We start from the raw sequence: 60,948 nt of genomic DNA, 5'->3' as shown, positions 1-60,948 counted from the left end.
AGAGTGGTGGCAATGACTGAAGATGAGCTCTGTGTTGATCAGAGAACAATGTAGACATTTAGAATTAAAATGCAATTTGCTGACTCCATGGAGAATTTTGTAAATTGAACATGAATAATAAGATAAAAGCCAAGCAAAAGTTTCCTATAGCTAAAGGGCTAAAGAAATGATTAGCCTAAATAAATGAATGAATGCATACAATGCTTATTAAAATTACAAAGACATTTAAAAACCAAAAAGTAACATATATGTGTAACATACATTTTCAAATACCCCCAAAATAAAAACATACAACAAAAATAAATAGCTCGTTCTTGTTTTAACACGGCCACCACCTGCGTCTTGAACACGCGTTAACTCAGAGCTGACGGTTTATTTTGAAGGTTTAGACCGGAAGTGTTAACGAGCCCGGTGTGACGTTACTGACTGCAGAACCCAAACAAGCTTTACAGCCATACCTCTGTCACTGAACTCACCTCTGGTGTTAAAACTTCACAACGCCTGGACTTGGCTGGCTGGGTGAGTTTAAAGCACTTATGAGGAATGTATGAAACGGCAGAGAAGAACATTTACAACATGGTTGACATGGTTTAGCTACGGAGTTAGCATAATATTCAGCTTCAGCTAGTTGTGAGAAGACCTAGCTAGGCTCTGGAGATACCGAGCAGCTTTATAAACCTGATCACATCGAAAATGCCAAAAATGTTAGGAAACTTTTTTGCATAACTTTGAAAAACTCTAGGTCAGCCGATGCCCTTCACTTAAGCTAACGAGTCCGGGTGTTTTACATAGGTGTCAAAGTACTAAAAGCTAAAGCTAGCGGTGCTACTAAGCTCGTATTAAAGCGATGCTTTTAAGCTAACAGTAGTACAAACATGTCAGTTCAGGGACCGCTGCAGGTTAACCTTGCTTGCTTTCCAGGCCTTGTCTTTGGTATAAAGTATAAATATTGTTAGGCTGCGTTACTAAACTAACTACAACCACTTAGGTATCATTCAGTTTCCAAAAATCGCAATTTTGAGACAGCTGTCGCTTTATAAAACTGACCTGCGCAGAAATCAGTGACATTTACAGTGTTGACACTTTAACTTATCTGAGACTGAACTGTAACTTTGTCATACTTGACCAGTATGTGAGGTTGCGCATTTGTGTATATGTGGTTGCAGAAAGCACGGCTATGTGTAGCTGTGTGCGGAGCTCCAGGGCTCTGTCCCCTGTCCTGCTCCCCAGGCTGTTGCTCCCCAAGACGGGGAACAGGTTGGCTGGAAGGGGTCTCTGGACGTCTCCCCAGTGCATGGCTGTCAGTGGAGACTCTCACCCGCTCCCATTGCCCAGCCAGGCCCGGGTTGTGATCTGTGGAGGAGGTATTGTGGGAACCTCAGTGGCCTATCACCTGGCGAAACTGGGCTGGACTGATATTGTACTCCTTGAGCAGGGCAGGTGAGAAAAGGTTTTTTTTTTTGTAATGTATGCAGTTATAGAGATAGCAGCACAGCACTTTAATTAAATAAACAGTTTTAGGCTCTTTAGGCTCTTTTATTGGCCAAGAAAGAGACCAAGTTTCCTTCATTACAGTGAATGGCAGTTTTAACATTAAGAGTTAATTGAGGGTCTGTAAACAGGACTGCTTGATTTAATATATTTTTTTTTCATTGTTATCCCAACCAGACTTGGCGCAGGGACAACCCGACTGTGTGCTGGTATTGTCAGTGTGGCCAAACCACTTTCCATTGAGTGTCAAATGGCCAACTACTCCAGCAGACTTTATGAGCAGCTGGAGGCAGAGACGGGGATTAAAACAGGTTAGACATATTCATGTAACTTGTTTTTACTTATACTCAATGCTATTAAAGAGAAAGATGTACTATAATCACTAATGATTATCCTTTCTGCCAATTCATGACGTAGTCTTTATTTTGTCATTAATTTATATTTCTCAGGTATGCCTTGTAAAATGAGTGCAGCAATTACACTGTGTCATGTTATGCATGGTTTGGTGTGTGTGGTATGTGTTGCAGGTTATGTGAAGACAGGATCTTTGTGTCTGGCACAAAATCAGGACCGCTTCATCTCTCTTAAGCGTCTGGCATCAAGGCTCAAGTAAGAGTCTCACTGTCTGAGTTTAGTCATAGAGGTGTTCCTGATTGCTGAATGAAGATGCTATGACCCATCCTCTTCTCAGGGTAATGGGGATTAGCTGTAACATCATTAAACCCAAAGAGGTGTCGAAACTCCACCCTCTTGTTAACATTCATGATCTGGTGGGTGCACTCCACCTTCCTGCGGATGCTGTCGTATCCCCACCTGAAGTTAACCACGCTCTGGCTGTGGCTGCAGCTGGACAGGGTAATTCAAACTCTCATCTTGGTGTTGATAAACCATTTATCATGTAACTAGACCTGTTCTCTCCTCCTTCTGTCCTTTCTTTTCTCTGTTTATTCTCTCTTCTTTTTGAAACTTTCCAGGTGTTCAGATCTTGGAGCGAACCAGTGTCCAGCAGGTTCTTGTGGAGAAGGGTCATGTGATGGCTGTAGAAACTGATCGTGGCTCCATTGAGTGTGAATATTTTGTCAACTGTGCTGGACAGGTAAATCCAATAAGATCCAGAATTAGGACTAGCCCTTGTGTGAGAAAACATTTGTAATATTTGGAATAATGTAAGAATTCTGATTTATCTTTGCATTTATGCAGTTCATAGTACATTAGTTTCTAGATTTGAGTCCTGTGCAGCAGATAACATTTTTCCTGTGTCTCTGTTTGCTGTAGTGGGCTTATGAGCTGGGTCAGGCTAGTGAGACAAAGGTGTCTGTTCCCCTCCATGGCTGTGAACACTTCTACCTCCTCACCAAACCTCTGCAAGAGCCACTTTCCCCCAGCACACCAGGTGTCAAACATCTAACACTCTGGAAAATAAACTTCTTTCACAGCATTGTATTTTATTGTAAACATTACTTACCCGTCCTGTGTTGTCATTTTAAACACTAACTGAAATAGAAAAGAACATTTACTTTTTTGATTACTGCTTGAAGTTACAAAGAGGTCTACAGTTGGTGGTTTCATTTGTTTGTTTTCTTGTTTTCAGTGTTGATTGATATGGATGGTAGGATATATGCACGGCCGTGGCAGGGAGGTCTTCTTTCTGGAGGCTTTGAGAAGAACCCCAAACCAATTTTCACTGAGGGACGTAACCAGCTCGAGATCCAGAACATGCAGGAAGACTGGGATCACTTTGGTAAAAGGACCATCATTTAAACTGAATGTTGGATGTTTCTCTCAGCTCCTCTGAAATAAGTCTACTCTGTCAAACCTATTTATGGCTATTAGACAGAGACAAATACGCTGTACAAAAGGCAGACAGATGATTCATTGGATGTCATTACTTAAATACAAGCAGTGTGGTGTTCATAATGTGCATTTGCACCACAAAGAGTCCAAAGAAAACTCTACTTAGACAGTGAATGTTTTTGGCGACTTCTTTCATTGAATAATTGCAGAAATGACTGTGGAGGTGTAATGTTAGATAGGCCCAAACGGACTGGCAGGGGTCTTTAGCACGTAATTGTTTTGTAGAAACACTGAGTGTTTCTATCTCCAGGAAGCCATTATTGTTGTTGGCTGACTACTCTGACCCTGCGCTCCCCTCTGTGCACCTATAAACATGCTCACACACCTGGCTTTTGGCCTTGGCCTCATTCTAGTAATTTGAGATTTCTCATACAGCTTGACAGGCTGCCATAAAGACGCTGTTTTACTGCCAGCCAACCCTGAACAGCAGCAGCACACATGGTGAAACTAATCTGTCATGGGTCATTCTGCACATATATTTTAAAAATAATGCTTGTTTATGTCATGTAAATTAGACTGTTCATGTCCTATTGTAAAAGTCATTTTAAGATGAATTACTTTATTAATCCCTGTGGGGAAATTAAGTTGTAGTAGCAACATATCAAAGTACAATAAATACAATATATACAAGAAAAAACTCTTATATACACGTACACGCACCTAGTAGCAGAGTTTTAATTTGAATTTTAATGTAAATTGAGAGGAATGCCCCAATTATGTCATCTGTATCAGTAATTAGATCAGGAAAAAAAGTTTGTCATGCATTTTAAAATATATTAGACAGTGATTATAAATATTACAGTCACTTACATCTTTCACATTTGATTGTTGTTGTCACAAGGTTAGCATTTGTTTTGGAATAACATGCTGTAGTGTTGATGGAACAAAAGGGCAAAGGGTAGATGGCTTGTGGTTTGAGGGATTGGTGAAAGGAATGAAAACCAAACTCAAGCATTTTTACTGAGGGGAAATAAACAACGAGGTTGATGGAGCTTCAGATGTTGAGAACTATACTTGCAAAGACATTACTGGTGTAGTTAAGTGATGTGGAGAGCATATTCTGTCATTTTTTACTTTCAGAGCCAATGTTAAGTGCCCTGCTGAGGAGAATGCCAAGTCTCGAGTTAGCTGAGATCCATCAGCTGGTTAACTGTCCAGAGTCCTTCACACCCGATATGCGCTGTCTGATGGGGGAGACACCAGGAGTCTCTGGCTACTATGTGCTGGCAGGGATGAACTCCTCAGGTCTGACCTTTGCTGGAGGGGCTGGCAAGTAAGTATTGATGAGAGGATAACTAAAAGTAAATAAGAGGACGAGTGTAGTATATAATTATTTAAATGTATTTTAAATTTAATAAAAGAATTATGGTTTACTTGTGTGTTTTACTAATTGCAGTGATGAGTACTGTGATGTAACCGCAGTTTGATTGCATTACAATGAAGCACCAAACGCCTGTTGTGTGCTTTGGTACCCAGGTACCTAGCAGAGTGGATGACCTATGGCTACCCAACTGCTAATGTTTGGCCACTGGACATCAAACGCTTTGGCAACCTGCAGAGCAGCAGAACCTTCCTGCGGCACAGAGTGATGGAAGTTATGCGTGAGTCTATGCCACTATGTTGAAGTTTTAGTGGGTCACACAAAAAGGGAAATGATCAGATGCACAACTACAAGTGCTACAGGTTATGTGTATTTATAATTAGCAGTGTTATTCAGCCTATGCATCTGTTGTTTGTGCGTCCCTGTTCAGCCTTGCTGTATGAACTGAAGGTTCCACGGTGGGACTTTCAGACTGGCCGTCAGCTGAGGACAAGTCCACTTTATGACCGCCTGGACACACAGGGGGCTCGCTGGATGGAAAAACACGGCTTTGAAAGGCCCAAATACTTTGTTCCCCCAGGGAAAGGTACAAATCATTAAGTAGCAACACACATTTTCTTTAAAGTGTAAAAGGTTTAGGAGGGATTTCAAAAACTGTTCGATTGTAGGATGGTCTAATGAATAAAACCACTTAGTTTAATTGTTTATTTCTATAGATCTGCTGTCTCTGGACCAGAGTAAAACCTTCTACAAGCCAGACTGGTTTGATATTGTTGGGGCAGAAGTGAAATGCTGCAAAGAGGCCGTCTGTGTCATCGACATGTCCTCCTTTACTAAGTTTGAATTGACTGTGAGTCTAGATGCAATATGGACATCTTATAATCAGCATTTATTTTATGTGGCTTCAAGTTTATAAGCATAGAAGACTCATCTGGTCACACCCTGGCAGAGTCACATGGCAAAATGTTCTTAAAATAAAGCAATACTATTTGTCAGTTATTGATATGCTAATGTAATTGAAACCAAACCTTCTGATCTGTCCTGATGTGTCAGTCAACGGGGGACCAGGCTTTGGAACTGCTGCAGCACCTGTGTGCCAACGACCTGGATGTTCCTGTCGGACACATCGTCCACACCGGCATGCTAAATGAGAGAGGAGGCTATGAAAATGACTGCAGCGTTGTTCGCCTTAGCAAGAACAGGTTTGAAACATCTGAACAATTATACTGTAGACATGTGTTTTATAATGACTACAACAGCTGTCTCCCTCACTTTCCAGCTTCTTCATCATCTCTCCGACTGATCAGCAGGTCCACTGTTGGTACTGGATAAAGAAATATATGCCTAATGACCCACACCTCCACCTAGAGGATGTCAGCTGGAAGTACACAGGTAAGTACACCATTATTGAGGGTGCAATGATGTGGCCTTGAAGTGGCTTCTCTAGATGACATCCATCTTCTTCTGAACAATCATCTAAGTACGATGGATTTGGTGTTTTCAACATGTTGATATGTACTGTAGTTAACTTCAAATGTGAGTAACACAAGACCTACTGTACATTTAGTTTTGAGATCTGGAGTGAAATCAAATGAGCTCTGACTATGAAGGCTCTTAAGTCTTATAACTCTTATCCTGTACTCATAGCTTTAAATCTGATTGGACCTCGTGCTATGGATGTTCTGGCTGAACTGTCCTACGTTTCCATGACGCCTGATCACTTCCCCTCCATGTTCTGTAAGGTAGGAAAAGGCTTGTGGGGTCAACGTGGATGGATTGTAGGCCATCTCTTCAAACTGCCACAAGCACTAACTGACCCTGTTTGTGTGTGTTTACAGGAGATGAGTGTGGGCTATGCCAACGGGATCAGAGTGATGAGTATGACTCACACTGGAGAACCGGGTTTCATGCTCTACATCCCCATAGAGGTGCAAACTGCATACACACACAGACATTGTTACACTGGGAGGGTTGGTCTCAAAATATTTTACATGGTTGTGTTGTCAACATGGCAACATGTATGATCAGGTGATTTTGTATTGTGCTTTTACACAACATAGAATTAAAAGAGGGGATGCATGCATGTAATAGTGTGGTATATTTTGCAAGCAATATTTGTGGGTACTATATGTGATGATTAGAAAATGATCCATGCATTATAGTGGTACAAAGCACAGCATAGTGTGTAACGCATACATTTAACATTGGTTTGTTCCTGTGCTCCCTACAGTATGCGCTGCATGTTTACAACGAGGTGATGTCAGTGGGTCAGAAGTATGGGATTCGTAATGCAGGGTACTACGCACTGCGCAGCCTGCGCATAGAGAAATTTTTTGCCTTCTGGGGCCAGGACCTTGACACCTTCACCACCCCACTGGAGTGTGGACGAGAGTTCAGGGTCAAGTTTGACAAGGTCTGAAACCATTACAGCTACACATAGCAACACATATTCTCTGATTGTAGCCAACTTTATAATAGTCTAGTTTTTAACTAGAATTCACTATAAGCTGCCTGGAAGATAGAAGCAGAGCAGAATGATAAACGGTATCATGACATCTGCTTTGCTGTAAGCCTCAACATCTGGGCTGTAGTCCTCACCAAGAGGGGGAAGGAAATTTGTCACCCTTTGTGTCTGCAGAAACAACAGGTGGCATTATAATCGAGCAGTTGTTAAGTTTCCCATCAGTCTCATTTTGAAAACAGTGAAGCATTAGATGTGCTATCCGAGCCATGTGAACGAGCTATTAATGAAAACACCCCAGCTTAACACTGGTTTCAGAGAACTGTTCTATCGAAGATATTGTTCTTTACTTGTCTTGAATTCGTGCACTCTAGCACCACCTTTTGACCCGTTTTCAATGCCTCCATTTTTTCTGCTTATTTGACATGTCTTTTAATTGCTCTCCACCAGGATACAAATTTCCTTGGCCGCGAGGCGTTGCTTCAACAGCGCCAGGATGGTGTGTCTCGTCGGTTTGTCATGCTGGTTCTGGAGGACCATGACACTGAGCTGGACCTGTGGCCATGGTGGGGAGAGCCCATCTATCGCAATGGTCAGCTTGCCGGAACCACCACTAGCAGCGCTTACAGCTACACTTTGGAGCGCCACGTCTGTCTGGGCTTTGTGTCTCCACCGCCAGGCCCAGAGGGGCTCCCCACACCCATCACCCCTGATTTCATCAACCGTGGGGATTACGAGGTGGACATTGCAGGCCAGCGCTATCCAGCCAAGGCCAAACTGTATCCCTTCAGCTCCCTCTTCACCCAACAGAAACGGCGCAAGGAGGACTTGGAGCTTAGTAACCTCCAGGGGAAGTGATGTGGAGCAATGGGAAAGCTCTGTGACGCTCCAGCAGTTCACCAAACTTGCTCCGGCTCTCGACCTCCTGGTGCCAAGATTTCTAACCTTTTATAGCTCCTAATGAGAGGGCTGTATGTACAATCACTCCTTGTCCCTTAATTTCCATGTTGCATCTTCTTCTTTCAAAGTGCAATATTTAAAAAGCACCAAATGCTTAGCTGTATCAATTACAGTGCTCCTGCCTCATCAAATTCTACATTCTTCAGCCCCATAAAACTTCTCAATCAAACAGTCTACAGCCTCATGTGGCTCCTTCACTGACACAGGCTGTGGTTAAGTGCCTTTTTGAAGGCAGGATCAACACTAACTGCTGAGGAGTTTTTCACTTGGTTCACTTTAACACATCCAGAATGGATTCAGAATGACAATCTTCTCCAGTAGTGTTCCAGGTACTGCAAAGTTTCCACGCTGCAGTCTAATACAAATGTTAATGCTGATGTGTAAAGGCTTACATTATTATAGTTGTTGTTCTCATTTCAAAACTTGTACATGTGCTGCTGTAAAGAATTAGTGTAATGTTTTGTAAAGTGATGTATCCCAGTGTAGATACTTTAAGTCCCTCTACTTTATGCTTGGGGATGAAGGAAAATAGTTTCTCCAGAAAAGGGAGAATCTTTCACCCCATTCGAAAAGGCTTCTCCCCAAAAGCCTCTAACTAAAATTAAAAGCTTTCGTTGTCTCTGTCATCATTTCTGAGTTGTTCTATTGTTTTTTGTTTTTGTTGCTGTGTGTGGAGCTTGTGGTGATGTATTTACAGTAACATAGCCCCACCAGTTATTTATGTTTTGTGGTCATTTTGAAGCATCGCTGCACTTTCGATGCCTGCATTGTTGTTTTATTCATGTTTTGTTGAATGTGTTGGTGATGTTAGCAGAGCCATAGAGAGGGAGCCTGTAGTGCCAGACTTGTGTTGGAGTCCATATCTTACATTGGTGGTTTGATCTCTGTGTGACAGAGTCTAGATGTTTGTGTAAAGAAGGGTCTTCACTACAATTTGAAATAAAACAATGTATTTTTGTATAGCCAGTGTGTTTACAATCTCTATTTTCAGCACTGCACTTTTTCTATATTAGGTATATCAGCTGTTTAGTTTGATTATTGTGTTTTGGTTATTTTCCCTCTTGCCCTCTTCAGAAATCAAAGGTCAGGAGCTGACACTAGTGTGACACCACTTACACTTCAGCAGCAAAGTTTAGGTAAGAGGAACAGCTATGTTAACTCAGCCAATCACATCAGATGTGTTTGTGTGTTTCCCCCTCCCAACACAGCTGCACAGGGAGCAGTAAGCACAATAATGATTGTTATGTAGTAGCCGGTGTGACGTCATACTTAATGTTACACTACATGACTACAGGTCGGTTTGGAATTTGGTTTGGATTGTTTATGGGAACAAAAGTCATTCTCAACAGTTATGGCATTCTTAAAGTTTCCTTTATGTTTTCGGACATTACATAAGTGTCTCCATCTACCAGATTTTTGTCTCCTTTTCATTTTAATCCTCTTGAATACAAGAGCAGCAGCTGTTTAATTTAAACGGGTGCCATCTGACACCCTTTTACTTCTGAGAGATGGCAGTATAACAGTTTAGATATTGCAGCTGCTGAGTTGACGAAAGGATATTAATTGGCTCATCAAATCCTCCATGTTTGCATCAGATCTTGCTAACATCTCAGGCTTGTTTGGTGCACAATGCAAGGACAAACACATAAAATGTTTATGGTACAGATGGCATGTTCGAGCTCTGAGAGAAGCCTGTGTGAACAGCAGGACAATTAACATGCAATTCTGTTAATTTTACAGCATTGCTTCTACTGTGGCTACCAGTGTACAAGTTAAACAGCAGCAGGGAGTTGTTGAGCATAAAAGGGCTAACCTTATTCACATGTGTCACATGAGTACTGTATTATTCAGGCCCCATTGTGATATACAGTTTAGAATAACCCTATTAATTGTTAATAGCATTTGATTCTGTGTAAAGACTGACCACATGATCACATGAGCTTGTTAGCTTTTTAAGTATCTGGTGACTACATAGACATTTGCACTAACACGTTAAAGGCATCACAGGGTTTTCTGTTAAGTATGAAACTGGAACTTGAGTTTGTTTTTTCAGCCGTAAAAAACACAACACTTTTTAACTATATTATCGTGCATGTTTTACAATGTAAGTAGAGGGTGTATGTACACTCATCTCGTTTCCCACTTCTCTTATTGGTCTGTAGTCATGTTCTTCAGAGCTTTACACTGCTGTGTTTATACCACGTTATACAGATGTTTGGCTGTCTTATGTGCTGAAAGAATAAACAGAACTTTGTTCATAAAGGAAGGGTGATCTGCTTCATCTGTTCACCTATGATTTGTGGGCCTGTGGCTACCAGCTGTGTACAGAGCTTTTTTCTCTCCACATGCAGAGCAGCTTCTCTGCTGTATGTAACCATCAGTCTACTAACAGACATCGGAAAGGCCTGCAGTAAGACTGAAGGTTTATTCATGTGTCAACAATGGCCTGTGGCCTGCGACACCTGTTGTCTACTCATTAATTACCCCATCTGCAATTACTTCCTCAGAGCTAGTAAAGATACACAACAAAACTATTTATTAGCATATTTGAACACATTTTCCCTCCTGTTGCCGTGCATTCTGGCACTCTGAGCTCACATCCGTCTGGCTTTGCGTGGGCGGCATCCATTGTGTGGCACGGGGGTGTTGTCAGTGATCGATACCACCTGCAGGCCTCCCATTGTCAGGCCTTGGATTGCAGGCTGCAAAACAGAGCGAAAAAAGATTCCTTCATTAGGAAAGCTAATAAGAACAGATTTAAGGTGCGGCTCTTTAAACAGCCTTAAATTATCATCATTATGGAAAGTCTGGAATTAATTGGAGGGCTGTTTCTTTGTGTAGTAATATGTGTGTGCTGAAGGCCCACTCTAAGATTAAAAAGCAGGGTCAGTGTACCTCATCTGTCATATAAATAATACTGTATGAGACCAATTTGCATGAAGTCTGATGAATCGAGGTGCATGAGTTTTAATAAGACCTGAAAGACTGAGTCATATACTGTACTGAATATTCAATCCTGGAGTCATTTATCATGTCAAAATAACCAAACCTTCTATTTTAGGAAAAAACACTTTACATGCTTCAAAACAAATGAATACAAGATACTGAACATATACTGTATTTATAAAGGTAATAACATTCAAGATGTGTAATGTAATAAAATACAAGAGATACTCACCTGACGTCCAGGGCCAGGACCTTTGACCACCACACGGACAAACGTAACTCCCTTTGCTGTTGATTTCTGTTCAGACACACAGGAAGCTTGAGTTTACTTCAGAAGCTGTATGACCTTCTCTCTGTTAGCCGGCGGCTTTCATAAATCAGATTAATATGAATTCTAAATGAGCTTTTTAACACTGCTCCACTCCAGTTGTTACAGAAGGCAGTTTATTTACAACAAACATTTAGTATTCATGAATTAAGTGTTGCTACACAGAGTGGAGGAACTGCCTAATTTACTACTTTGATTTAATAACTTTCTGCAGACACAATGAGGTGGCAGCTTAGTGGTCAGAAAAGCTTTTCAATATCTAATCCAACAGTGCATAGCTCCGTGTTCTTGATTAAAACACTGGCTTGTTACCTGACAAAAAAACTATTAGCAACAAGTAACATTTTCAGAGAACTTACCGAAGCAGCTGAGATGCCTGCAGTCTGAGCAGCTATGGGCGTCGACTTTTTGATGTTCTTGAAGCCTTCTGTGCCGCACGACGTCCTCACCATGGAATGTCCTTCACTGTCTGTCAGGTGGATGTGTGTGCTGGTACACATATGATATGTTTATTTCCATGTTTAGATAGCAAATAAACAGCAAATCATATCAGTAAATTGATTTTAATGTTTCTACTGTTAATTAATTGCATCCATTTCTACTTAAATAGTTATTGTAGTTCTAGTCTCTTCCCTAAACACACATTTCATAGCTCCTTAACAAAACCAGATCCATATGGAATGAAATAATAAAAGAAAAACATATATACATATAAATATACTTTTAGACCTTTTCTGAGACATTTTAATTGACCACGAAACACAAATCTGAGGCTATAAGCACAAAAAGAGTAGGAATTGGCTTTATCATCAGTTTCTACTTACTTGTTGTAAGTGGCTTTTATGTGAATGATTGGTAACTCCTCAAACTTCTTTCCACCCCATCTCAGAGCACTATCCTGACCAGGCATTGGCGGAAAAAGGCTGAAACATTAAAGCTGAGTTAATCATGTGATTTTTAAGGGAAAAAGGGAAGATGTCAGGCAAATATGTCCAGATTTCTGACCTGAACGTTTTTCGGGAGCCCGCACTGGATGCTTCAGCCTCCTGCTGTCCGACAGCACTGCTACATAATGTTCTGCTGGCATATCTGTTTACAGGTAGTTAATCTGCATAAGTGAGTCTGGATAGCTAAACAGGGTTTGTTGCCATTATTGTTATACCAGCTGGACACATGCAGCATCAAAACAAGCTGACTTTATCAGAGCTAGCCGTTAGCAAACAGGAACGCTCTTAATCAATACAAATACAAAACAAACTTACAGAGAAATTCCATTTGCATCAATGGGGACCGCGAGCTGTCGACACACTATACGCACGGAATTAACTAATTTATACATTTTTAATACGTTTATACGTACAATGCAAGCTAGACATCACACATGCGACAAATGTGACATTGGAGGTGCTGCTTTGGATCTGCTAATCAAGAGCAGACCCGCAATATTTTGAGGGGTGGAAGTCATACAAATATTACCATTTTTGAGTTATATAACTAAATTACTTTTGTAAATAGAAAGTCAACAGGAATTATTTGAATTGATATATAAAAGGCATTTATTCAGTCTTTACAATTACATAATTTATTGTTTTATTAAAGGAGTCTAATAAAGCCCACCCCTTCCCTCTTGGCAAAATAGATTCTTCTTAACTCTGCACTGAATTGTGGGTAGTCAGTAGACAGTGTTGCGTTCACGAAATACGAAAATGATAGAAAACGTGAACGATAACTTAAAACACCCTCTCGGAAGCGCTCAAACAATAAACGATTTACCTCACCCCGCAAAACACAAATATGAAATTTTACTTAAGACACTAGTGTAAACCAATTGCTCTCAAAAATTACACTTCCTGACAGTACATGTGAAGTGCCCGACCTCAAGTTCTTTTAATCGTATATACAGTGAATGTAGCACAACAAGATGGCTGCGCCCTGTAGAAGGATGGCGAATCGATCTCTGCTGCAGTTTTTCTCACATTTTAGCAGGACAGCGGTCAGGAACACCGGGTTCCGCGAGTTTTCCAGCAATAGTGTTTGTCGAGCAAGTCTTCAGACCAAAACTGTAACGGAAACAGCGACGTCTCCATGGACGTTGGTTGCGGCAGTGTGTCTGCAGAGGCTCCCGGTCATTTCAGCGGACTTACACCCGCTTGAGCAGGAGTTCAAAGAAATGATGCTCCAGGTGAGTGCAGTAGGTGGATGAAAAGGCATAAGCTACTCAACTGGGAAAGCACACAATATGTTGCCTTTCGTCTACAATAGAGTACATTTATTGACAAAATATGCCACCAATTCTGGTGCTACACAGTGACCTGAGAAGGTATGGACCCATACTCCCATTTTCCTAAACACTAAGCATTTTTGTGTGTTTTTATTTTGTTATAATGGAACAGATCTCAAGATTAGATTTTTGTATTAACTCAGTTTAAATCAAATGTGTTTTGACCGGGTTTTGGCTTTGTCAGGCATAAGTACCGTAGCCATCTTTAGGGGCCAAGAAAATTCCCAACAAGGATACACACTTTAAGATGATTACAAATTGAGATCAGGGGTTGCTGTCAGCCATGTTGCTTTATCACAATAACAAGACTAACTAAGTCCCACTTTAAATTCATTTCAGATGGAGCTGGAGAGAAGCCTTGTATCAGACCACGAGCTGCGGGTGCTGGAGGAATCAGAGAGGATGAGCCGTAAGAAAGCAGATGATTACGATTCAGATGAAGAGGGTAGCCAAGGGAACCAGGAGATCATGCTGGCTCAGGACATGGAAGACGCCTGGGAGCAGAAGCTTAAGAACTTCCAGCTAGCGCCAAGGGTCACAGGTCAGTGTAGAAAAAGGTCAAATATTTTACTACTGAGATTAAACCAGAAAACCTTAAAGTGCATAAATGAAAATATTTCCAAGTATAATCAATGTGCCTAAAGAAGTAGCTGCATGTGATATATAGTAGCATTCAGCCTTTGTGTCTAGCTGCAATCATTAATCAAGTAAAACAGAATGGAAAAGAAAATTAGATCATCCAAGAGAGTCTCCAAGAGCTGCCTTTAAATGAAATTACCAGAGGGAAGAGGCTTTAATGCGTTTTTTTGACATTCAGAAATCTATTTGCTCCAGAACTTTCAATTTACATTTTACTCCCTGTGACATTTCAAAAGTCAGTGTAAATTTTGCAGCCACCAGCATAGTTGTTGTGGTGAAGCCACTGATGGTTCTGTCTCCTGTCTCTTGTTTAGCCGACATAGATAAGGACTTGACCTCTGCGCAGCGCTGCCTGGCCGACTCGCTGTTTCTTTTGGCTGAGCAGCAGGTGGGCAGAGAGAAGCTGTGGCTGCTGCCTCAGACTCAGTGGCAGGAAGGAGAGACGCTGCGACAGACAGCTGAGAGAGCCCTCGCCTCCCTGCCAGGTAACACAGGTTTGTAATCCTGATAAAAAGCTGCTGAGCACAGACATTAGTTTGTGTGTTAATAGCTTTTCAAGGCAGGGATCTCTCATAAACCAACCACAGGCATATGTTAATTGAGGCAGTTTTTTGCAAAAATCCAAAGGATGTGATGCTTAGTTGCTTGCTGTTGGTATTTGAACGTAACTGCATCAGTATGACATCTGAGACTACAAGTATAAGATCATCCGGTTGTCTGTCTTAATCTTCATTACATATCGCTGTCACATATGTAATAAATGCGTCGGAATGTATTCACAATTTGCAAAACACTTGCACTCTACTTGAACCTAGTCCACATTGATTGTGATCTCAGCCTTCTGCAAGACCAATATTATTATACAAAGGTGAACAAATATGTAAGCAAAATGGTTATTTTTTATATATATATATGTATGTATGTATATATATATATGTGTGTGTGTATATATATATATATATATATATATATATATATATATATATACACACACACACACATATATTTAACTCTGAACTTACTGGGTGAGTATTTGTTATTTCTTCATTTGCTGCATTCTTGCTATTGTTATAACGACAGTTTTATCTGAAGCATCGTTGCAGTTTTCTGGTCTTATCTAAAATACAAGTGTGATGCTTAGATTACAGTCATCTGCATTATCCACTCTGCCTGCACCCCCCATGCATTTACACTTATGATCATAGCTGAACTGTTCTCTTCGCTGACATCATCCGTAGAGTCCAATCTATTTCTTAAAGAAATAATATGCAGATGACGGGGCTGAAGAGGGTCAAAGGGTCAAAGCATACACTTGATGGCACAGATGTTTTCAGTGGCTCACTAATGTTCCCTCAAATCAAAGTTATTCATTTTAAAACTGGCAGATTTTATTTTGCAATGGAATGAAGCATCTAAGCCTTAAAGCATTTTCTATGAAATGCCACTGACTCACTATGCGTAACCATTTTACAACATTGCTCATGAACTAATAATGTGCCACCTCCATCAATCACTTCCCATTAAGGCTGTCCTCTTGACATTAACGTGAGGCACTTTATTTAAAGTGTCTTACAGTTGATGCATTTTTAATATAGCTGGACTTGGTAGGAAGGGAAGGTGTAACATGGCTTTGTTGGTGCCAGCGTAACATGAGATTAGATTTAAAAGTGTGATGTTGTCAGAGCAGAGAAGAAAGAACAGGGGGCGGTACAGTACTTCTAATTGGAGCAGTCAAACTGCTTATCCAGAAGAACGCAACAAAATGCAGCTGCTGCGCCTTGAACACCTGGACTTCTTGCTCACCTTTTGTCTCCGCCTGAGTGAACTCACAGCCTGTTCTCTTACCTGCAGCAGCTGGTTTCAAGGCGACTTTCCTTGGAAATGCCCCCTGCGGAGTGTACAAGTACAAACTGCCCAAAGCTGTTCGGACGGAGAGCACAGTAGGAACAAAAGTGTTCTTCTTCAAAGCCATCCTGTCAGACAGCGCACCCCCCACAAGCCCGAGCCTTCTTTGGTTGAAGAAGAATGAACTGCAGAAATACCTGAAGCCAGCATATTCGATGAAGGTCGACCGCTTTATCATCAACATGTGACACTTAAACTCATACCAGGGGACACTGAGTTATATTTATGACACGTGCAAAATGATCTTTTCTGTCATCGTCTGTCAGAAATATCTGTGTTTCATTATGGGAATTAAATTGTTTAAAAGTTTAAAAGTCTATGCCAGTTTATGTACAGCATCTGCAACTTCCAGATTAAAAACTAATCTAAACTAAAAGTCTTAAGTTTTATTCCTTATGAGCAAATGAATATTAAAATAGAGAAAATACAGTAATGTCAGGTCTACCCACAATGCCCTCCACTAAGCAATAAGAAATACAGTATTGGTTTCATTTTTTATTTGAGTTTAATATTTAAATTCACATCAGATTGTCCTCTCTATGCTGTGTTCATCATTATCCAGACTAACCACAGCGAGATTACTTTTGTAGTTACACAGCTGCTCCTGTGAATGATAACATTTATTAAGACTTCATTTAACTACTGCCAGTTATGACTTCATCTGGTCCAGTGATTAGGTTTTAAATATCCCAATGTGATTATAATATTATTCTTTTCATTTTTAATGTATAACTATCACTGCACCCCCGTCACCCACTACTCATATTCTTAGTAGAAATTGTACTTTGCTGCGCTTTTTTGGATCAAAACTAAATTGTGGAAGTGGCCATTTTACTACATATTTGTCGCAGCTATCAATAATTCAGTTCTTCAGATCCACATTGGCGGTCCTCCTAGGACAAATTTCACACTTTCAGTTCACATTATGTTTCAGATATCTATAATTTATACTTGGATATTCAGAAAGAACTCTCTGTATATATCTGCCATAGAAATCATATTAGTCAGAATTCCTAGTGTGGATACCTAAAATTACATTTTTACTAGAATTTTAGTGATTTTAATTGTCATTCTGATGTTGTTGCCACAATATATTAAGGGTATTGACAATTGTATTACAGATTTTCCATTTGCAAATCTGACATTAACATTGAATTATAGATAGCTGAAATTGGAGTTTCCCTAGATAAGAATTCTATTGCCGAGTCTGGATATCAAAAATGAAAAAACTGGAACTGACTTCAGCCCAGAAAGCGTAATGCTGCTAATATCTGAAATGTCTCTTTTAACTATAGGTAGAATTGAATTATGAATTAATATGCAATGTGAATTCATTCTAGCTGTTAAATGTTAAAAGAGCTGTCTGTAAACCTGGCCATCACAGAGATGGATGTGGAGAGTTGGGTGCTGTTGAGACTGTTTGGAAAGAATGACATCATAATGTGGTCTGTTGGTACATTTGGTGCAGAATGTGGAGAGTTTGAGCTCTGTCTAAACAGTTTGTAGCTCCCAGTGAGACACCAGCCTGCATCCTGGCTGCTGGTAGCCTTGTTTGTCCAGGCTCAACCCACAGAGCCTGTATACTTTCTGTGTTCTCTGTAGCTTTTTGTCTGCTGTAGTGCTGTAGAGACATGTGACTAGAAAACAAATATCAATAGAGCATGAGTAACATTTCAGTAACGTTACTCAAATTAGGCTAATTTTTTTTCATGTAAAAGGCCTGGAGCTTCTCCAGTTTGTGACTCCTCATTGTTTTAGGAGAGAAATTTTAGTCCAAAATTTTTAATCCTCTCTGAAGAACAATACATATTCTTAGCTGTAAAAAAATTTAGTTAGGTGACGCTCAGTTTTATTTATAGTGCAATAAAACCAAGCCAATCCTATTACACTTTGCATTTGAAGAGGATACAGGAGACAGCACTTATACAGAGCAACAAAAACATACAGTCAACCCCATTACGAACAATATGCAAAATGAAATCTGTACTAGTGGTTTCATACAGTACCTGTCAGTCATTGTGTTATATAACAAGGGTCACCATGAACCTGTAATGCAGCCATGGCAGAACACTTCAACAGTCCTGCTATTGGCTGACTCATGCTGCCTTCAATTCAGCCTGGAGGTTGGAAATTTCCAACTTTACCTTTCAGAATTCTGAGCTCAATGTTTTTCTTATGAAGCTAATATAAATATCAGCCACAAAATTCTGCACATTTGTATCATCAGTCTAATTTGATACAACTACAGTAAGTGATATTTGCACAGATCAGTGAGCATACATGTTTCAGGTGTGTTATTTACAGCCTAATTAAAGAAACAACTCCCTCAGAAGTAGGATGTTTGCAAATTCTGATCTAAGCCTCAGTATTTGAGTGGGAGTCTCTTTTTTTGGGTTGAGAAATGAAAACTGAACCTTGAATGTTACTGCTGCAGCTTTGAGTGCATATTTAATGTGGGCCTGGCAGGCCCTGCAGGAGATAAACTGTTGAGCTTCAGCAGCAGTATGCTTCTGTTTATCCAACAATAGATGGCAGTGTTAGCACACCGACCGCAAAGGCTACAGTGTAATTAGGCCTGTGTAGTGACCTCAGAGGGGGACTGCAGAGAGAGTTTTTCTGATCAGCTTGGCTTCCTCTTACACATACTGAAAATATCCATCATAGAAAGCTAATGTTCCTTTGGAATAGCGACGATAATTCGTCTTAGGTAAGAGCATTCTGATGTTCCAGGCCCATTCTCTGCCTGCAATCAGCCTGTTCTTTCTATTTATGTCTGCTATAGGGCGAGAATTATTAATGTTGTAGAGACTGGCATTAGATTTTTCCATCTTTATTTTTCTGGGACCATCGAAAGCTGGCAGCCCATCCTGTTTGTGAGCTTAGCAATGTCATCCCTGCTCTGTCAGTTCAGATGTGAGATTTGAAGGTCAGCATGAGCTAAACACAGCCACGTCTGTTCAACTGTTGGACGATTTGGTATGCATTCACAACCGGGGCTAACAATAGCCTACCGCTGCCCTCAGTCCAGCTGTAGTACCTGATGTCAGGTTGAGATAATCACAGCTACAAAAGGAGAAACAGTGGCTGCTTTCATCTCCAGAGGGAGTCTGATGAAAGCTACTTTTGTCTGTTTGTAGTGAAAGGCCCTTAAAGGGAAGAGAACTGGCCTGTGAGCCAAAGGTTGTCAGTTTAAATCCTTACACCATCATAGAGTTGTAAGTGACCAAATGAGGTTTTGCCTTTCCAGAGAGAGAGAGAGAGAGAACAATGTCAGTGTGCCCTTGAGGAAGGTGCTGAACCTCCACTTGTTCTTGTGCTCAGTGGATAACAGAGGAGCGCCTTAGTTGCTGTGCAGCATATGGTGTGAATAGGCAGTGATTCCAGGACACAATAAAAGATTAAAAATGGAACTGTGCAAAAAATATGGGAAAGATGTTACAGCTATACATATTTTTTTTATCATTTCTTCAATTGGTTTGGAGCAAATCTCAGAAATATACATAAAGTTTTCATTGAAAATGTAAAGATTTTTTCACACAACAGGACTAAAGGTCAGCTCTCATTTAATGCTACTTCCTTTTTTAATGTATCTCCTCAAATTGCCCACAATTATTGAAAACAAAGAATAAATCTCACAAGCACAACATACATATACAAAACCGTGTCACACTATGAATAGAAACAACCTTCAGCTACTGAACAAATACAGGGATTTCTCCCGCTGTCATCACAAACCTTCTACAACCTTCTGTAGTTTTATTTTTGTCAGCCCTGACAACCTTATGCTATGATTGCTTTATTTTGGTGAAGTGCTTCATGCCTGCTGCACCTCTACGTCCCTTTCCACTCACCGATGGGGGTTAGGCAATAAAACAGAACACAAGTTAAGACCAGGCCTTAAAAATCAGGGTAAGGTTGTAGGTTGTCATGCTGGCTGTCACTTAAATGAGGGTCAGTTTGCACAAAATGATACATTAAATAGTGTCCACATTTCACTCTATTCAACATTATGTGATTATTTAATGTTGTGGGATGAGTGAGACTGGGTTGGACCACAGAATGTGTATGTGTGCAGTGGAGCTTGTTGTTGGCTGCTCCTGAAGACCTATGAAAATTGTGTATTTAGACCTTCATCAGGTTGATCACTATAGACTGTGATGCAAGTCTAAAAAAAAGACAACCGGCAGTTACAAAAATAAACATTCAGTCAAAACGGTAATAAAAACAAAACAATGACCTGTTCTCTGAATCAGAGACATCCTGTGACCTGCTATTCTCATGGTCGTTCTGTAAACATCAGAGAGAGAGAAATAAGTAAGAGGAAAGCTGGACATTCAGTCAGTACCATGAAATAATGGATCATACTTCGGCCTGATGACGGGAGAGGAAGAAGAGAAGAGGAGAGGAGGTGGGGGATAGAGATGGTGGTGGTGGAGGAGGAGGTGGGGCAACTGCTCGGTGGATCATGTTTGTGTCCCCCCTGCAGTGTCGGCCTATAGCAGCTGAGCTATGATACACTTTCAAGACTAAGTGTTGTTAGTCTTATTCTACCTGTGGTTGGATGACTATTATTCAATAAAATGGTTTCAGCTTCTGACCATTTGCTTCAAAGGTTTGAGTGTTTTAGCAATAGTGGGAAAGAAAACTGCATGAACCCCTTTTAAGATAAGATAAGATAAGATATCACTTTATTGATCCCCGGAGAGAAATTAAGTGAATTAAAAAGTCTGTCCATCTTCAGCTTAGCTGCCAATAACATCAAAAAATGTAGCTAAAGTCACAAGTCACTTAAAATACTGATGTTCTTAGTGATCACATTGTCTGTGAATGTCTTATTTATTTTGATGACATGAAAAGCTGAAGGACAAAATGTACAAGTCCAGCTGTAGGACCAGGGACTCATTAGAGGACCACAACGTGCATATTTCTTCTAGAGAAGACAGAAGGGTTAAAGCAGTCCTCAAGTCAATCCCCGGAAGGTTTCAGCACTAACATAAAGGGACACCAGCACTTTGCTCTATTTTTCTGCTTTTAATACTGTGAGTCATAGAAGCAAATGAAATGTCTTGAATGGTGTAACATGTTAGGGTGTGTAAGGAGTTTCGGTGACTCATTGCCACCCAGAGACTTTCCAGACTGCAGCCGAATTTGCCGGCACAAAACAAAGCGAGTCCTTCCAGCTGTATTGCATTGGACTGGGTTTAGCTTTTAGCCGAGAACGAGTTGCTGCTGTTTGATGGGGTCATGATGACTCTGTGGTGATCCTGCTGACAGCTGGAGAGCTGACTGGCACAGAGGCGGTTGGTACGCAACTGCTCATCTTACCACACAATCCTGAGCACATTCACGTTGTCCTTTATTTCAGAGATATTTGTGACACAGCTGTGATCTACATTCGAGTGAAAAAGAGCAGTGAGTGTAATAATGAAACAACTTGAATGCTGCGTTTAGACTGCAAGAAGTCTTTCCTGCACATACTCTTAAAACCAGGTGTTAGTGTGTCTTAGTGGCTTTTTCTGTGCAGTGTAAATGGGACTTTACCACCCACCTCAGTGGTGTTTTTTAGTCAAACCTTACCATCGCCTGTCCTTTTATTTCATCTTCTAACTTTTTTTTTTTTTTAAATCTTATCTTTCTAAGCTCATAACCAAACCTAACCACACCTTAAAGTTCAGTGCTGTTGAAGGCTGTCTGACTGCCGAGTGTCTGCCTTGACTCCCTGTCATGTCTGCACACAGCTGTGTTATTCCATCACTGTCCCTGTATTTGCACTGGGATTATTAGGAGTAATAACATCATGATAGATTCAAAGGGCTGAATCTGCATGTCACATGTTCACTTTTCATCCTCCTGAATTCATTAGTTTTTTTTTTTTTGCATTTTATCTTGTACGTGTATGTCTCAGGTCAGTCATTATCAATGTTTTAAGATCCTTTATTTCTTCTTCCAAGGTGTCAGTAAAAAGCAGGTCGAGAAAACTGAAGCATGAAAACTGAACATTTATTTATTTATTTTAAATAACATCATCTAATGCCGTGCTCCGCTACCCCTTGCAGCCTTTTCTTTTAATCACTTTGACCATTTGAGCCATACCCACGTGATTCAGGTGGATCTGGCATAGGAGCTGCTGTCCTATCTCATCAAAGTTCTGTGGACCAGAATCTTAGCACATGTGCATTCTACTCTTGGTATCAACTACTACTTTACAAAACTATTACATGCTGCTCATCTTCCAGCAATGGAGTATGGATAGTATTTGTTCAGAAACCAACCCGGCCCCCTTCTGCGTGGTTGGGGCAGTCACCTGGGACATTGAGATGGAGGTTGCTCTGCATGCCCAATCAGCTCCCAGTGATGGCCCAGAAAATAGTCTTTTCATCTCTGACTACCACCACCCCCACCCTCACCAGTGGGGACGCTCATCCAGACTCACCTGTCATCCCAGAATCAGGTGCACTGTTTTGTTCCTCTCCCCCAAACTCCCCTCAGAGGCTCAGAGGACCACAGATCTGTTGGATACCCATGTCTTTTGACTCCATGGCATTCCAGTGCTTTGGAGCATTGGCCCCACTCTGTCAACAGGTTACCACCCCCAGTCAAAGACCCAGACAGAGCAGGCCTTGAGCCAGCCCTCGGGTGTGTCTCAGCTCCCAGCTGGTGTGACTAGAATCCAACCACAGTTCACTCATCTGCTTGGCCACGGGTATGATTCCCCCCCTTTTTTGTAGCTTTTGGTTTTCAATCTCTCCTCTTCTTAGTACACGAAGATTAAATCACCACCCTTTTGGTCTGAGCCAGCACGTTGCTGATGGCAGCACCGCCAAACACCTTCATACCGATGCCTCTCTCCCTGAGACCTTCTCCTTTAGGTACAATCTCATAAGCTGACCCCTCACTACATTAGACCTTTTGAAATTGAGAAGGTGATTAATCCATCAGCTGTCTGTCCCAAGTTGCCCTTCTCTATGCAAATCCATTCTGGGTCTCAACCAGCTGCCACTCACCACCAGCAGCATAGCCATCCAATCTCTGCAACCCTTCCAAAGAGGACAATGTTTACTTCTTGGGTACCCCCTTTTTGGAATCTTTAATTATCATTAAAATCTTTTAACCTTCCTCCATGTCTGTGGTCTGCTTTTGGGTATAGATTTGCTGTGGTGTTTTAGTGTGATCGTTGCATCTGACCTCTACCTTTTTTTCATTTTTTTTTTAACCTTTTCTTTCAGTAGTTGCGTCTCATCTCCATTTTTTAGCACAGTGTTGCCTGAAACCAAAAGAAGCGATAACATTAAGCTTGGAGTCTAATTGTGCATCTTCACCTTTCAGGAACCCTACTTATATGATTAAATACAAGATATCTGGACAAAACCTCTCCATCGGTTTCCTGACAATGATGAGTCTGCAAATACACACAAAGTACAGTATATTGTATAGATGCATTTTTTGCATTTTAAATACATTTTAACCTTGTGAGCCTTTTAAATTAAATGTGGGTACATGTGTTTTAATCATGACGGTTGGATATTTTTGATTTGTATAAATTACAACATTTAACAATGGCTGAAAATCGACAGTGAAAAACAGTTAGGCACAAGGCGCATTAATATATGTACCCTGAGTATAAGAGATACATGGCAGGCAGCCTTGTTAAAGGTGACCCACATTACCCTAAACCACTATAACTCAGATGAGCAGCAGTTCTGTTTCGTCAAAAGCCAAAAAAAGGAAAACGTGCCTTTGTGAATCAAATCTGCTACAACTCTCTCTAACAGTAAGATCGTCCACCACTGCCCAATGCACCACCAACACAGAGCACGAGGCTCCATGTAAAGAGGAAAGAGCAATTTCTATATTTTTCCAAGAAAGCTAAACTGCACATAATATCTGGAAAACACACAATAAATGTTTTCTGTGCAATAAACAGCTGAGAATCACAAATGTTGACTGTGAATACATCACTTTATGAAACATTCCCCTCAAGTGCCAACAAATGCTATAAAACCAAGCATAACAACTACAAAACCAACCCAGTCACTTGTCAGATTCCAACACTATGCAATGCAGTGATGTAATATTATATATAGCAGGTTTACTGTACAGATCCATCATAAACAGCTGGTTTCCAGGTCAGTGATGAGATACCATGGCGTTTGTCTGCCTGATATAGCTCTTTAAAAACCTTTAATGTTATTTAAAGGTTTTATATTTTCTGTTAAAAATCCGATTAATAACCTGTTGGATAGCATAAAAGTATCTGATCTTTCAAGTAATATAAAGTTAGAAGGAAGTTTTTTCCAGAACATAAATTGAAATCTACATTTTTCTGTGAAGCTCAGCTGACTGTGGTGTGACAGCTGCTTGAACAGAGATAGAAGGGGAGCAAGGCAAAAATTAGCGTGTCCAATATATGTAGATGGTTGTATCCTCTGTGGCTTCACCCACAGAGCAGCTGTTGTCAGGCTCAGTGTTGTGTTATTCACATACAGACAACGAGTTGCAGCATCAGTGGTGCTGAGGCAGACTGGTGCAAACATTACAGTATAGCTGCAAAAATGTTTACTTCTGTTAGAGGGCTTTGGGGATTGACTCACTTTTGGAGCCAGCTACAAGTGGCCATTTAAAGAACTGCACTTTCTGAGGTAGCTTCTTGGCGTCCCCTGGGCGTCATATTAGTTTGCCATCCTTGCACTCTTACTGATGTGATAACCGATTTCCAAACTTTGTGTGTGTAGACTTTACCGTGGCATGCTGTTTGCCTTGGGAAACATTTTGGTCAATTAAATGTTCTCTCAAAGTGTCTCCTCTGCTCCACATGCTATACAGAGTCAAAATCATTCAAAATGCATTTGCTTCTCTGCCCTGGTGATTACCATGGATCTTAGGTTGACAGGTTGTGAGCCAATAGAGATATTGAGCTTAAGTTCAATCAGGAAGACCTTCTCTACTCTCTGTCTTGCAGAACACCTTTTATAACCCTCCTTCACCCCAGGCGCCGCCAGTCTCCAGACTTCAATGCCAGGCCAAGCCCTCGTCTCTTTCAGTCTCCAGCCTCTTTTCTTCACCACCACCACCAGGTCAAGACCTCGGTGGATATATTCCTCCTGCTGGCGTCTTCTCCTCCTTCCTCCTCAAAGCTCATTGTAATATCATCACATTACAGTGATGTCTAAACACCAAAGCACAATTCGTCCTTGTATGCATAATGAATCACCACGTCACTGTTCACTCTCCTGATTGAAATGGCACTAACTTCATTTCAGCACCTCAGCTCTATGCTTGTATTCTCCTGGGGAGGAAGTGTAAAAACATCTAAGGCAGTACCATGATCGGTGGTGATTCTAGAGTCTGTGGGGGCCCTAGAGAAAAATTCACAGAGGGGGCCCTAAAACCAACACTCATCATCATTATGTCATAAATAATCTGACATAAATACAAATTGTAAACATCTGTATAATTGTGTAAACCAAGTTTTTGTTCTTTCAAAACTAAATATATATATATGTGTATATATATATATGTGTATATATATATGTATATATATATATATGTATATGTGTATATATATATATATGTGTGTGTATATATATATGTGTATATATATATATGTATATATATATATATATATATATATATATGTGTGTATATATATATATATATATGTGTGTATATATATATATATATATATATATATATGAAAGTTATTAAGAAACTTCGATAATACATGTCATTGCAAACTCAGTAGCTGTAGTTTATAGTTTATCAGCCCTTGGAGGCCACCAACTGACCTGAGGCTCCGAGTAGTCACCTGCTTTGCCTGCTGGCAAGCGGTGCCTCTGTTTCTACCAATTAGTCAGCACGGTAGTCCCAGGAAAACAGATATCAAAGGAAAGGTCTCAAAAACACTGGAAAAGGTAGACAGACAAAGATGAGGAGTGCACCTGATGGCTGCTTTTCAGTCCCTGCTGCAGCTCTGGAAACACTTGCACACAAAGCAGAGGATGTTACTACACTGTCACATCCACACTGGCCTCGTTCTCACTGGGGATTTCAAACTGATTTTAAAGCTGCCACTGAATTTTTTAACCTTATTCTTGTGGACCTTTGAAGTTCAATGCACAGAGCGAGGCAGTGCCTGGCTGAGGGGCTGAGCTCCATTGGGGTGACCTGTACTAATAATAGTACACTCACTTGTGGCACTGTCGAGCACTATCAGGGGTAAAAGCCTCCATCAAATGCTGTGCTGAATCTCCTCTTCAGTCATACCCACTGTGGATTGGATTGTGCATGCAGATTGCACAACAGTATTTATTGAAATTACTATGAAAATATATAAATAGCAGCGCAGTGGAAATGGGCTGAGTGCAGCAGAGCACGCAGCTCTCCACTCTGACTCGTCAGTGTCATGTGTAGTCATAAACAAGGCCAGGCTCCAGAAGACAGCAACCATCTGTAGAAAACAGGGCAGCTCTGGAGTCAACCTGACTCAGTGAGAATAAAGGACAGCTCACATAAAAAACACAGAAACCTACCCCCCCACACTTACTCAACTGTGTGTACACACTGCAGCTTTTTTATGCAAATCTCTTATGACTGAGTGGGATGTAAGCAGACCAGTCGTTCACAGCGGCTTACTAAAATATTTGATAAAGAAGCTCATTAAGACTCTTTATATAAGACTCAATAAAGGCACAGAAACATGCAGGTAAAAAGGAGTGTGACTCTTGAGTAAGGCTTCTGGACGCCGACTGAGCTGGACCACCTTAAGCGCCTTACCCACCAGACTTCTTTAGTTCCACTTTCCCAGCATGCACTTCCGCCACTCCTGCACTGTATTTCCTACCCTTAATCATACACCGACAGCACACTTTTAGCCCTGTCCTGCTTTGCCTTTATACCCCTGCGCACACTGAACGAGACTTCTGCTGAGGGACTTTATCCTTTTTGTTAACCACTCTTTTTACCAGACAGTGCAGACACCGGCAACAATGTGTAAGGATATATGTACAGATAAACAGAACTATGGAATGCTGCTTCAGTGAAGCCAACCTAAGTCTGTTGCCAAACTGTGAATTCATTTCTTTAGCTCAGAAAATATAGTGAGGAAAATTTTGGCTGCTGGAAAATATTATCTGACTTTAAAACACACAGTAAACCATAATACAAACAATAAACTGGAGTACATGGCATATACCTTTTTTAAAACCTAAAACCTTTTAACAACTGAGGACACACGAAACAAAGACCGTAATGAGAAAATTGTACATAATGTACTCTAATGAAACCGGGATCAACTGCTTTAAAACTATGTGAGAATTAGAATGGCTACTTCCAGTCATCAGAGATGACAGCATGCACTATTAGGTAGAGTTAGTGACAAGAGTGTACACACCAGTTCACCCATTATAGCCAGTCCCTCCTACAAGAAATGGAGTAAACCTGCTTCCACCTAACACAAATGTGTTGTCAATCACTCAATTACATGTTTCAAGAAAGAGAAAGATCCAGCGGTTCAATCCAGCTGAACTATTAAATCCATGTTTAAAAGTCTTTGATAACCTGGACAAAACTCAAAGAAGTTCTCTGAAGTGTTGAAATGATTTTCAGTATTCAAGTTAAATGATTTTGTCAGAGCGCTGATAGCCCACTGGGCATAACAACACCCTGACCCTGTGTTTCTACCCCAGCAGCCTCTGAGACACGGGGCTCTCACTGAAACTCTGTTTAAAGAATGTGCAACAAACGCAGTACCTGCTGCACTGCTGAAGACTCTCCAACAGCCGGAGTGGCAGACTGGAGGAGGAGGAGGAGGAGGAGGAGGAGAAGGGTTGAGGTGTCGTACAATGTGATGGCTGGGATCTGTGAGTGAGCAGGAGGTGATGTGAGCCATCTGAACCTTTAGTCTACCATCCATCATGGCAGAGGGACACAAACAGGGGCAGACAAACAAGAGATAAACCAAAAATTGTATTTGGTAGAGACCCATTGCTCAAGCTATCTGTCCTGTAGCAGAGATTTCTTTCCATTTTCTGCTGGGAAAACATCTTCATCTCGAGCCGATGGCCAAAGAAGAGGTACCCTTAGCTCAGTCAATCCTAATATTAACCTTTGACCTAATGTTTAGTTACAAAAATTGCCAATTGTATATGTACGATTGATTATGAAACAATTTACAAGTATTAGAATTTTGCTCTAAAGGATCGAAACCAGGTTGTGGCAACATATCCTCCTTCCTTTTTTCCATCTATGGCGTCTATTATTTCACTGAAGCAGCACACAAATGCTGTTCAAAGATTTGTATTGTCCTTCCACATGATAAATCTCATGTTTAAGGACAGACCACAAGTTCTCAGTAAGATTTAATAGGAATTGTGCCAGGTTTACCAGCATTATCCAGCTTTCTTTGAAATACAGCAAAGCGGTTGGATGATTGTGACAGAACATTGCACTGAATCAAGTTCGCAGCCTGTTGAATGCTGCTGACATGTGTGTTCCAGAATCTGTCCTTTGGTTTGGAAGGGTTCTCAGTCCTACACCTCCATAATAAGAGCAGCCCGTACCAGGATCCCTGCTTCGCCTTGAAACACTTCTCTCCTTGTGTTCTTTTCACACTTCATCTGGTGAGTCCCATTCAGCTATTGTCATGTCTGGAACATGACAATAGCTGGCATGGCCATGACTTCACACCCCTGCCAGTGCACCTCTTAATTCTGAAAGTGTTGTTTATAAAAGAGAAGAGGAGAGAGAATATAATTTTCTGACCCTGTTTAAGATGATACCCTGGATTACACATATGTTGTCTGCCAGTTTAAAATGTAAATTGGTACGTTACAGTCTGTTGCAAACAGCTAAAGAGTAAGACTATCGAAACAATACAAGGACACAATAAATCTAAGTGGTCCCCATGTTTTTGCGTTGTAAATTGCATGTGATGAACGATGTAGTCCACAAATCGGCCCCTTGGGCTCCATCAGAAGGGGTATGACTCACTCTGTACCCAGCTCATAGTTCCAGGCAGGTTGCAGTTCTGGAATATGGAGACACTTGAAGATAATGTGTTCCTCGTAGCAACATTTATTTTCTTTCACATCTTTTGCAGTAAATTTGTACCTTTTCCTCTCATTTCCTGTCACCTTGATGACTACTGACAACCAAACATTTGATTTTCTGGTTGTCACGCATTTTAACTGTTTAAAAAAGGACTGCATCAATTTTATTATTTTAGATGTTTCAGTGTCAGGGAAAGCTGCCTTATAATCAGGCACAAGCTAACTCATATTAAATGGGGGAGAAAATATCAGGCTCTTTATTAAAAAGGATGCAAGAGATAGTCAGGGACGACAAGAACACTGTATCTGAAAAAGCCTTGACAACAGGACAGCCTTTCAATCAGTCAGCTTTTTAAACATGTGGCCTAACTACAATTCTCCAGGTGCTTCAAAGCAGAGAATGCTGGGAAATGAGGGACATTTTAATACAACTATAAAAATTCTGTACAAGAAGAAGCTGCATTGTCTGGATTTACTGTATTTATCAGGTGGTTATAAGTTAGTCCATAATGAGTGAATGAATGAATGAATGAATGGAGCTGTAGCCCAAACAGGTAAGAGAGCCCCTACAGAGATAGAGTATCTGAGTACTCTGGCTGACATCGAGGGAGGCTCTCCAGTTGAGCCAGTTGCAATCTGAACTCACTAATCAGCATCCATTATCAGAAATCACCTTAGTTGTAAGAAAAAGATGAAAAGGGATTAATTTTTTTATATCACTTCTCATTAAAATAGTGAAAAATTAAACCAAATGTGCCTTAAAAAAGACATTTAGTTTCATTATCTTCCATCAACAGAGGACTGACCTTATGAGCAACCTGTTGGTGATTTTGGCATAGATAGGAAGAATGATAGCTCTCCTAAAAAATAAAATCACTTTTTTGGTGGGCGCTGTTTTAGCAAATGACATAGCATAAAACATTCTCGTTCTCTTTTGAAATGTCAGCTTCCCTGTGATTGGCTGCTCCTCCCTAATTGTTTCCACCTGTGTCTCATTACCCACATGTTGTGCCCCTCTCCAAGTGTCACCCTGTTACGTTCCCTGTGACATCTCTCTGTGTGTGTGCACCTCGTCTCCTGGTGGCTCTCAGGTTTGTGATTTTAGAACCAGTCTAGTCTGTGAATTTCTGTCAGGTCATTTTATTCTTTCAGTTTCTCATTGAAGATCAAATTTTGCTTTGCTCACTTCTCACATAAATGTGAAAATACAGCCTTACATCATTCTTCATTGAGTTTTTTTCTGGCCCATATTTCTTCTATAAAGTGCAGTTTTTTAAAATGGCTAAGTATAATATTGAAAAATGTAAATGTGTGAATATGAATTTACGAGCGATAATTTATATGCGACAGAGTTAGTGCTGTGATTCTGTGCCTTTAGTCAGAGTAATGCATTAAATCATCAGATGAAATGTTTCATATTTCACTTTTGGCGCTTCCTGCTTTGTGTAAGTCCAGCTCGAGTGAGCGTGCATGTGTTAGCAGAGAGGGAGAGATTGTGTGCTGTGTAGTCGGGATGGAACAGTTGGAGATGGCAGACGCTCCTCCTGCTTCCCCCTGTCCCAGTCTCCTCACTGCAGGAGGAAGCTGTAGTCCTCCACACCTCCGTCTATCCTTCCTTCTCACCCTCCTCCATCCAAATCTGTGTCTCTATCAGTCATCACTAATATTGTCTGTTCTCCTTGCATGTCATTTATCTTTTATGTATACGTTCGAGCAGCTGTTACAACTGAATGTGAGATACGGCTTCATATTTTTTTTCCCTGTTTCTTTTTCTCCATAGATCCATTTAACTCGGCTCCCTCCCTTCTTCCTCTGGGCCTCACCCCCTCCAACACATGCAGAGATCCGTTCAAACTGTGTCTGGCAGGCAGACCTCCGGCCTGGAGGGCGAGTCCTCCTTCCCTCTTCCGAGTGTCTGGATGTGCGACCTCCTTTATATCGCCCAGATCCTTCCCCCTTTCCCTGGGAGCCGTCAATCCAAAACAGACTGTTCAGTGGGTTTGCTGGTGTGGGGCGGGGGGTGGAGGATGGATGGATGGATGGATGACAAATATGGTGTTGAGAGTGGAGGCGGGGTGAGCAAAAGGAGAGTGGGAATGGACAGCAGGAGGTTTAAGGTCAGATCCTGCTGTGTGCTAAGATGGCATTGTGTCAGGGTGGATGACCCCTCCGCTGACTCTGACTTCCTCCATCAGCATCAACCCCCTCACAGGGGCCCATCTTCCTCCTCTTTCCTTATCCTGTGGTCTGTCTGATTGGCTGCTGGGGTTAGCGGGTCACCAGCTGGACGTGAGCGTCATCACACCTCCAGGTCAGTGGTAGCATATGGAAGGAAGTCTGGAACAAGTTCACTGAATCACTGCTGTATGATAACGTATAAGAAAGGAGGAGGTGTTTGATCAAAGACGACAAATGTATAACAACTGCCAACACAAAATCTAATGAAGCCCAATCAGATAAGTGGTGTTTAGAAAGCAGAAATATATAAAAAGTGAAACCTTTTACACAGCCGCTGACACTCGGACCATTGATTGGTGTGTATATTTTGTTGGCAGCAGCCTGTGAAGGGGCGAGTCCCCTTCCAAAGACCTTTCTGATGACGATCAATGGTCCCCGAGGGACTTTTGGACAACTCTGCTTTGGCAGCAGCTTCTGTCCCATGTCCCCCCTGGGATCAGAGGGAGAACAGCTGTTGCAGCAGGACCAAACATCTGGCAGCGAAAGGTAGGAAAGTCAAAGTCTTGTCCGGAAGGTTGTTAGCAGAGACACTGGCGCTGAGCATCATGTACGACGGAGCTGTCATTGTTAACAGAGACCGTAAACAGCACAGAATACCACTCCCCAGACGGAGGAGTCGTCTGTATCTTGCCTTCACTGTGCTGCCGAACATTGAAGTAGTGATGAAAAACACAGCAGTTTTGATAGGAAGGCCTAAGGGAGTATGTTTGAACGTGTAGCATAGCGCATGCATAGTGGCAGCCGGTGCATGAAGCCCATTTTTAACTACCTGTCTGATTCACTTTAGCTGCTGCGTTTCACTTTCTCCTCTCTCCCCAATAGCAATCAGTGAGAACATTTAGTTCCCATTCATGTGGTTTAACCTCAGCGGCCCGTCTACGCTTTTAACATCCCATCTGAGTCAATAAGGTCAGAAGAAGAAAGGTGTGATTTGTTGTGGATAAAAGCAGTGACGCCATGAAAGACGACTTTTATGATGCACTTGATAGATGAGAGAACACATTCACTAGTTATGAGTCAGTTCCTTGAGGATTTTTGATTAGGGTTAATGCTAATTCACCTGCCTCACCGTATTCGTCTGAATTGTTTTGTCATTATATGCACTTATTCATGTCACATTCAGGGCATGATGACATGCACGTACAAAATTGAAAATGTTGGAAAAAAAATTTGTGGGTGTTGATCCTTTAAGATGGTCGAGTCAGTTTACACATGGAGGTCACTGTATTGGCCTCCTTACATATGTATCTTTAAATGTATGCAATCACAATAAGCTTTCCACCTAGTGGCCAGCAGTTGTATGCACGACTAAAATTAGTATGAACCAGAATGGCCAGTGGACACTTTTTTACATATTGATTTTGCATGCATTTTTATTGATGGTGTGCATATTATATTGATAACAATACAGGTAGTCTGTGTCTACAGTGAAACAATCTGCCAGATATACAAAACAAACCCATCCTACATAGCTTTAACAGGAAAAGTTTCTTCTTTTTGCCCCAAGTGACATGCGTCAGACTTAGTTTAAGTTATTTACCTCAAGCTAACCTTTTTAAACAGCATAAACCTGACACTACATGGCATTTAGAACGTATTCTAACACAAATCAGAAAACACCTGTGAGGCCATGCAGGTCCCTCCAGCTCAGCAGAGCTTTAAACACTCAAAGGTGAAGTATCCCCCTATGGCAGACATCTGACTGTAAATACAGAACATCCACTCTGCTTCGCATAATGATTTTTAAATACTCTTTGTGTGGTGATGTCAGTGTCTTGTAGCTTTCATTCGCATGCCATATGCATTATTATAGGTACTCAATGCTCTTCCAGCCATTTTTTATTTCATTTACCCCTGTCAGTACTTACCCCTCTTCACTCTGATGGAGAAGTTCCACAGGAGGTTGCTGAGCATACATTCCTAACAGAATCCCTTTTCAAATTAAATTTAAATGACCCCCTCAGCTCATAAGCACAGGCTCCACTGACAACTTAATTCATAATTCAGTGCTGAGCCAGGGCCTTGAGGGCGATAATGCCGGCCTAAATGGAGGAGAGATGCTACTAAATGGGCTGTTTGTTTGCACCTAAACCTCTTTACAGGCCACAAGTCCACAGCTCAGCACACTGTAGTGGTGAGGAGGAGAAAGGGGTGATGCATAGAGGGGGCGGAGGGCCCAGTCAATACGCTGACCAGCTGCTTTCATGTCTTGAGTCGATCTTTGTGGCTCGACCACGGGGCGAGGTTTCAGTGATTTAAGATTTCAGCATTCCGTTTAACAGTGACCCATAACCAGCCCCACGGCTTCTACTTTATTGTTCTCAACATCATTAATGTTGATTTACTAATAATGTTAAGTGTTACTTTATTATTACTTCTATATGTATCTTGTGCTATTGAATTGATTGTTACATTACTGCCGTTATTGCTATTTGATGTATGTGTGCAATTATTATTTTTTATTTAATGTTTGTAATTATTTTATTCATCATAAACTCCTCCACCTACAGTATACCCATCCAAATACAGAACAGCCTCGCTCGTGCCACATAGTTTGGTTTATGTACAGGAAAAAAGGCAATTGCACTAAGATTCTAAAAACTGTAGGTCTCTACTCCACTGGTAGTGAACTACAGGCATTTAAAACTCACAAAAATCAATATTGCCTAAAAAATATACTCAAAACATCAAACCCCTTTTTTTTTCTGCAGGACCTCTCAAACATTTGTTATGAAATGTGTTTCCACCTGGAAAACGACTGAAATGTTGGAGAACAAAGTTTTTTTTTTAATATAACGATGCCAAAGCAAGTTCATCTGCCCATTAGAGACCAGATGTGGGATAAGAAAAGGTGGTGGGGATGGAGGTGAGGAAGTAGGTTTATGGGGTTCAGGGTTTAACAGGGTAAATAGACATAGGCTGAGACAGTCACACAACCATTCAGACCGAGCAGCTGGTGTCATCACATGAGCTGTTATTTAGTTGAACTGTGAAAAACATCAATATGAACTCAGAAAATGAAGGTTTAGCAAAGCTGCTGAAAATAACTGACCCCATATGAGCCCTCAGGCCACGTGCAGGCAGCACAAATTCTGCACTGGTAGTCAGTGATTGTAGAAGTTAACTGCAGGCATTCAATAAAGCTTCCAAAAATCAATACTTCTTCCTGAAAACTATACTCTTTTAAAAGAAACTCTTAAAGTTCCAAGATTGTTTTTCCACATTTTCTACATGATCTCTCAAACATTAACACTTGTAACAGCATAAATATATTTTTTTTAATGTTTTTTTTCTGCATCTATTAGATCTTAAGCATCAATTTATACAAGATGATAAGAGATACATGAATGGTGTTGGGGGTTAGGGGATGGGGGTGAGTGTGAGTGTGAGGAGCAGTGTCACTTGGTTTAGGACCCTCCACAGCCAACATTTCTTCTGTGGGCTTTTTTGCAGCCGCTTCCCTCAAGTTGGCTTCAAGAGAGTCCATCCTTGAGATTATAGCTTTTTCTGTTTTTTCTGCCCACTCCTGTTCTTTGTCTTTTTCTTTGAAAATTTGACTAAGGGCCTCATTTGCTTGCTGGGGCCCAAATCTCTCCTTCTACTTCCACTTCCACTTCCTTTGATGTAGAGCTACAGTTGTTCTTCGACTTTTTTTTTTCTGGGCAGCTGCAAGTTTAGCATTCTCGGTCCTCAGGCGAGCTATCAAAGCCTATGAGGATGCCTTTGTTTTCTCCAGTCCTGTGATCGCCTTGTCCAGAGCATTTTTACCAGTCCTGTCTGAAGAAGGCTTCTTCAGCTTTGAGCTGAGCTTTGACTGTTCTGCGTCCTGGTTAGCGGTTGCTGTCCCTTCCACATCCTGCTGGTCTTGTTTGGTTTGGGTGTTGTCAGTCTGCTGCTCCTGGTCCCTGTGGGATTGGATCCACTAGTACTTTGGTGGTTTCTCCTTATTAACACTTCTTGGACCTATAGACTGCTGCAGCAGCTGTATTTGGAGGTTTTGGATGTTAGCTGACCTTTTCAGTGTTTGTGGTCTGGTAGCTGGGGTCTTCCTGTAAAGACATGCAAGGAAATCTACTGATGGCCTTCTTCATTGAAGTGGGTTGTTCTGCCTGTAGTTTCTGGCTCACGCCCCCTATTCATGTTGTGTGTTGTTGTTCAGCTTCCTCATGTGCTTCTTCAGTGAACTGAAGCCTGGCTTTGTACCTTCCTAAATCTGGATCAGCCTTCTGCAGGAGCAAGTTTGTTGTTGTTTGTTGTCTTCAGTTTGTTGATATTAGCTGCGCTGGCTACTTGCCTACTCAATACCCACATTAGGACTTTGGAAGGTGGTGTGCTCCATAGTCTGCTGTCAGCGTGCATTCTCAAATTTGTCCTGTAAAGCTTTGATTATCTCTCTGCAGTGACCAGTCTTTAATCAGACATGTGCTGCTTGTGTTGAGCCTCTCCAAGCTCATCTCAAAGAACTGCACTGCCATTTCTGAGTTTTGTCAACATGTCACCCTGGTGCTGAGACTCAGCCTGGGAACAAGAACTGTAGAATCTTTTGCTAGGACATCTAGGATTTTGTGTTTGGCTTCTTTCCGAAATTGTGTTGAGCATGCATGGTAATCAATCGAACATTAAAACTGCCGACTGACTGACATGTTGAGTGACAGTTTGAAGTCAAGCCAATCAATTTGTGTTAGAAGGAAGGCAATGTCCACCACACATTTTTGATTTCACTTCCTTCCATCTAAAATATATTCCACCATGTTCCCCTCTTTCTTTCTTTGCTACATAACTCTCTGATCAAGAATAAACGCACTTTCACTGAAATCAACTTTTTAGACTATTTTACATGCTTAAGGACGAACAATATTGGAACACAGTCCAGATTCTTTCCACTCAAAATGTGGAAAGTGGTAGTAGTGGATAACTTCTTAAACCATTGCAACAGTTTGCATCAATATTTGCATTTTATATTGCATGATGTTAGCTTTCCCTCCACAGTCAAAGGCATTTTTTTTACCACATGCTAAATACTCAGTGGCATCAGCACAACCTTCTGCGTTGATTACCCAGAAAATGAATTTTTTTCTCATGGGTTTTTGCACATCAGTGACTTACTACTTACTTGTCGGTGTATATATAATTCATTTATTAATAAAATAATCTGAATTACAATAATTATCAACTGCAATTTTACGTCAACAGCCAGGTTGTGTTATGTTCAGGTTCACGTCCTTTCATGTTTTTGTTTTTGTGGCTGTAACGATTCCCGTGAGCTGAGTTACCTCCACTTAGAGAGCGGCTTTAATGGATAAACACTTCATGTTGTTGTCAGCTGAGCTGTTTATTAATTTGAACCACAAAACACTTCAATGTAGGAACACACAAAAAACAAGGTTTTTGTGAAGTTGCAGAAAAATAAGTGACCACATGAGCTCCTTGTGTGCATTTCTCTCTTTTTATGGTCATTTTGAACAGACGGTCCAAAGTTGTCTTCAAGACCCTACACAGATGCCTGATCTGCAGTCACCCATACCATCGACTAGTCCTCAGAATAATGCCCACAAACAGCAACTTTCTCTTGAAGGCCACACAGGTGAGGTTGTAGCCCAAGGCTTAACTGAGGCACTGACATCCTGCCTTTCCACAGACCAGTCTGCATTATAGCTGACAGAAGGGCAAATACAGTGAAGGACACTTTACTTAAACAACTGTACCCAGCTCAGCGCTTAGGGCACCGGCTGCAGTTAATGTGTGGTTCCCTGTTTTACTACATGGCATTTATGCCAAATGTAGAGTAATAATAAAAATGGTAATAGAAACTGAAAAGAGGGAATCGTACGAAAAAGATAATTCTCTGTTTAAAAACTAAATGCAGTTCAGAAAGCACATTAAATTTGATTTAATTTCATAGGATTCAGGAAAAGCTTTATTTGACCCAATTATAGCTTGCATTTTAATTTACTTCTCATCCTCCAAGCCAAGATAAGATGATGAAATGCAAGCATTTGTGACTTACACTGCTCAGGAAGACCATCACATGGCCCTTTTCAAACACATGGCAGCCACCAACCAGGTGGGACACACACAAGATGATATAAAAGCAACGCAAGGCCATCCTCAGTTAGTGTTGACAAGAAGAGCAGACACTTAATGTGCTATAAAGGAGTCCTTGAATCCGCTGCCAGAGTTCAGATTCACTCCCTGCTGAATCAGACCTAAGTGTGTCCTACCTCTCGCTTTACAACACCAGCTCTTAAAACCTCAGTAGACAAAACACAGCTCAAAATAACACAAAGACATCCGTCACAGCATATCTTTGACCTGAGAAAGGACAGCCCTCTCTGTGTGGCTCGGGTGATCCACAATTTAAGACCCAATATATCAACCCAGATAAGATGGAGGCCACCTAAATAAGAGCCGTAGCTGAAAATATGGAGGCAAAGCAAGGCACAGGGCCGGCCCAAGGCGTATGCGAAATATGCGGTCGCTTAGGGCCCCCAAGAGCACCAAAGGTCTGTGATAAAATATATATTTTATATTTTAAAAAATAACATTGATTAATACAAACAAGATGGTATTACACACAGTGCAGCCTATAGGATGATGAAGCATCTGATGCTGAGGTGGTGGTATGAAATTTTGCTTAGGGCCCCATAAAGGCTTGGGCCGGCCCTGGCAAGGCACTCTCACCTTAAAGTGTTCAACTGGAGAGAGGAGCCAGGAATAAGTTCACATTGGTTTTTATGTTGCATTAATATGAAAAACTGAATATGATTTTCAGTTTGGAATTGGAAAGGCCTAGTTATTTTTTCTACTTTCTTTCCTTGAGAGTCATTTTCAATACCCACCACAGCATCACAAATCTAGGTGATACCAAATAATCACCACAGCCTATGATGAAATTAATTGAGTAATTACAGAGGATGAAATAATGAAAGTAGACTTTACTCTGAGTTTGATCCTGGCACAGATCTGTGTCCCAGTGTGGCTTTATGTTTAGTAGAACCGACTTGTCCAGTCTGCTGTTGTTGCTCACGCCTTTAGGCAAATGCGCTGATGCTGTAATTCAAGCTATACAATTACAGAGGCCACTGTAACTGAAACATTAACCTTACTCAGCAATGCAGGGCTTTGACGTTTTACATTTATATTGACGGAACACATCATGAATAACAATGTAGATCTTTAGCCTGCAGATACTGAAGACTTTGTATCAGTTTCTGCCCCCATAGGCAATGAAAAAGTGCTTGTGACATCCCATTTTTAATGTAAGTTGTAATGTGAGCAACAGTGAGTATGTAAGAATAATAAGAGTCATTTCTACCCGTCAAAGACATTGCCCCTGCATTGGATGACAAATGACCTGATGTATCCCCCTTCAGCTCAGTTTATTGCTGCTGAATACTCCCATTGATTCTGATCAATGAATGGCTGGAAAATAACTGAGCTGTGGCTCGGTGTGTGCTTGTTGGAGGATACAGTCACTCTGGAAGTCGGCAGTTAGCAGTTTAGCTTTGTAGTTCAGGTCGATGTGATCTCTGTTGACTTATGACAGCTTAAATACGATGCTGTACTTTTTATGCTTCCTAGGAGTTCTTGAGCAGTCATGCTGGCCCCTCTTACTTTCATACATGGTTCAGACACCATAACTGATTATATTCTTTTCACTGTGTCCTTGGACTAAAATGAAATTTTGCTTAAGCTGGATTTACACCAGAAGCATTACAGACAGTAACGCTGTGACACACTGCCATTTTAGTCAATGAGGGTATTTACACCAGATGTGTAACAGAGCATCCCAGAAGTGTAGCTATGCGCTGCGAGAGTTACACACCTGTTCTATTTTGGAGCTGTGTTGCACCTAAGACACGTCAATTTACACCAACCATATCGACACAGGCGGAAAGTCAGGCACCAGAACACCAGAGAATTTCTTTCAAAATAAAACATGACTCTGAACTCTCATTTAACATCGCAATTGGAAGAGAAACACAGCCACAGCTGTTCCTTTTGGAAGTAGAGATGCTCTACTTTTTATTTGATTTGTATAAGGACAGGATCGGAAAGGAAAAGGTAGGAAGAGAAGCAGCAACTGTTTTAGAGTGGAAGGTGAGAAGCTGCCCTGCGTGTACATGTGCTGATGGAGTAAACAGAGGTTAAAGTAACATGCTCTGTGACCGAGCCTGTTGCATGTATTTTACCATTAGATTAACAGGCAGATTACTACGTTACTTCTTGTGGGAGCTTGTAACATACACTCAACAAAAATATAAACGCAACACTTTTGTTTTTGCTCCCATGTTTCATGAGATGGACTTGAAGATCTAAACTTCATTCCAGATACACAATATTACCATTCCTCTCAAACATTGTTCACAAATCTGTCTAAATGTGTGATAGTGAGCACTTCTGCTTTGCTGAGATAATCCATCCCACCTCACAGGTGTGCCACATCAAGATGCTGATCTGACATCATGATTAGTGCACAGGTGTACCTCAAACTGCCCACAATAAAAGGCCACCCTGAAATGTGCATTTTGTTTCTGCTTTATTGGCGGTCTGGGGACTCAGAACCAGTCAGTATCTGGTGTGACCACCATTTGCCTCATGCAGTGCAACACATCTTCTTCGCATAGAGTTTATCAGATTGTCTATTGTGGCCTGTGGAATGTTGGTCCACTCCTCTTCAATGGCTGTGCGAAGTTGCTGGATATTAGTGGGAACTGGTGCACGCTGTCGTATATGCCGGTCAAGCACATCCCAAACATGTTCAATGGGTGACATGTCCGGTGAGTATGCTGGCCATGCAAGAACTGGGACATTTTCAGCTTCCAAGAATTGTGTACAGATCCTTGCAACATGGGGCTGTGCATTATCTTGCTGAAACATGAGGTGATGTTCATGGATGTATGGCACAACAATGGGCCTCAGGATCTCATCACGGTATCTCTGTGCATTCAAAATGCCATCAATAAAATGCACCTGTGTTCTTCGTCCATAACAGATGCCTGCCCATACCATGACCCCACCACCACCATGGGCCACTCGATCCACAACATTGACATCAGCAAAGTGCTCACCCACACAACGCCACACACGCTGTCTGCCATCTGCCCTGAACAATGTAAACCGAGATTCATCCGTGAAGAGAACACCTCTCCAACGTGCTAGACGCCATCGAATGTGAGCATTTGCCCACTCAAGTCTGTTACGGCGACGATCTGGAGTCAGGTTAAGACCCTGATGAGGACGACGAGCATGCAGTTGAGCTTCCCTGAGACGGTTTCTGACAGTTTGTGCAGAAATTGTTTGGTTATGCAAACCAATTGTTTCAGCAGCTGTCTGAGTGGCTGGTCTCAGACGATCTCGGAGGTGAACCTGCTGGATGTGGAGGTCCTGGGCTGGTGTGGTTACTCGTGGTCTGCGGTTGTGAGGCCGGTTGGATGTACTGCCATATTCTCTGAAACGCCTTTGGAGACGGCTTATGGTGGAGAAATGAACATTCAATGCACGAGCAACAGATCTGGTTGACATTCCTGCTGTCAGCATGCCAATTGCACGCTCCCTCAATGCTTGTGGCATCTGTGGCATTTTGCTGTGAGACAAAACTGCACATTTCAGGGTGGCCTTTTATTGTGGGAAGTTTGAGGTACACCTGTGCACTAATCATGATGTCAGATCAGCATCTTGATGTGGCACACCTGTGAGGTGGGATGGATTATCTCAGCAAAGCAGAAGTGCTCACTATCACACATTTAGACAGATTTGTGAACAATGTTTGAGAGGAATGGTAATATTGTGTATCTGGAATGAAGTTTAGATCTTCAAGTCCATCTCATGAAACATGGGAGCAAAAACAAAAGTGTTGCGATATATATTTTTGTTGAGTGTATGTACAGATACGCCAAACTTCAGAAAAGCATCTGGTGGGGATTGATGCCACACTGGAGAATAAAAACACGCTGCTTACGTTCTGCAGTTGTTTGGTGGCAGGTGTAAGTCCGGGGTAAGACAATCTATTGCCACGTGAGAAATGTATCCTGGGATTTAGTGCAGGGAATTAAAAACTATAAAATCAATCCATGGTACGCACAGGATAGACCTTCTGAGTATTTTATACTCTTGTCACATTTTTTTAGTCACTGCAGGCTCATTTCACTGTGTCGCACCCCCTATAGAGACAACACAATCATGGCTATGAGTAGAGGAAGCTCTCTCTCACACACACAGTAAAACACAGTTAATGCTAAAAATAATGAAAAAGGTCTTGTCTATCGTGTCTTGAATTTGTGCATTTATAAAAACTGACCGACTGGTTCCAATGTCTGCATCAAAATTTGAATTCTCTGTGATATGGATACTTAACTGTTTACAATGTGACAGCCTCTACACACCAGTTTTTCACATCAGCTGGAAACCTCACTACTTACTGGATTTTTTTTTATGACTGTTGACTGAGACCACGATGTGTTCAAGGACCGAACTCAAACATCATTGATGTCTTTCTAGCATTTTTTCATGATGCGTTTTCTATCCACTGATGGGTGCTGTCTGTCTCAGATTAGATAGTGCCATTATGGGGTCTGTAGAAATTGAAAGTATAGCCACTGAATTACAGTAATATTATCCTGTCATGTTGGCCTCATTTTCATGGTTCTCTACTTACCTCTACCTCCCCACCTACAGAACTAATAACATTTCCATGTTCACATGTCAAACTGTCACTGTGAATGTTCTGGACCATCTCTGCATATCTTTTCATGGACAAGATTTGTCTGTCATAAAGCTATGGTTCTAGTCCTTTCCTCCTCTGAAAGTATAAAATGAGTTGTACATGTTTGCTTGCAGGAGACCTATAACTTTAGAAAACACACAGGTGACAAGTGGCAAAAATTGCCATAGTTGTGTGTACAGAATGACAAGAGGTCTGTAGTTGTCGTGGATAATTTGCCTTTTTGTGAGTGCACTTAAACAACACTGGTGAATTTGACCAATAGTTCAATGGATGTATTTTTAATGGAGAAAGAATCTATATGTTTTTTTTTCTGCAGCACTTAGTCTATTAACAATAATGTTTTGATAAATAATTTACAGTTTAGTCTGAATTCCACCTCACAAGGTTGTTGTCCATGCTGTGTACGAGGAATATAAAGAGGAACATAGAGGAATATTTCCTTCTAGGTTTTTAAGAGATCATCTTTTCTGCTGTAGTGTCTGAGTATTCATTTGTAAAGTCCTACTCCATAAACCTTTATTGATTTGAAAAGAACACATCACTGTTTCGCCTGAGGATTGTAAAGCAGGTGCTTTATAAAGGCAGAGACTGTGCTTCCAGGTGCTAGAGCTTGATATTAGAAAACACTGTTTTTCAGTGTATTTAAAAAGTCTTATAATAAATGTGACACCACTCAGTCCCTCAGGCAGGTTGTTCTAAAGGAGCCCAACCCAGAGTGGGCCCAGTAACGGAGAACCCAACACACACCTACACTGAGCCGCTGTTACCTAAGGGGGCAGTTGCTTTTAAAGAGGCCGGACCACCCATGTCCTGCTGTGCCATTACCTGCTTTAACAGCAGTGATTTGTCGGTGACTCTCACTGGCACACTGTGATGTAGGTTTGGGAGTGAGCTCTATTAAAAAGTCATTAAAGCTGAGAGAAAGCATGGTGGGCTCAACTCTCTTGGCGAAAGGCGCCTCTGGAAATTACTCTATCCATCATAATTACACCAACCGGACACTGCTTCACAGAGGCCAAGGGACACAGATCCCTCCAAGACTTCAGTGAACCAGACTGCGAGGTTGTGCGGGAGGAAGGAAGGAATGAATAGGGAAAGAAAGGGAAGATGGGAAGAATGAGAATGAAAAGAAACTCAAAGGAAAGCAGACCTGGAGGATAGAGGAAGGCTTCGGGGAGAGAGGAAGGGAAGAGTGAAAATGTGACCCTGTTTGAGTGCAGTTTAACTGTGAAAAAAGGCTGCTGTCATAAAACAGATGATAGAAGTAGGCACCGTATTTCCTGCATATCTGACTGTGGGCTCTGTTTCAGTGAATCAGTGGGTGCACCGGGGGTGGCGAGTGATTTTTTGGTAATTTTAAGACCAGAGGCAAACAGTGCAGCCGGAAATTAGGTTGGATTTAGAGAAACACATTATCTGTGGGTCTGGATTCAGTCATGACCAATCAGATAAGCACTTTCCCTTCCTTTGAAACTTATGATGTAATCATCCAGTGCACAACACAAAAGTCTCTCTTGAAAGCAAACTAATGCCCTTATGTAGGAAGTGTGGAATTGCTACAAGTGAATATATGGTACCTTAAATAAACTACTTAGGGCTGCTGATTGTGTTTGTTGCAGAGGCCGTAGGGGAACAGTTACCCAGCGCAGGAAATGATATTAGGAGAGGAGATAATCAAAGGTTGGCAACAAATCATAGTGTTAGCCCACACTACTGACTGCAGACTGTCTCAATGTGCACTATAAGAGAGATTATAAACACCTAAAATGACAGAGAAATCTGATTCTGTTTGACAGTACTTGATCAGCATTACATCATCCATACACAGTATTTAATTAACAAGGTAAACGCTCGTATTGATAAATTGATGTAATCAATTTATTTGTGATGCGCGTCATTATTAAAGCAACACAAAGGAGTTCATTGGGAAAATTGCTCTCTGGCTCCCCCTATGTTGAGATCTGCAATCCCATTGTCATAAATACTTGTTGTGGTAATAGCCTCCCCTAAGAACAGCATAATACATGAGTATTTATGTACACACCGATGGAAAAGGAACCAGTGTATCCTGGAAACCAAAAGGTTTTTATACCAGCTTAACTCCTCTTTACCTTGGCTTAAAAAAACATACACTGAGAAGTATAGAACCTAAGCAGGAGGAGCAGCAGCAAGTAGCAACAAGGCCACATCGTCACCCATCCTGCATCCTTTTTTCCTCCTTCAGCTTTCACCAACAAGCATGAGTCAGTCTGATATTCACTCTTGTTCAGGCTTTTGCTCGGTCACTTTATTTTTTTCATACAAGTTCCTCTTTGGTTCTTTGCTGGCTCTGCTATAGCATCCATTCAAACAATACCAAGCTACATAGCTCCAACTCGGCAGACATTTGGTGCAGGCACTGGAGGAGGGATGTTTCACACAGTTATGAGTTGATATACCATCAGCCTGTCAGTTTTACCTTAATGTTTTGTTCATGGCTGGTTTAAAAAAAAGGTGAAGAAAAAGCAAGAAATAAAGATTTTTTTTTTCTAACAGACTATTGTATTATTTATGAAATACAATCACACACCAGGCTTCAAACAAAAACCTTTCACTCGGTGCAACAAGTGCAAGCCAGTGCTTCCAGCTGAGAACAGTTCATATCCTTCGTGACCACGCAAGAGTCCTTTCTAGTATTCTGAGAACACATAGTTTGAGAGCATGTCTGTACCTTTTTGGAAAAGCCTACATTCATCTGTGGCTGATATCCATTATAATGGAACACAACAACTGGTTGACATTCATAGTTATGAACTGTGAAGGCTCACTTTACTGAAGCATTATTATGTCTTCTGTCATGAAATCCTGATTGGAACATATGGTTTTGTTGCTGAAGTCACGGCTGCTGTATGTAAATCCACGCATCTCGCTCTGTTTGCAGAAGCTGTTAATAGGTATAAACATGATAATCATCATGACTTATAAAGTGTAATAAAATTTATTAATGAATGCACATTGTCCATAGTAAGAACAGCTTTTATTATCTGGGGTGGTGGTCTCTGTTGCTGAAATAACACCACACCTCATTTGTGTGTGCACAGAGAATTATGTGTGATCTAATTTCGCCAAGTAAAACTTTTCTGAAAGAGAAACTGTTCTCAGTAGAATTCACATCATCATTAGACTTTGGAACAGTCCTTTGGTGGCACATAGTGTCCTAGGAAGAATCCATCCTTGACACTGAGAAACACACACTGTCAACAAGAAAAGAGAACGTGCACCAAATTCCATCTCAACACCTGCTGCCACTGGCAGAATGTGATTTCTGCCGAATAACATTTTTAGATGGGGTACAGGAGGCAAAATGAATCTTATTTGAAACCTAAATGTTGGAGAACACAAAGAAGTTTTTTAATCCCAATTTTTTCCAAAAAGCTATGTATTTATTTTTATTCTCTTAGATCTGTCTTTCATTTTCAATAATGTTAGCAGCACTGTGTGTGCCTGTCACAACTTCTCCATTCTGGGAGTTGAAGTTGACTCAAGTCAAATATCTATCTACATACAAACAGCCCTGTGGAGACTGATGACTCACACAGTTCAGCCATGATTGGTAACATGAATTCTTCTCTAACTGCGTGTGGCTTTTTGCCTTTTATAACCCACTGATCCACCAAATAAAACACCTTCTGTGCTTTTCTGACTCTGTTATAAGGTTAACTGTTTTCTTTTTGTTTGTTTGTTGTTTTTTTTTTGCTTGGCTGGATATTCCTCTGACTTTCTGTGTGGAAAAATTACTTAGATTTGCTCACATGCTGTCAGAAAATCTGCCATCAGAACCCAACCCTAGTTGAGAGGGAATGAACTTTAAACATATCACTGTATGTTGCTTTTATCACTATAAAACAGCAATATAGTGACTCCTTATCAAGTGCAGCTTATTGTAATTCCTAACAAAAGCTAAGTTAGGAGCAAAAAGCAAATATTTGTACCATTTATGGGATATCATTACCATCTCCTTGAGCATTCTGAGCTCACCTTGTGTTGCTGTGTGCACATTGCCGTCTGTTTAGCTATCTGTATGTCTGACTTGATCCAAGTCCTCCATCTCTCCGTGCCGTGAGGGCTCTGAGCCTGGCAGCGCTGCCAGCAGGCTGGTGAAAACATCAGCCCAGAGACACAGAAAACAGGCAGCGAGAGGGTCTGGGGTTATTAATGATGACCGCCGGAGCTCGAATAGAATGACAAAACAAGGGAACAAATAGTGTGTGAAATGCACACCTGTCTGCAGCAGTGGCATGAGCCTCGGAGGAAGAGCCCTGGGAGAAGGTGAACACTATGAAGATGGACGAGGAGATGGGTGCACTGTGGAGGAGGAGAAGGCGGCACATTTGTGAAGGAGAAAACAAACACCTTGGAAAGAGATGAAGCTGGAAAAGCTGGATGGAGGAAAGTCTGTGGAGAAGGAGAATGGGGCTTTAAAAAGAGGGAGGGGTACAGAATACAGATGAAAGAGGAGATGGAGCACTGATGCAGAGCAGGAGTAGGTGGAGTAAGAGACAGCTGGAGAGGAGGCTCTGTTCAGTTGTGTTTAAGTCTGGAATAGAGTCATGTCTGCTGGGTTTGACATAAGAAAAAAGAGGAGAGGCAAAGACAGAGAAAAGAAAAGGAGAGAGATGCTAACCCCTATTTCTATCATGATGTGGTGTCAGTGGTCAGTGTGTGAGGTTTCCTGTTGCTTAGTTACTGTATTGCAACAGCAGCGCTGGTGTCTGTATTTGTATGTGTCATCCTCCCAGTGGTGGGTGTCTGCACGACTCTCCCACCGCTGCCATCATGGCTGTTGCCTTGAAACTATAGTGCTGTTAACAAGAATTCAGTCGTCTGACAACTTTCACCCACAGCCCTTCCTATGTATAGGTGCCTCGGCCTCCTTACTACATATTCTGCTCCAGACTACTGGTACTGTAGAGAGGATAGCAATGCACATCTGGCACTGTGAGGAGCCAACATGCTCCCCGGACGAGGCGTGTGCATTGGCCCAGGTGCCCTGTCATAACCCCACCCATCAATCACCATTGGCTGACGGCCACAGCCATGGCTCCCACCCTAAGGAAACGTGAATCGCCTTTTTTCCCCCCCTTCAGGATGATGGATGAGGATGAAACACTAGGGCCCTAAAGGCTGGGGATCTATGGAGTGTAAAGCTGTAGAGGAGGGAAGAAGAAGAAGAAGAAACCCATGAGAAAGTTACTAAAGAACAAATTGAATCTTTTTGTGAGTCTTAAAAATAAGATTTTTTTCCCTTCCCTTAAAATGAGAGAGGATGATGATTCAGCTTTCCTCAGGGAACACAAACCAATTTTGATAATTTTCTTCAATCAGGGGACAAAGAAATCTCATAAACATGGTGTTCCTGGCTCAAAATGAGGCAGTGATAGTAGCATCTTCATCATGTGCACACACACGGGCATGTGTGCCATAGATTCAACACTTTTTTTAAATAAGAAATGTATTTTAGCAGTTCTAATAATAACTTTATTATATTAAAGTAGGCAATTAAGAAAAAGAGAACATTTATTTGGAAAGCACATAAAAACAATGTATTTCATTACAGTTAACAGAAAGTATGTTTGATTAAATGTAATACAAAAATTGAATTTTAATTACTTTTCGTCAACATTGTGTTTGTGCGTTAATAACACTTTTCATCAGTAACATGAATTATAACCTCCTCTGCCTTCACTGCTTCACCACAGTTTGAACATCCATTAAATATCAGGGCGTTGTCTGACTGGTGTTGAGGAGGAGGAAAAATACACACACTTTTTTAAGAGGAAATTTCCTCTGAAAATTTTTTTAGCTCTTTTCTTCAGCTTTGCAGTTACAAATGACAGATATTCACATTATTCAAAGCTTTTTTAGAAACCTGTTTTCCATTAAGACATTTATCAGAAATTTGTTGAAAACTGGAGGCAGCAAAAATGTGAGGCTACCACCTTGTAGTTCTGCATGCTGGAAAAAACCTTGATATCAGAGAATTTCAGGATATTTGCAGCAGAAGAGAAAGAAGTTCATTTTACTTGTTTGAGGGGGGTAAAAAAAAAGATGAAACGATCACGACAGATGGACAGTTTTCGCATCACGAGGCTCTCTAAGTGTGGATGAGAGAATGTCTCCTTTCAGAGTGAAGTATCTGATGAAACATGTCTCCCTTGTTTGATGTCCTACACCAGGCAGTGGTAACACTACCGCAGTAACAAGTGTACAAGCTCACCACCATCTCTGATGTTTCTGAACTTGACATGAATGTCCTTGTTTGACAAAGACCTTTCTGTGAGAATGTACCGTGTAGTCTTTCGTCATCACCGGGAAAACATAACATGATATCCAGTTTCAAGTTTCCAGTCCACTGTGTATGTATCTGTGTGATGGGACAGGTTTCCATGGTAGCTGAAAATGGCGGCAGCAATAGGGAACATTTTTTTTTTCTATGCAAAATATGTTTAATGTTATGAATGCCTGAGCTCTAACCCAAACCAAGATCTTTACAGTAATCCCCATGGCCACATATGTTGGCGTCATACAAGTTTTTATGAAGCTATCATGTCAATGAAAAAATCATGAATGCAAAATACATGAGGATTTCAAGCAAACTGAGCTCATGAAAAAATTATTTTTAGCAGCAGTTTCAAGTAGCCTCTTTTCCTGTGTGCTACATGTTGCTTCAGTTATGCATGTCAATAGGTGTGATTAAATGGAAGAGGCGCTCGCTAAACCATCTCTATAGGCACCAGATTTATTTTCTACATCAATGGACTGACTCACTGACTTTTTAAATTAAGTAGCTGCTAGTCCACGTCAATGCCAGTCACACACAAACACACGCGCGCACAGAGGGAGAGACAAAGTTTGATGTAAAATTGAAATACAAAGCATTAGTACATCCAGTAAAACAAGACAATCTTTTTCTGTTGAGCCTCTTGATAATTTAGCTGACAGAACAATGAAATCATTTGCAGCTCGCAGTTATGTTAAACCTAACAATGAATAAAATTAACATCCATGCTCCAAGATGTTATTGTAGCTGTTGGATTTAATTGTCCAGGATTTCTGTGTCAAATATGATGGAGCTGGAATGTGAATGAGTCCACCAAGAAAGGGCATCAGCTATTGGTGATGAACCTTCTCAATGACCAGGAAGATTGAAGCAGGGCAGCCGGGCTGGTATAGTTCCTTGGAGGAGATGTTTCACCTCCAAGCAGCCTTTTAAAGGTAGGGTAGGAGATTTTGAAAAGTCAGTGAGAGTCAGCCAGATTTCCAAAGTAAACACACGCCCCTTTCTCTCGGAGCTCACCCCGAAGCCACGCCTCCCAACCACATGGACGCGCATTACCTGAAGATGAGCTGCGGTCTGTGACTTCGGCCATCATGCACGTACCTGTCTGGTGCGCATAGAGCAGGAAGAGAGTGACAACCAGACAATACTCCGTGCAGGGTCGTCTTGGCTGATGTTTTTAGCATTTTATAGCTTCCACAGATGATTCATATTCTTCGTTTTAAAGCGAAACTGCCAAACTCATCGGTTGCTATCAGATTGTAAAGAGAAGTTACACTAATTTAACAAAAAGTACATCAGAATGAAATCTCCTACTCTACCTTTAAGTTTCGTATTGTTGTGGTGGGGAATAGGGTTTCTACGTGGTTGAGGACCTAGTGGCGAGATCTCTGAGAAACTCGCCTGACAAAAACTCACTGGACTTCGTTGTTGTGTCTGTTTCTACAGGCGAACAATTTTGAGAATGCTGGGAGACCCTGGTGAGGAAACTAGTTAACCCCCTATTATTTTAAAGGAACAGGTGTGAGTTGGGGTGAAACTTTGTGGGGATGAATGTTAACACTGCATTGTGGCAGGAAGATGATATCTGAGTTCGCCACCTCTGTTGAGGGAAAGTTTTTCTAACTTTCAACTCAAGTTGAGTTTGGAAAACCATCCATCAACGGAGGTGGCGGGCTAGGATATCATCTTCCTGTCCGATACAATGCAGTGTTCACGCAGCTGTCAGCAGTGCAGGTGCATTGTGGGTCATGGTAGGATGATATAGTTCATTTGCTCTGATTTAAATGGTGGGTTCGTTAACTTCGTCGCATTCTTCCTTTGGTTTGGTTTGTGTACCAAAAAATGTCACACAAAGAACACCCTGTTATCATATTAATCACACGTGTCTGCTGCAGCAACAGAAACATACATATAGGGAGCAGATGTGAACGTGCGCTGTGGACTAGTGCTACAATTTAATGTATGTTAACCCGTGCAGTCTAGGCGTAGCTCTGTTGTTTATTACATTCATTGCATTCGTCACTGCACGGCAAACCCTGCGGTTTGAAATGAAGGCAGCTATGGCTTAAAAACACTTTGCTGATGCACTGGAGTCAGCAAATGTGCATATTAAGACAATACTGGCAGTGGTGTACCGGTACATTTATCCTGTTGAACTGTAACATGTTCATCAGCTGATTCGTGGTCTGTTTGTTCAAGTCTGTACCTCCAGTTCACAAAATGAGCCAGACCAAAAAGGAAAACAAATCTGTGTTTGATTCAAATGGACTAAAAAGCAGGTGTTAGTGTAAAAGCACCCTGTGTCAGTCTGTAAGTGTGACCATAGAACAGTCACAAAGGCAGCAGACCTGGACACAGCCGTGGAATAAAAACAGATCTCTGGTTCTGCTGTTTGTTATCATGACTGTGAATGATATTAGAGCGTTGTGCTTATAAAACACCCATTAGTAATGGTTTGTTTATGTGTAGGCCATAAGCACTTGATACACACTCGACAGGCTTGATAGATAGTGAATATATTATCTTTTTTTTTATTACATCTGCATTACTAAATAGCCAAACACAGCAAAACGCTGCTTCTCCAGCAACCAACAATAATGGATTTACACATAAAATATTCAGTCCTTTGGTCAACAAGATCACTTTTTCAGCTTGTGTACCACTTGTGTTAATGTGTCCCAGGCAGATAAGACACCCTCAGTGGAAACACAAGCACTCCCGAGGGCCCTGTCTCACCTTATCTGAAAGGAAGCTTCTACATGTCTGTGGTTTTTCACGGCTGCTCATAAAACAACATATGATATCTCTCCCAGAAGACACACTCTAAATGAACAGTGGCAGCTGAGAGGCTCTGTCATGCCAATAGATGTGGACGCGATGAATAGTTGATTTTTGCTGCTCCTCTGTTAGGAGAGAAATGATGAGAGAGAAATTAGGGGCTGTATGTGTTGATGCCGTTGCGGGCCAGCTGCAGCACTGCTCAGATTATGCAAATGTGTTTAATGCCTTATCCTCTAAATAAATAGTCGCCGCCAATATTTTTGTTTTTTTTTTCGCCCCCAACTTGCATTGAGATGCGCTCAGAGCTGCAGCTCTGGCAGACTCGAGCTAACTGCAGAGGATTTTCCCCGTAGTGTGGTTGAAAAATGAGAAACATTGTCTTGAACAGTGTAATGGCCATAAACACATGGCTACAACTGGAGTTCCACTGAACACATTAACCGCTTCATAAATGAGCTGACTTTATTTGGACCCTATTATATGCGTCAGCAACATGATTTAGATGGAGAGAAACTCTTTCTAGCGTAATGAGATCCTCATACAATGGCCCTGCATCCCCACTGTCCCAGTCAGTTCAAAAATATGGACGCCCTCATCACAGAATGAAAGTTAATTGCTGTGGATTCATATGTAATATTTCAAGCTTTTAAGCAAGACTTTTTTTTTCCAGGCACAGCATTATTTTGTGTAACAGGGTAAATATGTCAAAAAACAAGAGTGGTTTTAGAGCATTTAAACCTTTAATGAATTCTGAAAAATGAGGAGCAGGAGAAAATTGGAACATTATTATGTTTTACAGTGGAGCTGCCAGGACGGTTTGTTAAATGTACTGCTGCACCAGGAACTTTGGGAGAAATTAGATTTCCTCTGAGGATCATGGGAATCAGCTGATAGCAATATGCCGTTGAGCAAGGCACTAACAACCCATCTGCGTATTGGCATTTCAAGATGCAGGATGTGAATTTTATGTTTTCCAGGTCAGGTGCAACATTTTTTCCCAAAACGTCTTTCTGAATGTGTGCGTGTGTAAAATGAAACATGACTCACTGTCTCCTAATTGCAAATAATCATGTAATTATGACATCTGGAAAAATATCTTGTAATTACACAATCTCATAATGATGAGAAAAGGTTAAGGTGGTTATCAGTCACTGCTACTTGTGTGAAATACCAAGTGTGAACAGACATCTAAGTTGTGTGTGTATATGTATATATATATATATATATATATATATATATATATATATATATATATATATATATATATATATATATATATATATATACACATTTAGCTTGTAATTTCTCAGCATGAATTCTACTTCTGTTGTTGCAATGCTGTTCATGACATAATAAATCACCTGGCAAGGGTTAAATTATACTAGACTGTGATGACTGCCTACACATTAACCTCAGTAAGTAGAAGAGGGAAAATACTACACAATACTAATATCAATGTCACCGAAAAAGAACAACACTTCACCTTATTAGCCAGCACAGTAGCTATTGTTAGCCAAACATGACACCAGTCGACAGAAGTTAGTGATGAGCTGCTCTCTTGGTCCTGATGATCACTTAGGAATCACAAATGTGTGCTCTCTCAGTTCACTCGTGAGGTTGAAGCGAGGCAACTGGACTTTTAGTTTCTTGAAGACATTTCGTTTCTAGCTGTCCACATGATATCTCTATTGTAATCCTTTAGGTCAGATTGCACTTTTCTGTCTGTCATAGAAGATGTTATTTTTCTTTCCTGACTATAAGATAGTAAGTACTTAGACTAGTAAGTAAGTATAGTAAGTAGATTCAATAAGATAAACAAATTTATTATTGTAAACGGCAGCCTTTCCAAGCAAGCACTCACCATAACTTCTGTAAAATACTGTGTCTTTTTGTTCACTGCAAGCTCCACAATTTATCTCCTAATTGTATCCAATCAGTTTGGAGTAATAGTTTCCAACTAAGGACTTAATAACCATGCTTCACAAAAGTATAGTTTGATTTTCCTGCTACTACATTAGTTAAATAATCACATATGAAATCATGTTTTCTTCTTCTCAGTCCTGATCTCTCTTCAGAGGAAACACTGCTGTGTGATTCTGTGGAAGCTTCACTCCTTGTACACACTGCTGCTCACCACAAACAGGTCATTATGGGAAAATTGAAACTGACAAGACCTCCTTGACAGAAAGCATGCTGGGTAGGATTTTATAAGGTGTTGCCTTGGTGTGCCGGTTCCACAGATTCTCTTGTGAACGGCATCGGTGTGACACGTAGAGAGGATTCTTTGCTTTGATTTTAAACATGGCCACATCAATTATATATCAACATAAATTATTTAGTTTCACAACGCCTTGCAAGAGTGTTTTTTTTACTAGTGAGCTGCAGGACAATTGAAAACACTTTTAAAATGGTGGAATGGTGAGAAAACATTCAACCACTGGAAAAGAAGAGGCAGATTTCTTCTCTCACATTGAAGTAAGAAGATGAATAGCACAGTTGCGTATAAAGCTTTTAATAATGTGCAGCGACTAATGTTGTAACATAAAAGCTATGTTTAGAACAAGAGGAGGTAATGGCCACAGGGATGTTTAAATATCCTGGCACAGCTGCGTTTCATATCAGTTTAAGGTGTCAGTAACAGGCGTGGGAGAGCACACATGGAAGCAGGTAAGCCTTTCATCCCTCAAAAGATCAGATGTAAGGCCTGTTAATGTTTTACACATATAAAAACCAAGTAAAAATACACCAAACAGACTAAAATATTTTTTTGGTGTTTTCATGTCGACACCCCGTGGAGAAAAAAAAAAAAATATGTCAAGGCTAAGTGCTTGAAGATGGCTAAGCCAGGAATGTAGTCAGGCCAGGGGTCACATTTGTAGCACTGCCTGCTGTTTGATAAGCTGTCATGGTGTTATCTGTCATGGGATGTGTCAAAAGTTAGCAGGGCGTGCGTGAAAGATTAATTGATGAAACCATCAACGTCCATCAAGACCAGGGGCCCGTTTGGCTCAGTAGAAACTGAGTATATTAAGTCTAAAATCTGATTTACTTCTTAAAAAAACTATCTCAGACAGCAAGGTAACTTATATAGTCTGTTACCATGGTAACTACTAGTTTGTAAATCCCAAGTTTCTCTCTGTATCGTCTCCTTCAACAGAGGTGAGAAGCTGTTTCATTCTCTAAAAAGTAGACGAACCTCGGATACGAGTTAGCTGCTCTGTAACCGGTAACTCAGTTTTGCATTTCAGAGTTCACATTTAAACTTTTAGAGTTTGTTGAACCTCCTTTATGAATCAGGCTGAAAAATGAGCCAACAAGAGCTGAAAACTGCCGCTAACCAAAAGCCTTTTTGAGGCTGGCTCTAAAGCCAAGTCAGTCTCTGCCAACCTGCATGTTTAAACATTTTACAGCAGAAATGAACATGTTTACAGCCTGGAACAAATAAAAGGTTTTGTCTTTATAGCTTTTATAAAGCAGAGTTATGAAGTGCTAAGATTGTAAAAACCCATATTTTTATTCAGCCTATGAAACGGGCCACGTTTTGAAATGTGGGAAAAACAGGAAATGAGATGTAATTTGCTTCAGTTAGTTGCTTCAAAACATGATGAGAATTCTTACGAACTCTAAGCGTGAGGTCAAAAACAACTCTTATGTGTGTGTTTCTCATGTGTACAGTTTCTCTAATAGCAACTCATAATGATGTTTGATGTTTGAAGTATTTCCTGTGATTTCAACCACACTGTTGTCACCTACAGCCAATTAGTAAAATGCTATTTATTTATTTTATAAACTGCTGTCAGAGTGAAGCTGAACAATGACAAATCAAAGGTATTGCTTTTCTAGAGAAGAAATCATTTTTTCCATGGTAACAATAATGAATTTGTGTAAAATAAATTTGTAGAATAAAGTGTTAAATGTGTTTGCAGATACATCCACATGCAGCCACCATGCATTTCATGTCCCTCCACTTGATGGTCCCTTGGTCCTTTTTGATAAACTTTATTGCCCTCACGCATTATGAGAATAGAGAAACAATGGCTGCTGCATGGGTCTGACCTGTGTGATGTTACAGTCTTTTTATTCACTTGGCCATCCTCTTGCCAATATGAAGAGATCTGGATGCAGGGCTGACAGACCTGATTTTTTCCCCTCCTAGCTGGCACAGTAACATTTTATGGAATGTCCACCTAACTCAGACGACTCAATCGCGGCGTGCTGGCCATGCTTCATTGCCTCATCTCATATCTCATTCCAACCAGTCCCCTCCACTGCTTTTTTCCCCTCCCTCTGATAGTTTTCTCATTACATTCCTGGCACTCCCAAGGAAATAATACAGAGCTTTGCTATTGGTCTCCGTGGAAAGCTGCATTTCCTTTCATCTAACCCTGTGTGTGTGTGTGTGTAGAATCCACATACAGTGCCTATCCTATCAAAATGTGCATGCAGCCCCCCCCCCCTCTCCCACTCTTCAGTCTCCTTAAATAGGCTATTTTCTCCTCTAATGTTGTTTCCCCTTTTCTCTTCTTTTGTATTGATTGGACAAGCTCGCCGGATCAATAGATTGCTGTAGATCAGAGCGATTGCCGCACTGGCGGGGTACCACCTCCCAGCATTCGACACGGTTTCCTTATAAACCACTCGGAGAGGGCTCTCATTTCTGCGCCAAGGTTATGAAATAAAGGGCTGATAAAAGCTGACGGTGAGGCTTGTTTGTTTTGACCGATGAATAGGTTAACTGCTCTGGCATTGTAGCGAGCCTTCCCCGAGCACTCCGGGTCTCACCTCATTGTGGAGCAAATTACCTTGAATCTATGGTCTCTTTATTGCACTCACAAATCCTGAAAGTTGTTAGTGCCAAAGGGCTGAGGAACATAAGAGGAGAATGTATACTAATGGCCCCATGATGCTTGTGTGTGTGTGTTTTTATTCAGTTGATGTATCAAACCATCTATCACTATGCTGCACTATTAAACCAGATGTTCTTCCTCACTATCATTCCAAATGCTTTTCTTTTATTTCACTTTGATGACATCGGCCTAGCACTGCATTTCAAGGCAGACCTTTCAAGTTTAATGGCAACCATCTCATCACAATTATTGAGAATGTCACAGAAAAAACCTCACAAAATTATATCGATCAGTTCAGCAGAGGTTTCTACATACACTTATTAACCTAAAAAATGTATGAATAAGAAAACCAACAACACACTGATGTGTTTGCTCTGTCTTTTTGTCTGCTTTCATGCAGGCTCAGCCATTTTTACACTGGATACAGAAACAGTTGAAATGATATCATAAAATAAGAGGCCAATTTAACCATAACCCCATGCTGGCCAATCAGAAGCCTGGAAAAAAAGCCCCCTGCTGTCTTCAGTCTGTGGGTCTGTGTCATGAATGTATTTTATGTAGCAGTGACCACATCCCTGAAGGCCGGATTCGACTTTTGTATCTTGTTAGCATCAGCATTGCTTTGGCCACACACTTCCTGGCATCTTACTAACATAAAGTTGCTTTATTGTGTACTGAACAAACATCCTCTGTATATCTGTGTGGACACGGCCTCCAGCCTCCTCACCTTTCCTGCTCACCTCATTAGTTTGTCTGCATGTGCATCCACATTTACATTCTTAGCATCTTGTCTTTATGTCTTCACAACACTACAACATGCAAATTGCAAAGAGCGTGTGCAACAAAATGGACCATCCTATAAAACTTGTTGGCAGTTTAGACAAAGTCTTTTTACCTTACACATCACACCTTATAAAGTCAGCTGTACTACACTTCCCTGTTTGGTACATTTGTTTGAAGACAGACTAATAAGGTCAACTTTAGCAAAAATAATTACACTTGAATAATGATACTTGTATCACAGGTGAGAGCTGCAGTGTTGCTGGGGATGTTAAGATGTTTCAAAAACTTTTATTAAGTGCTGGCACACTTTGAAGTTCACCTTGTCATCTGTAGCGATGGGCATTATTTTTCAAGGCTTAAACCTGAGGTCAGTTTGTGTGCACTGTGTGTGTTTGTGTTTGCAGTTTGTTGTATTAAGTAGAAAGTCATGGCTCAGAAGTTGCCATTAGTCATGTTTTTGGTTTTATTTCATTAGTTGAGTACTATCGAGGTGAAGCCACAGTGACCTGCTGTACGGGCTGTTTCATGCCTGCTCCCTCTCTTGTTTTTTTTTCATCTTGCTGTTTGGTTAATAATTGAGTTGATCTTTTAAATTCTCTCTCTGGCATCTCATGATTCAGGTTCCTCGTGGCTCTGGTTAAAACAGGGAATGTAGCACTGAACATGACAGTGATTTCAAAAGAAAATTACAAAAAAAAATCAAAACTACTATGTAGTAATATGTTTTATATAAAAATAATGCTAGATAATTGTGACATGGAATAAAAATGTTTTTTAAAAAATCATACGACAAAATTTAAACACATTTGCATCATCAAAAGAATAAATGTAATGACTCCTAGACCTCCTTGCTCTTTTTAACTGGCTGTGCTTCATGATAGGATATTTTCAGTCATTCAGTTTTAAAGCACTGTAGTTAAGGCAGAAAGCGCTGTTCAGTTCTTATCTTACAAACATAACTTCCTCTGTAGCTGTGGAAAATGCCTCTTCGTCTTTAGCTTCTAAAAGTAATTCCCTAAGAAACAATTCGTGGCCCCATTTCCTTCTCCACTGTGTAACGGGCTCCTTTCTCTGGCAGCAGCATTAGTAAACACACCATCACCTGCTTTGCAGGGAACATGGAAAGAAAAAAATAAAAGAACATCTTTTAACATGGATAAGAAGAGTTGTATTGCGATAAACAAAATACACACCTCACCTCCTGTTTCCAGTTCAGTTGTGTTTACTACAGAGGGGATTGATAATATATTATATTTTAAGATGGTTATCCATAGTTTTATCTTGATTATACAGGAATAAACTGCAGTCTGGGTTAAATCAAAGATTGCTTTCTGTGCTGCAGTGAGTCCAAAATGTAGTCAGGATTGTAATAAGCTCCAGGCATATTCCTGTTTTTAGCTGGGCGCTGACAGCTTCTGAACTAACAAGTTAATTCACACTTCCCCCTGCTGTGTTACTTTTACACCATTTCTATTATATAAAAGTGTTTACATTTGTCTAAATATATGTGTTTGCTTATTGTAATTTGTGCACCCCTATAATTGTGAGGTAATTAGATACATAATATGTAATATGTGTGCTGAGATTTAGCACTACTGCCTGTGGCTGTTAAAGTGAACTGCAGAACAATACTTTATTATTAGACTGAAGGCAACCCAGCAAGAAGCTAAAAACCATTGTTCCCCTACACCTTTTGTCAGAGTGGGCACTCCAAACTGAAGGCAGCCCTGAAACATGAGGAAGCACTACCGAGGGAATTATTAGGACAAAGCATTTATTATTTGTATTATGACATAAAATGGTTCATTTATCGCGCTAGCCGGCAAATAACAGCAAGGTCTTAATGAGGCCTCATCCATCTTTCTCGCTGTGCCGCCTGCAACCATGGCACCCAGCACTCCAAAGGCATGAACTGCAGCTCTGTCCATTTTAAATGACTCGCTTCTTCACCTGTGCTACACGCTCTGGGACATTATGCAAATGTCCCGTCTCCTCGCCAGCAGCCTGCGCTGCTCTCCGTCTGTAATCAAACGTGAATATGCACTGTTGCCTGCAAAGGCTTCCTCAGCAAATAAATTCACAATGACCATTATCATATTCAGACCTGGTGGGATGAGGTCAGGGCAGGGGACGGGCAGGTACAGTAAAGATGCACACATCACATTAGCTGCATGTTTGGCAAGGTTGTGGTGTAGAGAAATGTTAAAGAACGACATTATTATAATCAGCTGATTGCAAGGAATGATCATTTTAGTGGATTCCTTCATATTCATAAAATCAAGACCCTTGGGTGAACTCATCTGCAAAGAACAACAATTACAACAGCTTAAAATTACAAAAGACCACTGTGCTTGCGTAGCTTTTATTCGTCTTGTGTTCTCGTCTTTATCTCTCCATAGGAGGACCGACTCTGGCCTCATTAGAGGGAACAGATTCTGCACCAGTGAAAGCCTGTTGGCCATGCAAAATATCTGGTTCAATATTTCAATATTTCATCATACCCTTACGGCACAAACAGTAAACAGCACTCTGCAGTTCCCCTGAACTCCCATGCTCTATCTCCTTGCCTTTGTCCATGCTAATATATCTGTATTTTGCTTCATTTTGTCTGTATTGGTCCAGTCTAATTTGTTTGTTTCTCTTTTTTTCTACATGAAATAATGCACTACAGAGCATCCAGTGGTAGTTCAGAGACTTAGAACACACACACAGTCAGGCTGGATGTGCCGTCAGGTTTCTTTGAAAGCTGATGCATGTCTGTCTGTTCTGATATATCAGTGAACGCAGCTGTAAGGTCCCTCATGTGTTTGTTTATAATATAAAGATTTCAGACTGGGTTTGTGTTTGTCTGTGGCATGTGCAAATGATAGGTGGTGATAAGTGGTGGTGATAGGTGGTAATAATGATGTGTTTGCTTTGTTACTGACAAAGAACCAAACATGCATCTTCTCCTTAGTGTCAGCTTGTGTAGAGGGCATGTAGTTTAATGACAAACTGTAAATAATTATCGAGTTATTTGCTGAAATAAATATATTAACTTTCAAGCATTCAATTCAAGCAGAGCTAGCTTTATATTCAAATTTACACAGAAGCTTATAAGTGGCATCAGGGCAGTGAGGCGATCCAGTTATAGAGCCTAAACGATGACTGAAGATATGACTATTACATGTTTCCTGACTCATATAACAGTAACTGTATTATTGTAACAGTGGTGATAAACAACCTCTGATTGATAGGAGGGTATGGGCCTACAGCTACCACATGTGGACGTTCAGGTGTGAGTCTTTCTTGTATGGAGTGGAGTCAATGACCTACAGCCAACCTGGCGATACGCATTGTGCTTCCTTGCTGGGTTTCCGCCACAGCAAACTCAGTGTGACTGAACAGTCAATTCTTATTGGACTGACAGCAGCGTTACAGACAGGGAACTGGACTCTAACGTTTTCCCCCGATTGATTATTTAATGACCTGTTAATAAAATCTTGTGTGAGAGCACATTAGACATAATGTAGCCTGGGGCCACCCATCATGTCCATCATGAGGGGACAAGAGAGCATTATTAAAATCACTACACTGAAATCCGGCTCTACAGTATGACCAGTTTGGAGCTGGTCATATTGTGGGCCTGTCAGGGTGAATTGTTGAAACACATGCTGAAGTTTTTCCAAACTGGGTCACCAAACCAGTGAATCACCACACTGCATCTCATACCCCCCCCACCCACATCTTCCTCCATGTTCTAACTCGCTGAAGAAATAGCCTAACCACCTTTTTCCATTACTGTTCTGTTATGTATTTATAGAACATCTGTCATAGGAGGTATTGTCAGGCTACTTAACGTGCTGCATTTCCTCCTGCTTGTATCATCGGTGGAGTTTAAACTGGAAACTTATTCAGTTTTGCACTCATTGTAATTCAGTCGGGGCTTAATGCAAAAATTGCAAACGCTCGTCTAACAAGGAGTCTTTAAAACAAGAGAGGCACAATCAGGACACCAACCACCAAGGCTCAGCTTATCCAAG

At 41.0% G+C, this 60,948-nt stretch overlaps 3 protein-coding genes across 6 annotated transcripts; 2 read left to right on the top strand and 1 right to left on the bottom strand.

Annotated features, from left to right (window-relative positions):
- The first annotated feature begins 389 nt into the window (after positions 1 to 389).
- pdpr (pyruvate dehydrogenase phosphatase regulatory subunit) lies at positions 390 to 10,173 on the top strand. The gene is made up of 18 exons (XM_028401954.1): positions 390 to 519; positions 1,167 to 1,440; positions 1,669 to 1,802; positions 2,019 to 2,100; positions 2,183 to 2,346; positions 2,466 to 2,587; positions 2,767 to 2,884; positions 3,083 to 3,232; positions 4,426 to 4,618; positions 4,822 to 4,946; positions 5,097 to 5,252; positions 5,383 to 5,516; positions 5,720 to 5,868; positions 5,946 to 6,058; positions 6,314 to 6,408; positions 6,505 to 6,594; positions 6,897 to 7,079; positions 7,578 to 10,173. Exons 2-18 carry the CDS (start codon positions 1,178 to 1,180, stop codon positions 7,983 to 7,985), a joined length of 2,679 nt encoding a protein of 892 aa, XP_028257755.1. The 5' UTR covers positions 390 to 519; positions 1,167 to 1,177; the 3' UTR covers positions 7,986 to 10,173.
- Positions 10,174 to 10,600: 427 nt separating this feature from the next.
- On the bottom strand, positions 10,601 to 12,788 carry mrps11 (mitochondrial ribosomal protein S11). The gene is made up of 6 exons (XM_028401955.1): positions 12,624 to 12,788; positions 12,367 to 12,450; positions 12,186 to 12,284; positions 11,721 to 11,850; positions 11,266 to 11,331; positions 10,601 to 10,789 (listed from the first exon to the last, which is right to left on the bottom strand). Exons 1-6 carry the CDS (start codon positions 12,698 to 12,700, stop codon positions 10,682 to 10,684), a joined length of 564 nt encoding a protein of 187 aa, XP_028257756.1. The 5' UTR covers positions 12,701 to 12,788; the 3' UTR covers positions 10,601 to 10,681.
- A 494-nt stretch (positions 12,789 to 13,282) lies between these two features.
- On the top strand, positions 13,283 to 16,500 carry mrpl46 (mitochondrial ribosomal protein L46). 4 transcript variants are annotated; one of them, XM_028402137.1, is made up of 4 exons: positions 13,283 to 13,543; positions 13,982 to 14,183; positions 14,596 to 14,766; positions 16,136 to 16,500. In XM_028402137.1, exons 1-4 carry the CDS (start codon positions 13,283 to 13,285, stop codon positions 16,372 to 16,374), a joined length of 873 nt encoding a protein of 290 aa, XP_028257938.1. In that variant the 3' UTR covers positions 16,375 to 16,500. The 4 variants fall into 4 exon arrangements, with proteins under 4 accessions (XP_028257938.1, XP_028257937.1, XP_028257936.1 ...); XM_028402136.1 differs by having other exon boundaries at positions 16,133 to 16,500; XM_028402135.1 differs by having other exon boundaries at positions 14,596 to 14,775.
- Positions 16,501 to 60,948: the final 44,448 nt, after the last annotated feature.

The sequence above is a fragment of the Parambassis ranga genome, chromosome 3 (genome assembly GCF_900634625.1).
Source record: "Parambassis ranga chromosome 3, fParRan2.1, whole genome shotgun sequence".
NCBI lineage: Eukaryota > Metazoa > Chordata > Actinopteri > Ambassidae > Parambassis > Parambassis ranga.
Note: the sequence above shows the minus strand (reverse complement) of the source record. Positions and strands in the feature narration are given on the sequence as shown.

Bases quoted from the DNA above. Each gene is read 5' to 3' on its own strand.
- mrps11 (XM_028401955.1), bottom strand. From the start codon at position 12,700: ATGTATAAATTAGTTAATTCCGTGCGTATAGTGTGTCGACAGCTCGCG. The intron at 11,332-11,720 runs GTAAGTTCTCTG...GTGTCTGAACAG, and splicing joins CAGGCATCTCAGCTGCTTCG to AAATCAACAGCAAAGGGAGT. The intron at 10,790-11,265 runs GTGAGTATCTCT...TCTGTTTTGCAG, and splicing joins GTCCTGGCCCTGGACGTCAG to CCTGCAATCCAAGGCCTGAC.
- mrpl46 (XM_028402134.1), top strand. From the start codon at position 13,283: ATGGCTGCGCCCTGTAGAAGGATGGCGAATCGATCTCTGCTGCAGTTT. The intron at 13,544-13,981 runs GTGAGTGCAGTA...AATTCATTTCAG, and splicing joins TCAAAGAAATGATGCTCCAG to ATGGAGCTGGAGAGAAGCCT. The intron at 14,776-16,132 runs GTTTGTAATCCT...TCTTACCTGCAG, and splicing joins CTCCCTGCCAGGTAACACAG to CAGCTGGTTTCAAGGCGACT.
- pdpr (XM_028401954.1), top strand. From the start codon at position 1,178: ATGTGTAGCTGTGTGCGGAGCTCCAGGGCTCTGTCCCCTGTCCTGCTC. The intron at 1,803-2,018 runs GTTAGACATATT...TATGTGTTGCAG, and splicing joins AGAGACGGGGATTAAAACAG to GTTATGTGAAGACAGGATCT. The intron at 2,885-3,082 runs GTGTCAAACATC...TCTTGTTTTCAG, and splicing joins ACTTTCCCCCAGCACACCAG to TGTTGATTGATATGGATGGT.